Consider the following 70104-nt stretch of genomic DNA (forward strand, 5'->3'; position numbering starts at 1 on the left):
AGGTAGCCCCACAGGATCGCACAAACCCCATGCGGCTCCACAGGAAGGTAGCCCCACAAAACCGCAGGTGGCCCCACAAGACAGCACCTGGCCCTACAAGACCACAGGTAGCCCCACAGGAAGGTAGCCCCACAAGACGGCACCTGGCACTACAAGATGGTACCTGGCTCTACAAGACCGCACACACCCCACAGGAAGGTAGCCCCACAAAACCGCAGGTGGCCCCACAAGACGGCATCTGGCTCTACAAAACCACAGGTAGCCCCACAGGATCGCACAAACCCCACAGGAAGATGTCCCCACAAGTCCGCAGATTGCCCCACAGGACCGCAGGTGGCCCCACAGGATCGCACAAACCCCACAGGAAGATGTCCCCACAAGTCCGCAGATTGCCCCACAGGACCGCAGGTGGCCCCACAGGATCGCACAAACCCCATGCTGCTCCACAGGAAGGTAGCCCCCACAAAACCACAGGTTGCCCCACAGGGCCGCAGGTAAGCCCACGCAGAAGCGGCAGGTAAGCCCACGCAGGAGCGGCAGGTAAGCCCACGCAGGAGCGGCAGGTAAGCCCACGCAGGAGCCGCAGGTAAGCCCACGCAGGAGCGGCAGGTAAGCCCACGCAGAAGCGGCAGGTAAGCCCACGCAGGAGCGGCAGGTAAGCCCACGCAGGAGCGGCAGGTAAGCCCACGCAGGAGCGGCAGGTAAGCCCACGCAGGAGCCGCAGGTAAGCCCACACAGGAGCCGCAGGTAAGCCCACGCAGGAGCGGCAGGTAAGCCCACGCAGGAGCGGCAGGTAAGCCCACGCAGGAGCGGCAGGTAAGCCCACGCAGGAGCGGCAGGTAAGCCCACGCAGGAGCGGCAGGTAAGCCCACGCAGGAGCGGCAGGTAAGCCCACGCAGGAGCGGCAGGTAAGCCCACGCAGGAGCGGCAGGTAAGCCCACGCAGGGCCGCAGCCACACGCGGAGTGACGGTGAGGGCAGCACACTGGGGCTCGGCCGTGGTGTGAATTCCTGTCACACTTTAGTGACATAAATCACCTCATAATCTGCGCTGAAGAGACTCCCGCCAGTGTCTGCTCCAGCCAATCAGATCACAGTTTCCATAGCGTCACCAGGAAGAAGGGATGAAAGCTGCTCTCTGATTGGCTGCATGTTCTGTGAGGCGACTTCTCGCCCCTTCAGTGCTCGGTACCGAGCGCGCTCCGCGATGATGGCGCCGCCGTACACAGACGCTGTGCGTTATACGTCGCACACACAAGGCCGCCCCCGCCCTCTCCTCCCGGCATGCATAGCGAGGGGCCGCCCAGTCTCCGGTGCCGGTGGGGGAGGAGGAAGAAGTCGCCGCTGACACCGGTTGGGCCCGGAGCCCAGGACTCGGGAGGATGTGGGTGAGTGAACGAACAGAGGCCAAACAGGCGGAGGACAACGGAGGCGCCTTAGCCTGGAAGGTAAAGTCAGGAAAGTCCGGAGCTTTGAGGAAAGAGCAGGCCGCGAGAACCGAGACTGGGGGAGGGGCGGGAGACCGGGAGAGGGAGGAGCCAGAGACCGGGGGAGGAGGGGCCAAACATCGAGACCGGGGGGAGGAGGAGCCAAAGACCGGGGCTTAAGTGTCTATATAACGGAGGAGAGGAGAGAGTGTCTATATAACGGAGGAGGAGGGGAGAGAAGTGTCTATATAACGGAGGAGGAGGGGAGAGAAGTGTCTATATAACGGAGGAGGAGGGGAGAGAAGTGTCTATATAACGGAGGAGGAGGGGAGAGAAGTGTCTATATAACGGAGGAGAGGAGAGAAGTGTCTATATAACGGAGGAGGAGGGGAGAGAAGTGTCTATATAACGGAGGAGGAGAGGAGAGAAGTGTCTATATAACGGAGGAGAGGAGAGAGTGTCTATATAACGGAGGAGGAGGGGAGAGAAGTGTCTATATAACGGAGGAGGAGAGACTGTGTATATAACGGAGGAGGAGGAGGAGAGAAGTGTCTATATAACGGAGGAGGAGAGGAGAGAAGTGTCTATATAACGGAGGAGGAGGGGAGAGAAGTGTCTATATAACGGAGGAGGAGGGGAGAGAAGTGTCTATATAACGGAGGAGGAGGGGAGAGGAGAAGTGTCTATATAACGGAGGAGGAGGGGAGAGAAGTGTCTATATAACGGAGGAGGAGGGGAGAGAAGTGTCTATATAACGGAGGAGGAGGGGAGAGAAGTGTCTATATAACGGAGGAGGAGGGGAGAGAAGTGTCTATATAACGGAGGAGGAGGGGAGAGAAGTGTCTATATAACGGAGGAGGAGAGGAGAGAAGTGTCTATATAACGGAGGAGGAGGGGAGAGAAGTGTCTATATAACGGAGGAGGAGAGGAGAGAAGTGTCTATATAACGGAGGAGGAGGGGAGAGAAGTGTCTATATAACGGAGGAGGAGGGGAGAGAAGTGTCTATATAACGGAGGAGGAGGGGAGAGGAGAAGTGTCTATATAACGGAGGAGGAGGGGAGAGAAGTGTCTATATAACGGAGGAGGAGGGGAGAGAGTGTCTATATAACGGAGGAGGAGGGGAGAGAAGTGTCTATATAACGGAGGAGGAGGGGAGAGAAGTGTCTATATAACGGAGGAGGAGGGGAGAGAAGTGTCTATATAACGGAGGAGAGGAGAGAAGTGTCTATATAACGGAGGAGGAGGGGAGAGGAGAAGTGTCTATATAACGGAGGAGAGGAGAGAAGTGTCTATATAACGGAGGAGAGGAGAGAGTGTCTATATAACGGAGGAGGAGGGGAGAGAAGTGTCTATATAACGGAGGAGGAGAGACTGTGTATATAACGGAGGAGGAGGAGGAGAGAAGTGTCTATATAACGGAGGAGGAGAGGAGAGAAGTGTCTATATAACGGAGGAGGAGGGGAGAGAAGTGTCTATATAACGGAGGAGGAGGGGAGAGAAGTGTCTATATAACGGAGGAGGAGGAGGGGAGAGAAGTGTCTATATAACGGAGGAGGAGGAGGGGAGAGAAGTGTCTATATAACGGAGGAGGAGGGGAGAGAAGTGTCTATATAACGGAGGAGGAGGGGAGAGAAGTGTCTATATAACGGAGGAGGAGGAGGGGAGAGAAGTGTCTATATAACGGAGGAGGAGAGGAGAGAAGTGTCTATATAACGGAGGAGTAGAGGAGAGAAGTGTCTATATAACGGAGGAGGAGGGGAGAGAAGTGTCTATATAACGGAGGAGGAGGAGGAGAGAGTGTCTATATAACGGAGGAGGAGGGGAGAGAAGTGTCTATATAACGGAGGAGGAGGGGAGAGAAGTGTCTATATAACGGAGGAGGAGGGGAGAGAAGTGTCTATATAACGGAGGAGGAGGGGAGAGAAGTGTCTATATAACGGAGGAGGAGGAGGAGAGACTGTGTATATAACGGAGGAGGAGAGGAGAGAAGTGTCTATATAACGGAGGAGGAGAGGAGAGAAGTGTCTATATAACGGAGGAGGAGGGGAGAGAAGTGTCTATATAACGGAGGAGGAGAGGAGAGAAGTGTCTATATAACGGAGGAGGAGAGGAGAGAAGTGTCTATATAACGGAGGAGGAGAGGAGAGAAGTGTCTATATAACGGAGGAGGAGAGGAGAGAAGTGTCTATATAACGGAGGAGGAGGAGGAGAGAGTGTCTATATAACGGAGGAGGAGAGGAGAGAAGTGTCTATATAACGGAGGAGGAGAGGAGAGAAGTGTCTATATAACGGAGGAGGAGGGAGAGAAGTGTCTATATAACGGAAGGAGGAGGGGGAGAGAAGTGTCTATATAACGGAGGAGGAGGAGGAGAGACTGTGTATATAACGGAGGAGGAGGGGAGAGAAGTGTCTATATAACGGAGGAGGAGGGGAGAGAAGTGTCTATATAACGGAGGAGGAGGAGGAGGAGAGAGTGTCTATATAACGGAGGAGGAGAGGAGAGAAGTGTCTATATAACGGAGGAGGAGAGGAGAGAAGTGTCTATATAACGGAGGAGGAGAGGAGAGAAGTGTCTATATAACGGAGGAGGAGGGGAGAGAAGTGTCTATATAACGGAGGAGGAGGAGGGGAGAGAAGTGTCTATATAACGGAGGAGGAGGGGAGAAGTGTCTATATAACGGAGGAGAGGAGAGAGAAGTGTCTATATAACGGAGGAGGAGGGGAGAGAAGTGTCTATATAACGGAGGAGGAGGGGAGAGAAGTGTCTATATAACGGAGGAGGAGGGGAGAGAGAGAAGTGTCTATATAACGGAGGAGAGGAGAGAAGTGTCTATATAACGGAGGAGGAGGGGAGAGAAGTGTCTATATAACGGAGGAGGAGGGGAGAGAAGTGTCTATATAACGGAGGAGGAGGGGAGAGAAGTGTCTATATAACGGAGGAGGAGGGGAGAGAAGTGTCTATATAACGGAGGAGGAGGGGAGAGAAGTGTCTATATAACGGAGGAGGAGGGGAGAGAAGTGTCTATATAACGGAGGAGGAGGGGGAGAGAAGTGTCTATATAACGGAGGAGAGGAGAGAAGTGTCTATATAACGGAGGAGAGGAGAGAAGTGTCTATATAACGGAGGAGGAGAGGAGAGAAGTGTCTATATAACGGAGGAGGAGAGGAGAGAAGTGTCTATATAACGGAGGAGGAGGGGAGAGAAGTGTCTATATAACGGAGGAGGAGAGGAGAGAAGTGTCTATATAACGGAGGAGGAGGGGAGAGAAGTGTCTATATAACGGAGGAGGAGGGGGAGAGAAGTGTCTATATAACGGAGGAGGGGAGAGAAGTGTCTATATAACGGAGGAGAGGAGAGAAGTGTCTATATAACGGAGGAGGAGGGGAGAGAAGTGTCTATATAACGGAGGAGGAGGGGAGAGAAGTGTCTATATAACGGAGGAGAGGAGAGAAGTGTCTATATAACGGAGGAGGAGGGGAGAGAAGTGTCTATATAACGGAGGAGGAGGGGAGAGAAGTGTCTATATAACGGAGGAGGAGAGGAGAGAAGTGTCTATATAACGGAGGAGGAGGAGGAGAGAGTGTCTATATAACGGAGGAGGAGAGGAGAGAAGTGTCTATATGACGGAGGAGGAGAGGAGAGAAGTGTCTATATAACGGAGGAGGAGGGAGAGAAGTGTCTATATAACGGAGGAGGAGGGGAGAGAAGTGTCTATATAACGGAGGAGGAGGAGGAGAGACTGTGTATATAACGGAGGAGGAGGGGAGAGAAGTGTCTATATAACGGAGGAGGAGGGGAGAGAAGTGTCTATATAACGGAGGAGGAGGAGGAGAGAGTGTCTATATAACGGAGGAGGAGAGGAGAGAAGTGTCTATATAACGGAGGAGGAGAGGAGAGAAGTGTCTATATAACGGAGGAGGAGGGGAGAAGTGTCTATATAACGGAGGAGAGGGAGAGAAGTGTCTATATAACGGAGGAGGAGGGAGAGAAGTGTCTATATAACGGAGGAGAGGAGAGAAGTGTCTATATAACGGAGGAGGAGGGGAGAGAAGTGTCTATATAACGGAGGAGGAGAGGAGAGAAGTGTCTATATAACGGAGGAGGAGGGAGAGAAGTGTCTATATAACGGAGGAGGAGAGAAGTGTCTATATAACGGAGGAGGAGGGGAGAGAAGTGTCTATATAACGGAGGAGGAGAGGAGAGAAGTGTCTATATAACGGAGGAGGAGGGGAGAGAAGTGTCTATATAACGGAGGAGGAGGGGAGAGAAGTGTCTATATAACGGAGGAGGAGAGGAGAGAAGTGTCTATATAACGGAGGAGGAGGGGAGAGAAGTGTCTATATAACGGAGGAGGAGGGGAGAGAAGTGTCTATATAACGAAGAGGTATACCGGAGGAGGAGAGGAGAGAAGTGTCTATATAACGGAGGAGGAGGGGAGAGAAGTGTCTATATAACGGAGGAGGAGGGGAGAGAAGTGTCTATATAACGGAGGAGAGGAGAGAAGTGTCTATATAACGGAGGAGGAGGGGAGAGAAGTGTCTATATAACGGAGGAGGAGAGGGAGAGAAGTGTCTATATAACGGAGGAGGAGGGGAGAGAAGTGTCTATATAACGGAGGAGGAGGGGAGAGAAGTGTCTATATAACGGAGGAGGAGGGAGAGAGAAGTGTCTATATAACGGAGGAGGAGGGGGAGAGAAGTGTCTATATAACGGAGGAGGAGGGGAGAGAAGTGTCTATATAACGGAGGAGAGGAGAGGAGAGAAGTGTCTATATAACGGAGGAGGAGAGGAGAGAAGTGTCTATATAACGGAGGAGGAGAGGAGAGAAGTGTCTATATAACGGAGGAGGAGGGGAGAGAAGTGTCTATATAACGGAGGAGGAGAGGAGAGAAGTGTCTATATAACGGAGGAGGAGGGGAGAGAAGTGTCTATATAACGGAGGAGGAGGGGAGAGAAGTGTCTATATAACGGAGGAGAGGAGAGAAGTGTCTATATAACGGAGGAGGAGGGGAGAGAAGTGTCTATATAACGGAGGAGGAGGGGAGAGAAGTGTCTATATAACGGAGGAGAGGAGAGAAGTGTCTATATAACGGAGGAGGAGGGGAGAGAAGTGTCTATATAACGGAGGAGGAGGGGAGAGAAGTGTCTATATAACGGAGGAGGAGGGGAGAGAAGTGTCTATATAACGGAGGAGGAGGGGAGAGAAGTGTCTATATAACGAGGAGAGGAGAGAAGTGTCTATATAACGGAGGAGAGGAGAGAAGTGTCTATATAACGGAGGAGGAGAGGAGAGAAGTGTCTATATAACGGAGGAGGAGAGGAGAGAAGTGTCTATATAACGGAGGAGGAGGGGAGAGAAGTGTCTATATAACGGAGGAGAGGAGAGAAGTGTCTATATAACGGAGGAGGAGGGGAGAGAAGTGTCTATATAACGGAGGAGGAGAGGAGAGAAGTGTCTATATAACGGAGGAGGAGAGGAGAGAAGTGTCTATATAACGGAGGAGGAGGGGAGAAGTGTCTATATAACGGAGGAGGAGGGGAGAGAAGTGTCTATATAACGGAGGAGGAGGGGAGAGAAGTGTCTATATAACGGAGGAGGAGGGGAGAGAAGTGTCTATATAACGGAGGAGGAGAGGAGAGAAGTGTCTATATAACGGAGGAGGAGGGGAGAAGTGTCTATATAACGGAGGAGGAGGGGAGAGAAGTGTCTATATAACGGAGGAGGAGGGGAGAGAAGTGTCTATATAACGGAGGAGGAGAGGAGAGAAGTGTCTATATAACGGAGGAGGAGGGGAGAGAAGTGTCTATATAACGGAGGAGAGGAGAGAAGTGTCTATATAACGGAGGAGGAGAGGAGAGAAGTGTCTATATAACGGAGGAGGAGAGGAGAGAAGTGTCTATATAACGGAGGAGGAGGGGAGAAGTGTCTATATAACGGAGGAGGAGGGGAGAGAAGTGTCTATATAACGGAGGAGGAGAGGAGAGAAGTGTCTATATAACGGAGGAGGAGAGGAGAGAAGTGTCTATATAACGGAGGAGGAGAGGAGAGAAGTGTCTATATAACGGAGGAGGAGAGGAGAGAAGTGTCTATATAACGGAGGAGAGAAGTGTCTATATAACGGAGGAGGAGGGGAGAGAAGTGTCTATATAACGGAGGAGGAGAGGAGAGAAGTGTCTATATAACGGAGGAGGAGAGGAGAGAAGTGTCTATATAACGGAGGAGGAGAGGAGAGAAGTGTCTATATAACGGAGGAGGAGAGGAGAGAAGTGTCTATATAACGGAGGAGGAGAGGAGAGAAGTGTCTATATAACGGAGGAGGAGAGGAGAGAAGTGTCTATATAACGGAGGAGGAGAGGAGAGAAGTGTCTATATAACGGAGGAGGAGAGGAGAGAAGTGTCTATATAACGGAGGAGGAGAGGAGAGAAGTGTCTATATAACGGAGGAGGAGGGGAGAGAAGTGTCTATATAACGGAGGAGAGGAGAGAAGTGTCTATATAACGGAGGAGGAGAGGAGAGAAGTGTCTATATAACGGAGGAGGAGAGGAGAGAAGTGTCTATATAACGGAGGAGGAGGGGAGAAGTGTCTATATAACGGAGGAGGAGGGGAGAGAAGTGTCTATATAACGGAGGAGGAGGGGAGAGAAGTGTCTATATAACGGAGGAGGAGGAGGGGAGAGAAGTGTCTATATAACGGAGGAGGAGAGGAGAGAAGTGTCTATATAACGGAGGAGGAGAGGAGAGAAGTGTCTATATAACGGAGGAGGAGAGGAGAGAAGTGTCTATATAACGGAGGAGGAGAGGAGAGAAGTGTCTATATAACGGAGGAGGAGAGGAGAGAAGTGTCTATATAACGGAGGAGGAGAGGAGAGAAGTGTCTATATAACGGAGGAGGAGGGGAGAGAAGTGTCTATATAACGGAGGAGGAGAGGAGAGAAGTGTCTATATAACGGAGGAGGAGGGGTGAGAAGTGTCTATATAACGGAGGAGGAGGGGGGAGAAGTGTCTATATAACGGAGGAGGAGAGGAGAGAAGTGTCTATATAACGGAGGAGGAGAGGAGAGAAGTGTCTATATAACGGAGGAGGAGAGGAGAGAAGTGTCTATATAACGGAGGAGGAGAGGAGAGAAGTGTCTATATAACGGAGGAGAGGAGAAGTGTCTATATAACGGAGGAGGAGGGGAGAGAAGTGTCTATATAACGGAGGAGGAGGGGTGAGAAGTGTCTATATAACGGAGGAGGAGGGGGGAGAAGTGTCTATATAACGGAGGAGGAGAGGAGAGAAGTGTCTATATAACGGAGGAGGAGAGGAGAGAAGTGTCTATATAACGGAGGAGGGGAGAGAAGTGTCTATATAACGGAGGAGGAGAGGAGAGAAGTGTCTATATAACGGAGGAGGAGAGGAGAGAAGTGTCTATATAACGGAGGAGGAGAGGAGAGAAGTGTCTATATAACGGAGGAGGAGAGGAGAGAAGTGTCTATATAACGGAGGAGGGGAGAGAAGTGTCTATATAACGGAGGAGGAGGGGAGAGAAGTGTCTATATAACGGAGGAGGAGGGGAGAGAAGTGTCTATATAACGGAGGAGGAGAGGAGAGAAGTGTCTATATAACGGAGGAGGAGGGGAGAGAAGTGTCTATATAACGGAGGAGGAGGGGAGAGAAGTGTCTATATAACGGAGGAGGAGAGGAGAGAAGTGTCTATATAACGGAGGAGGAGGGGAGAGAAGTGTCTATATAACGGAGGAGGAGGGGAGAGGTGTCTATATAACGGAGGAGGAGGGGAGAGAAGTGTCTATATAACGGAGGAGGAGAGGAGAGAAGTGTCTATATAACGGAGGAGGAGAGGAGAGAAGTGTCTATATAACGGAGGAGGAGAGAAGTGTCTATATAACGGAGGAGGAGAGGAGAGAAGTGTCTATATAACGGAGGAGGAGAGGAGAGAAGTGTCTATATAACGGAGGAGGAGAGGAGAGAAGTGTCTATATAACGGAGGAGGAGAGGAGAGGAGAGAAGTGTCTATATAACGGAGGAGGAGAGGAGAGAAGTGTCTATATAACGGAGGAGGAGAGGAGAGAAGTGTCTATATAACGGAGGAGGAGAGGAGAGAAGTGTCTATATAACGGAGGAGGAGAGGAGAGAAGTGTCTATATAACGGAGGAGGAGAGGAGAGGAGAGAAGTGTCTATATAACGGAGGAGGAGAGGAGAGAAGTGTCTATATAACGGAGGAGGAGAGAAGTGTCTATATAACGGAGGAGGAGGGGAGAGAAGTGTCTATATAACGGAGGAGGAGGGGAGAGAAGTGTCTATATAACGGAGGAGGAGGGGAGAGAAGTGTCTATATAATGGAGGAGAGGAGAGAAGTGTCTATATAACGGAGGAGGAGGGGAGAGAAGTGTCTATATAACGGAGGAGGAGGGGAGAGAAGTGTCTATATAATGGAGGAGAGGAGAGAAGTGTCTATATAACGGAGGAGGAGGGGAGAGAAGTGTCTATATAACGGAGGAGGAGGGGAGAGAAGTGTCTATATAATGGAGGAGAGGAGAGAAGTGTCTATATAACGGAGGAGGAGGGGAGAGAAGTGTCTATATAATGGAGGAGAGGAGAGAAGTGTCTATATAACGGAGGAGGAGGGGAGAGAAGTGTCTATATAACGGAGGAGGAGGGGAGAGAAGTGTCTATATAATGGAGGAGAGGAGAGAAGTGTCTATATAACGGAGGAGGAGGGGTGAGAAGTGTCTATATAACGGAGGAGGAGGGGGGAGAAGTGTCTATATAACGGAGGAGGAGAGGAGAGAAGTGTCTATATAACGGAGGAGGAGAGGAGAGAAGTGTCTATATAACGGAGGAGGAGAGGAGAGAAGTGTCTATATAACGGAGGAGGAGAGGAGAGAAGTGTCTATATAACGGAGGAGAGGAGAAGTGTCTATATAACGGAGGAGGAGGGGAGAGAAGTGTCTATATAACGGAGGAGGAGAGGAGAGAAGTGTCTATATAACGGAGGAGGAGAGGAGAGAAGTGTCTATATAACGGAGGAGGAGAGGAGAGAAGTGTCTATATAACGGAGGAGGAGAGGAGAGAAGTGTCTATATAACGGAGGAGGAGGGGGAGAAGTGTCTATATAACGGAGGAGGAGAGGAGAGAAGTGTCTATATAACGGAGGAGGAGAGGAGAGAAGTGTCTATATAACGGAGGAGGGGAGAGAAGTGTCTATATAACGGAGGAGGAGAGGAGAGAAGTGTCTATATAACGGAGGAGGAGAGGAGAGAAGTGTCTATATAACGGAGGAGGAGAGGAGAGAAGTGTCTATATAACGGAGGAGGAGAGGAGAGAAGTGTCTATATAACGGAGGAGGGGGAGAGAAGTGTCTATATAACGGAGGAGGAGGGGAGAGAAGTGTCTATATAACGGAGGAGGAGGGGAGAGAAGTGTCTATATAACGGAGGAGGAGAGGAGAGAAGTGTCTATATAACGGAGGAGGAGGGGAGAGAAGTGTCTATATAACGGAGGAGGAGGGGAGAGAAGTGTCTATATAACGGAGGAGGAGAGGAGAGAAGTGTCTATATAACGGAGGAGGAGGGGAGAGAAGTGTCTATATAACGGAGGAGGAGGGGAGAGGTGTCTATATAACGGAGGAGGAGGGGAGAGAAGTGTCTATATAACGGAGGAGGAGAGGAGAGAAGTGTCTATATAACGGAGGAGGAGAGGAGAGAAGTGTCTATATAACGGAGGAGGAGAGAAGTGTCTATATAACGGAGGAGGAGAGGAGAGAAGTGTCTATATAACGGAGGAGGAGAGGAGAGAAGTGTCTATATAACGGAGGAGGAGAGGAGAGAAGTGTCTATATAACGGAGGAGGAGAGGAGAGGAGAGAAGTGTCTATATAACGGAGGAGGAGAGGAGAGAAGTGTCTATATAACGGAGGAGGAGAGGAGAGAAGTGTCTATATAACGGAGGAGGAGAGGAGAGAAGTGTCTATATAACGGAGGAGGAGAGGAGAGAAGTGTCTATATAACGGAGGAGGAGAGGAGAGGAGAGAAGTGTCTATATAACGGAGGAGGAGAGGAGAGAAGTGTCTATATAACGGAGGAGGAGAGAAGTGTCTATATAACGGAGGAGGAGGGGAGAGAAGTGTCTATATAACGGAGGAGCAGGGGAGAGAAGTGTCTATATAACGGAGGAGGAGGGGAGAGAAGTGTCTATATAATGGAGGAGAGGAGAGAAGTGTCTATATAACGGAGGAGGAGGGGAGAGAAGTGTCTATATAACGGAGGAGGAGGGGAGAGAAGTGTCTATATAATGGAGGAGAGGAGAGAAGTGTCTATATAACGGAGGAGGAGGGGAGAGAAGTGTCTATATAACGGAGGAGGAGGGGAGAGAAGTGTCTATATAATGGAGGAGAGGAGAGAAGTGTCTATATAACGGAGGAGGAGGGGAGAGAAGTGTCTATATAACGGAGGAGGAGGGGAGAGAAGTGTCTATATAACGTAGGAGGAGAGGAGAGAAGTGTCTATATAACGGAGGAGAGGAGAGAAGTGTCTATATAACGGAGGAGAGAAGTGTCTATATAACGGAGGAGGAGGGGAGAGAAGTGTCTATATAACGGAGGAGAGGAGAGAAGTGTCTATATAACGGAGGAGGAGGGGGGAGAAGTGTCTATATAACGGAGGAGGAGGGGAGAGAAGTGTCTATATAATGGAGGAGAGGAGAGAAGTGTCTATATAACGGAGGAGGAGGGGAGAGAAGTGTCTATATAACGGAGGAGGAGAGGAGAGAAGTGTCTATATAACGGAGGAGGAGGGGAGAGAAGTGTCTATATAACGGAGGAGAGAAGTGTCTATATAACGGAGGAGGAGAGGGGAGAAGTGTCTATATAACGGAGGAGGAGAGGAGAGAAGTGTCTATATAACGGAGGAGGAGGAGGGGAGAGAAGTGTCTATATAACGGAGGAGGAGGAGGAGAGAGAAGTGTCTATATAACGGAGGAGGAGGGGAGGGAAGTGTCTATATAACGGAGGAGGAGAGGAGAGAAGTGTCTATATAACGGAGGAGGAGAGGAGAGAAGTGTCTATATAACGGAGGAGGAGAGGAGAGAAGTGTCTATATAACGGAGGAGGAGAGGAGAGAAGTGTCTATATAACGGAGGAGTAGGAGGGGAGAGAAGTGTCTATATAACGGAGGAGGAGGAGGAGAGAGAAGTGTCTATATAACGGAGGAGGAGGGGAGGGAAGTGTCTATATAACGGAGGAGGAGGGGAGAGAAGTGTCTATATAATGGAGGAGGAGGGGAGAGAAGTGTCTATATAATGGAGGAGGAGGGGAGAGAAGTGTCTATATAATGGAGGAGGAGGGGAGAGAAGTGTCTATATAACGGAGGAGGAGAGGAGAGAAGTGTCTATATAACGGAGGAGGAGAGAAGTGTCTATATAACGGAGGAGGAGAGGAGAGAAGTGGCTGAGAAGTGTCTATATAATGGAGGAGAGAAGTGTCTATATAACGGAGGAGGAGGGGAGAGAAGTGTCTATATAACGGAGGAGGAGGAGGAGGAGGAGGAGGAGGGGAGAGAAGTGTCTATATAACGGAGGAGCAGGGGAGAGAAGTGTCTATATAACGGAGGAGGAGGGGCGAGAAGTGTATATAACGGAGGAGGAGAGGAGAGAAGTGTCTATATAACGGAGGAGGAGAGGAGAGAAGTGTCTATATAACGGAGGAGGAGAGGAGAGAAGTGTCTATATAACGGAGGAGGAGAGGAGAGAAGTGTCTATATAACGGAGGAGGAGAGAAGAGAAGTGTCTATATAACGGAGGAGGAGAGGAGAGAAGTGTCTATATAACGGAGGAGGAGGGGAGAGTAGTGTCTATATAACGGAGGAGCAGGGGAGAGAAGTGTCTATATAACGGAGGAGGAGGGGAGAGAAGTGTCTATATAATGGAGGAGAGGAGAGAAGTGTCTATATAACGGAGGAGGAGGGGAGAGAAGTGTCTATATAACGGAGGAGGAGGGGAGAGAAGTGTCTATATAATGGAGGAGAGGAGAGAAGTGTCTATATAACGGAGGAGGAGGGGAGAGAAGTGTCTATATAACGGAGGAGGAGGGGAGAGAAGTGTCTATATAACGGAGGAGGAGAGGAGAGAAGTGTCTATATAACGGAGGAGAGAAGTGTCTATATAACGGAGGAGGAGGGGAGAGAAGTGTCTATATAACTGAGGAGGAGGAGGGGAGAGAAGTGTCTATATAACGGAGGAGGAGGAGGGGGGAGAAGTGTCTATATAACGGAGGAGGAGGGGAGAGAAGTGTCTATATAATGGAGGAGAGGAGAGAAGTGTCTATATAACGGAGGAGGAGAGGAGAGGAGAGAAGTGTCTATATAACGGAGGAGCAGGGGAGAGAAGTGTCTATATAACGGAGGAGGAGAGGAGAGAAGTGTCTATATAACGGAGGAGGAGGGGAGAGAAGTGTCTATATAACGGAGGAGGAGGGGAGAGAAGTGTCTATATAATGGAGGAGAGGAGAGAAGTGTCTATATAACGGAGGAGGAGGGGAGAGAAGTGTCTATATAACGGAGGAGGAGAGGAGAGAAGTGTCTATATAACGGAGGAGGAGGGGAGAGAAGTGTCTATATAACGGAGGAGAGAAGTGTCTATATAACGGAGGAGGAGAGGGGAGAAGTGTCTATATAACGGAGGAGGAGAGGAGAGAAGTGTCTATATAACGGAGGAGGAGGAGGGGAGAGAAGTGTCTATATAACGGAGGAGGAGGGGAGGGAAGTGTCTATATAACGGAGGAGGAGAGGAGAGAAGTGTCTATATAACGGAGGAGGAGAGGAGAGAAGTGTCTATATAACGGAGGAGGAGAGGAGAGAAGTGTCTATATAACGGAGGAGTAGGAGGGGAGAGAAGTGTCTATATAACGGAGGAGGAGGAGGAGAGAGAAGTGTCTATATAACGGAGGAGGAGAGGAGAGAAGTGTCTATATAACGGAGGAGGAGGGGAGAGAAGTGTCTATATAATGGAGGAGGAGGGGAGAGAAGTGTCTATATAACGGAGGAGGAGAGGAGAGAAGTGTCTATATAACGGAGGAGGAGAGAAGTGTCTATATAACGGAGGAGGAGAGGAGAGAAGTGGCTGAGAAGTGTCTATATAATGGAGGAGAGAAGTGTCTATATAACGGAGGAGGAGGAGGAGAGAGAAGTGTCTATATAACGGAGGAGGAGGGGAGGGAAGTGTCTATATAACGGAGGAGGAGAGGAGAGAAGTGTCTATATAACAGAGGAGGAGGAGGAGGAGGAGGGGAGAGAAGTGTCTATATAACAGAGGAGGAGGGGAGAGAAGTGTCTATATAACGGAGGAGCAGGGCAGAGAAGTGTCTATATAACGGAGGAGGAGGGGAGAGAAGTGTATATAACGGAGGAGGAGTGGAGAGAAGTGTCTATATAACGGAGGAGGAGGGGAGAGAAGTGTCTAGATAACGGAGGAGGAGGGGAGAGAAGTGTCTAGATAACGGAGGAGGAGGGGAGAGAAGTGTCTATATAACGGAGGAGGAGGGGAGAGAAGTGTCTATATAACGGAGGAGCAGGGGAGAGAAGTGTCTATATAACGGAGGAGAGAAGTGTCTATATAACGGAGGAGGAGGAGGGGAGAGAAGTGTCTATATAACGGAGGAGAGAAGTGTCTATATAACGGAGGAGGAGAGGAGAGAAGTGTCTATATAACGGAGGAGGAGAGGAGAGGAGAGAATTGTCTATATAACGGAGGAGGAGGGGAGAGAAGTGTATATAACGGAGGAGGAGTGGAGGGAAGTGTCTATATAACGGAGGAGGAGGGGAGAGAAGTTTCTATATAACGGAGGAGGAGAGAGAAGTTTCTATATAACGGAGGAGGAGAGAAGTGTCTATATAACGGAGGAGGAGGGGAGAGAAGTGTCTATATAACGGAGGAGGAGAGGAGAGAAGTGTCTATATAACGGAGGAGGAGAGGAGAGAAGTGTCTATATAACGGAGGAGGAGGAGGGGAGAGAAGTGTCTATATAACGGAGGAGGAGGATGGGAGAGAAGTGTCTATATAACGGAGGAGGAGAGGATAGAAGTGTCTATATAACGGAGGAGAGGAGAAGTGTCTATATAACGGAGGAGGAGAGGAGAGAAGTGTCTATATAACGGAGGAGGAGAGGAGAGAAGTGTCTATATAAACGGAGGAGGAGGGGAGAGAAGTGTCTATATAACGGAGGAGGAGGGGAGAGAAGTGTCTATATAACGGAGGAGGAGAGGAGAGAATTGTCTATATAACGGAGGAGAGGAGAAGTGTCTATATAACGGAGGAGGAGGGGGGAGAAGTGTCTATATAACGGAGGAGGGGAGAGAAGTGTCTATATAACGGAGGAGGGGAGAGAAGTGTCTATATAACGGAGGAGGGGAGAGAAGTGTCTATATAACGGAGGAGGGGAGAGAAGTGTCTATATAACGGAGGAGGAGGGGAGAGAAGTGTCTATATAACGGAGGAGGAGGAGGGGAGAAGTGTCTATATAACGGAGGAGGGGAGAGAAGTGTCTATATAACGGAGGAGGAGGGGAGAGAAGTGTCTATATAACGGAGGAGGAGGGGAGAGAAGTGTCTATATAACGGAGGAGGAGAGGAGAGAAGTGGCTGAGAAGTGTCTATATAATGGAGGAGAGAAGTGTCTATATAACGGAGGAGGAGGAGGAGGGGAGAGAAGTGTCTATATAACGGAGGAGGAGAGGAGAGAAGTGTCTATATAACGGAGGAGAGGAGAAGTGTCTATATAACGGAGGAGGAGGGGGGAGAAGTGTCTATATAACGGAGGAGGGGAGAGAAGTGTCTATATAACGGAGGAGGGGAGAGAAGTGTCTATATAACGGAGGAGGGGAGAGAAGTGTCTATATAACGGAGGAGAGGATAGAAGTGTCTATATAACGGAGGAGAGGAGAAGTGTCTATATAACGGAGGAGGAGAGGAGAGAAGTGTCTATATAACGGAGGAGGAGAGGAGAGAAGTGTCTATATAACGGAGAAGGAGAGGATAGAAGTGTCTATATAACGGAGGAGAGGAGAAGTGTCTATATAACGGAGGAGGAGAGGAGAGAAGTGTCTATATAACGGAGGAGGAGAGGAGAGAAGTGTCTATATAACGGAGAAGGGGAGGAGAGGAGTGTCTATATAACGGAGGAGAGGAGAAGTGTCTATATAACGGAGGAGGAGGGGGGAGAAGTGTCTATATAACGGAGGAGGAGGGGAGAGAAGTGTCTATATAACGGAGGAGGAGGGGAGAGAAGTGTCTATATAACGGAGGAGGAGGGGAGAGAAGTGTCTATATAACGGAGGAGGAGGGGAGAGAAGTGTCTATATAACGGAGGAGGAGGGGAGAGAAGTGTCTATATAACGGAGGAGGAGGGGAGAGAAGTGTCTATATAACGGAGGAGGAGGGGAGAGAAGTGTCTATATAACGGAGGAGGAGAGGAGAGAAGTGTCTATATAACGGAGGAGGAGAGGAGAGAAGTGTCTATATAACGGAGGAGAGGAGAAGTGTCTATATAACGGAGGAGGAGGGGGGAGAAGTGTCTATATAACGGAGGAGGAGGGGGGAGAAGTGTCTATATAACGGAGGAGGAGGGGAGAGAAGTGTCTATATAACGGAGGAGGAGGGGAGAGAAGTGTCTATATAACGGAGGAGGAGGGGAGAGAAGTGTCTATATAACGGAGGAGGAGGGGAGAGAAGTGTCTATATAACGGAGGAGGAGGGGAGAGAAGTGTCTATATAACGGAGGAGGAGGGGAGAGAAGTGTCTATATAACGGAGGAGGAGGGGAGAGAAGTGTCTATATAACGGAGGAGGAGGGGAGAGAAGTGTCTATATAACGGAGGAGGAGGGGAGAGAAGTGTCTATATAACGGAGGAGGAGGGGAGAGAAGTGTCTATATAACGGAGGAGGAGGGGAGAGAAGTGTATACAGTCCTGCTCTTGGTTATTGACGCGGGTGGCTATAATGTGGAATATCGGCTTTTCTGGATCGAGCACCCGTCACTCGTGTTAAATACAAAAGAGCAAATGAGGAACAGCAATATAAAACTAAAAACAATGGGAGGGAAAATAGAAAACCCTGAATCTGCTGGTATCGGCCCTTTACATTACATTAGTAGATAATGGCATAAACATCTGCATATCGTACAAATTATATATAGCAATACACATGTACATACATACTCCTCATATATGGCGCAGAATGAACTATAATATATGAACCAAATCGCTAAAGGGAACAGACCAAAAACAACAAAAGAGGCGATCAACGGTTCAACATTTTTTATTAATATTCATATTGAAATTTTGGAACATGCGGACAGGTGATGGGAAGGAAAGAACGGTATACATCACCGCAACCAGTGTAGGTATTGGTCATAATGTACCAATTATATACTAGATTAATGATATAAGGTCGCATCCAACATTACATTACATTAGTGTGGAGACACATTGTAACTCTCCTTTAGGCCCCCTTCACACGTCCGTGATACACGTGCGTGTTTGGTCCGTTTCCATATATACCGGAGACACGGCCAAGCGTGCACCAATGTTAATCTATGATTGTGGTCACACGTGCGTTATTTCATTATGTCCGTGTGTGCGTGTCCGTGATCCGTATGTGTTTGCGTTTTGCACGGATGCATGTCCGTTATCTGCACGGAGCACGCACACGTGGACACAATGAAAGTCTATGGGTATGTGCACACACGTTAGTAAACACGTATGCATCTACCTATAGTCCGTGTCCGTTTGGTGTTTTAATTTCTAGTGATGTCGGCTATTCTTTCTATTTCTGTGTATGTCGGTCAATCTCCCTGAGTCCGTCGGTCGGTCTCTCTGTCGGTCTCTCTGTCCCTCTCTCACAGTCTGTCGGTCAGTTTCCCCCCCTCTCTCATACTTACCGTTCCCCGATCTCCGGCGCAGCGCTGCACAGCATTCACACGGCTGCGGCGGCTTTTACTATTTTGAAAAAGCCGGCCGCTCATTAAACAATCTCCTATTCCCTGCTTTCCCCGCCCACCGGCGCCTATGATTGGTTGCAGTGAGACACGCCCCCACACTGAGTGACAGGTGCCTCACTGCACCCAATCACAGCAGCCGGTGGGCGTGTCTATACTGTGCAGTAAAATAAATAAATAATTAAAAAAAACGGCGTGCGGTCTCCCCCAATTTTAATGCCAGCCAGATAAAGCCATACGGCTGAAGGCTGGTATTCTCAGGATGGGGAGCTCCACGTTATGGGGAGCCCCCCACCCTAACAATATCAGTCAGCAGCCGCCCAGAATTGTCGCATACATTATATGCGACAGTTCTGGGACTGTACCCGGCTCTTCCCGATTTGCCCTGGTGCGTTGGCAAATCTGGGTAATAAGGAGTTAATGGCAGCCCATAGCTGCCACTAAATCCTAGATTAATCATGTCAGGCGTCTATGAGACACCCTCCATGATTAATCTGTAAGTGACAGTAAATAAACACACACACATGAAAAAATCCTTTATTAGAAATAAAAAAACACACACATATACCCTGGTTCAACAATTTAATCAGCCCGAAAAAGCCCTCCATGTCCGGCGTAATCCAGGATGGTCCAGCGTCGCATCCAGCTCTGCTGCATGGAGGTGACAGGAGCTGCAGAATACACCGCCGCTCCGGTCACCTCCACGCAGCTAATGAAGACAGCCGTGCGATCAGCTGAGCTGTCACTGAGGTTACCCGCGGCCACCGCTGCATCCACCGCTGGATCCAGTGACAGCGGGTAACCTCAGTGACAGCTCAGCTGATCGCACGGCTGTCTTCATTAGCTGCGTGGAGGTGACCGGAGCGGCGGTGTATTCTGCAGCTCCTGTCACCTCCATGCAGCAGAGCTGGATGCGACGCTGGACCATCCTGGATTACGCCGGACATGGAGGGCTTTTTCGGGCTGATTAAATTGTTGAACCAGGGTATATGTGTGTGTTTTTTATTTCTAATAAAGGATTTTTCGGGTGTGTGTGTTTATTTACTGTCACTTACAGATTAATCATGGAGGGTGTCTCATAGACGCCTGACATGATTACCGTAATCTAGGATTTAGTGGCAGCTATGGGCTGCCATTAACTCCTTATTACCCCGATTTGCCAAAGCACCAGGGCAAATCGGGAAGAGCCGGGTACAGCCCCAGAACTGTCGCATATAATGTATGCGACAATTCTGGGCGGCTGCTGACTGATATTGTTAGGGTGGGGGGCTCCCCATAACGTGGAGCTCCCCATCCTGAGAATACCAGCCTTCAGCCGTATGGCTTTATCTGGCTGGCATTAAAATTGGGGGGGACCGCACACCGTTTTTTTAATTATTTATTTATTTATTTTACTGCACAGTATATACACGCCCACCGGCTGCTGTGATTGGGTGCAGTGAGGCACCTGTCACTCAGTGTGGGGGCGTGTCTCACTGCAACCAATCATAGGCGCCGGTGGGCGGGGAAAGCAGGGAATAGGAGATTGTTTAATGAGCGGCCGGCTTTTTCAAAATAGTAAAAGCCGCCGCAGCAGTGTGAATGCCGTGCAGCGCTGCGCCGGTGATCGAGGAACGGTGAGTATGAGAGAGGGGGGGAAACTTCAGTCACTCGGGGGATTAGCGGTCACCGGTGAATCCTTCACAGTTGACCGCTAATCAGTACTCCACACAGACAGAGCCGCGGTATGAGGATGAAGTCGGGTGAAGTTCACCCGAGTTCATTCTCATCGCGCAACTCTGTCTGCTGTCAGCCGACATTTATAAAGGACATTGTGCATCACACACACGGACATTCCACGTACACATACACGTTAATTCCACACGCACACACGGACGTTCTGCACACAAACAGGGCTAGCATACGCAATTCACACAGGTGCCACACGGACCATAAAAACGGACACAAAAACGGGACACGGACCCGAAAACCGGCCCGTAACACACGTGCGTGTTTTTCACGGACGCGTGAAGGGGGCCTTAGTAAATCATACATGGGAATTGTTGGGATACATTGTCGGTGCCCATGTGACTTGAATTAGCCAATGAATGATGACTGCAGTGTTTTAATAAGTCACATGGTCGGCCCTGGTTCTTAGTCACAACGGGGAAGACTAAGTGGTACTTCTCACATAGCGAGATCGCTGCTAAGTCACAGGTTTTGTGACGTACCAGTGACCTCATCAGCGATCTCGCTGTGTGTGACACTGAGCAGTGACCTGGCCCCTGCTGTGAAATCGCTGATCGTTACACAAAGTGCTGGTTCATTTTTTGCTTGTTGCTCTCCCGCTGTGAAGCGCACATCGCTGTGTTTGACAACGAGAGAACAACGATCTGAAAGTGCAGGGAGCAAGGAGGCGGCGTCTGGAAGCTGCGTACGCTGGTAACCAATGTACACATCAGGTAACTAAGCGAAGCACTTTGCTTGGTTACCCGATATTTACCTTGGTTACCAGCGTACACCGCTCTCAGGCTGCCAGTGCTGGCTCCCTGCACACGTAGCCAGAGTACACATCGGGTAACTGTGCTTTGCTTAGTAACCCGATGTGTACCCTGGCTACGAGTGCAGGGAGCCAGTGCTAAGCGGTGTGTGCTGGTAACCAGGGTAAATATCGGGTAACCAAGCAAAGCATTTTGCTTAGTTACCCGATATTTACCTTGGTTACCAAGCACAGCACCGTTTCCACAAGTCGCTGGAGGCTGGTCACTGGTCGCTGGTGAGATCTGCCTGATTGACAGCTCACCAGCGACCATGTAGCGACGCACCAGCAATCCTAACCAGGTCATCTTGGTGGTCGGAATCGCTGGTACGTCGTTTAGTGAGACGGTACCCTAAGGAGCTGTCTGAGGACATCAGATCTGCTAATATTAGCAAACACAAGACTTTCAAAGGGTTTACGGCTTTCTCCAGTTACCTTGCTATCTCCGTTTCAAAAGTGCGCAATGTTATTAAGAAGTTTGCCAAGCATGGAACCATCAAGAAGAATGTGGGGGAAAGGGGAAAATTGACAAGAGATGTCTTCGAAAGTTGGTGCGAGTGGTGGAAAAATCACCACATCAAACATCCAAAGAACTAAAGGCCAACCTGCAACAGTCTGGGGGTCATGGTTTCAACAAGTACCATACACCGCACACTAAACCAAGCAGAACGTTATGGCTGAAAGCCAAGGAAGAAACACTGCTTTAGAAAAGACGTAAAAGGAACAACTGATCTTTGCCAGAGAGTACCTTAAATCACAATCCTTCTGGGAAAATGATCTGTGGACAGATGAAGCAAAAATAGACCTTTCTGGCAAAGCAAAGCAACAGTTTGTTTACAGACGGAGAAATGAAGCTTATAAGGGAAAAAAAAACACCCTACCCTTAGTTAAGCATGGTTGAGGATCCATAATACTATGGGGCTTCTTTGCTGTTCTGGTACTGGAGGCCTTCACCGTATCACAGGAATCATGAAATCAGAGAATTATCAAGAGATCTTAAGGCCCCGTTACACGCGTCGATTTATCGTGCAATCGCACTCATCGTTTGTGAGTCGTGGGCAATTTGTTGCCTGTGTCGCACAAAGTCAGTCACCCCTGTCACAAGTACTTACTCCCAAACAACCTCGCTGTGGGCTGCGAACATCCTCTTCCTGAAGGGGGAGGGACGTTCGGCGTAACAGCGACGTCACACAGCGGCCGGCCAATAGAAGCGGAGGGGCGGAGATAAGCGGGACGTAACATCCCGCCCACCTCCTTCCTTCCGCATTGCCGGCGGGTGCAGGTAAGCTGTGTTCATCGTTCCCGAGGTGTCACACGTTGTGATGTGTGCTGCCTCAGGAACGACGAACAACCTGGATCCAGGAATGTGACCGATATTTTGAAAATGAACGATGTGTCAACGAGCAACGATAAGGTGAGTATTTTTGCTCGTTAACAGTCGCTCGTAGCTGTCACACGCTACGATATGTCAAACGATGTCGGATGTGCATCACTGAATCCGTGACCCCGGCGACGTATCGCCCGATATATCGTAGAATGTAACGGGGCCTTTAGAGTTAAATGTCCTGTCCAGGAAGAAAACTTGGTTTGAGTCGAAGATCATGGATCTTCTAGCAAGACAATGACCCAAAGCAACATGCAAAAGTACAAAGGAATGGTGGAAAAAGAAAAAATGGCCAACAATGAGTCCTGACCTCAATCCCATAGAAAATCTTTGGGGTGAGCTGAAATCTGCCATTGGAAAAAAAACAAAAAATTATGTTCAAAGAGGAAAAATGAATTGAAAACCAAATAAAAAAAATCCCCTTAAAAATACTCTTTATTAATACTTATTAAAATGGTATACACTATAACTATCAATACAGGTCATCCAGACTGTGGTCAAGTGACGGGGTGCAAGGCATATAAATGATAAACGTAGGTGTAGGTAGAGGGGTAGTGGTATTAGGGTGACAATAAACCACCAAGAATACACCAGGGGTTATAGAAAGGGCCTTAGGTCTAACAATTAGCCCTCACTGTCACCTGCCTACCAGCGGAGTTGCAACATAATTTTCTGGGTGCCCCCCGCTCCTCGTCGACTCTCCCCTAACTTGCCCTAAATAGATAATTGCCGAAAAATAGCCCCCGTCACCGTGTGCAAATAAACCGTGCCCAAAGCTGTCAATAGTCAATTATGAGGTAATATATTGGTGCTCCTAATACTGCTACCCCTTTACCTACACTTAGGTTTATGTGCCTTGCACCCCCTTCACTTGACCACGGTCTGCATGAACTGTATTTATGGTTCTAGGGTATACCGTTTTAATAAGTATTAATAAAGAATATTTTTAAGGGGATTTTTTTCTTTGGTTTTCAATTGGTAAAAAGAACCCAGCAAACATTCAAGATCGGGAACAAACTGGAAGGAAGAGAAAATACCAGCGGAGACCAGCAAGAAGCTGATAGATGCTACAAGAAACGAGGCCGTCCTCAGTGCCAAAGGGTAGGCAACCAAGTATTCATTACAGGGGCAACCAAGTATTCATTACGGGGGCAACCAAGTATTCATTACAGGGGCAACCAAGTATTCATTACGGGGGCAACCAAGTATTCATTACGGGGGCAACCAAGTATTCATTACGGGGGCATACGGCTTATGGGGGCATACGGCATACGGGGTCATAAGGCTTATGACTAAGGACTGCTTTTAATTTCCCCTGTTTGTCCGAAACGCGTAAAGCTGCTAGGCAAATCGCATGGCGATTTTTTTTTTTTTTTTTTTTTTTTTTTTTTTTTTTTGGATGACCTGTGTACCTTTGTTTTAGATTTTCTAATAAAGTTCCAAGTTTTATATTACTGCATTGGTGCTGAGTCCCAAACCCTTTTTCCTTCCATATCTACTCTGAATCACGGACCGGCCTGTCCGGGGGACTGCGGGCATCCATCCTTGCCTTGGAGACTTCATATGGGTGAGCTGAAACCTTCATTATTTTCCTCTGAAAACAAGGAGCAGTCAAAAAAGTGGAGGCACAGTGGTTCTCCTCGTCCAAAGAAGTTCAGGGTGCAAAAATCAGCCACTAAGGTGATGGCGTCTGTGTTCTGGGATAAGGAGGGTGTGCTGCTAGTGGACTACCTTCAAAAGGGTTTCACCATCAATGCAAGGTATTATATTCAACTTTGGGACCAAGTGAAGGCAGCTCTGAAGGCCAAAAGGTGTGGCAAGCTGTCCAAAGGAATCTTGTCCCTGCAAGACAACGCCTCCGCTCACACTGCACAAGCGACCACGGCAAAACTGTCAGAGCTGGGTTTGCTCATCTCTAATGATGAGGCTGGGGCTCCATGGCGTTTGTGCACCCATGACGCAGTTCAACTATTCTTTTTCGCGGGTACATGACAGCGTATTGCAGGTAATTGGTGGCGTTACTGCCCCCACCCTCTGTCGTGAAGCAAGTCTCAAACATCCATCTGCTTCAGACATCTTGCAGCCTTCTTGTGATGATACTTTGGGGCTCGCAGTGTGACCCCTTCACTGACTGGATCTCGATCCTGCTGTAGCCCTGGCGTGCGTGCGTGGTCACATGCTGCTGTATTTTGTGGACTGAGCTGGTGTTTATTTTCATCCTGCTCCTCTCCAATTCTCACTGACTTTGCTCAGAGAAGCTTCACAAACTGCAGGGGTTTTTTGTTGTTTTGTTTTTTTTGTTGTAAAAGAGAAAATCTGATCTAACACTGATGAAAATGGCTAAAGGCCCCGTTACACGCAACGACGTATCTAACGATATATCGCCGGGGTTCCGGATTCCGTGACGCACATTCGGCATAGTTAGCGACGTCTTTGCGTGTTACACTAACGAGCGACCGTTAATGATGGAAAATACTCACCTTATCGTTGATCGTTGACACGTCGTTCATTTTAAAAAAAAATCGTTTGTTGAGGACGCAGGTTTTTCGTCGTTCCCGTGGCAGCACACATCGCTGTGTGTGACACCCCGGGAACGAGGAACTGCAGCTTACCTGCGGCCGCCGGCAATGAGGAAGGAAGGAGGTGGGCGGGATGTTACGGCCGCTCATCTCCACCCCTCCGCTTCCATTGGGCAGCCGCTTAGTGACGCCGCACGAACCGCCCCCTTAGAAAGGAGGCGGTTCGCCGGCCACAGCAACGCCGCTAGGCAGGTAAGTCTGTGTGACTGCTCCTAACGATATTGTACGCCACTGGGAGCGATTTGCCCGTGACGCACAACCGATGGGGGCGGATACGCTCGCTAGCGATATCACTGCGTGTAAAGCCCCCTTTAGAAGAGGATGCAAGTGTGAACGAGCCCTGAATGCTATTCTATGCAGACCTGGTCCTTCTTCATTGTTATTGGGGTCTCTCACAGGCCTATGATTCGTTGTGTTTTTTACTTCTGGATAAGACCATGGTGTCTTCTGGAGCACGGGCGTCCAATGCTTCACTAGATCTGACCATCCCGTTTCTCTGTTCTTTTCCTCAGGTCTCTGTGTGAATTATGAACACTGAAGGCAGCAGCGTCATCGATGGCTTTCTGAAATGTGGGGACATAAGTGTACTACAGCGTCCTCCAAGGGGTCTGCTGGGAATAGGGGACATTGAGCAGCTCTCCTCCACCGCATTGTCACGGATAGACCTCAGCTTGGAGGGTCCGGCCTTATCGGAGCGCGAGGAGATGATGTCACAAGATGAGCTGATGGTACAGGAAGAAACGGTGAAGAATGATGAGGAGGATGTGGACGCCCACGAGAGGCTGCTGCCCCCAGGATTCCAGTACATGGTCAGTCATCTACTCCAAGCATCCACCAGACAACTGGCCCTTGCTTGCTGTACAACTATAATTAGGGTTTTATACCATTGCCAGGGATTGTGTTATCTGTGTGTATCAGGAGGTTCTGCAGCCGCTGAGGTGTGTGTGATGTGGTTCTGCAGCAGCTGAGGTGTGTGTGATGTGGTTCTGCAGCAGCTGAGGTGTGTGTGATGAGGTTCTGCAGCAGCTGAGGTGTGTGATGAGGTTCTGCAGCAGCTGAGGTGTGTGTGATGAGGTTCTGCAGCAGCTGAGGTGTGTGTGATGTGGTTCTGCAGCAGCTGAGGTGTGTGTGATGTGGTTCTGCAGCAGCTGAGGTGTGTGTGATGAGGTTCTGCAGCAGCTGAGGTGTGTGATGAGGTTCTGCAGCAGCTGAGGTGTGTGTGATGAGGTTCTGCAGCAGCTGAGGTGTGTGTGATGTGGTTCTGCAGCAGCTGAGGTGTGTGTGATGAGGTTCTGCAGCAGCTGAGGTGTGTGTGATGTGGTTCTGCAGCAGCTGAGGTGTGTGTGATGAGGTTCTGCAGCAGCTGAGGTGTGTGTGTGATGAGGTTCTGCAGCAGCTGAGGTTTTTAGCATGTGTTCTACACCCTGATGAATGGCTGTATGGTGCTTGTAGTGCAGTCAGAGGAGCGCAGCTCCTCATGTATTCGTCTTCCTCACAACAGGTCCATGTGAAACAAGAGATGAAATTCACAGAAGAGATGGAGTCTCAGATGATGGAGAACAAGCAGCTCCTGGAGCCGGTCGACCTGCAGAAAAAGAAGAAAAGAAAGCAGAGATCCCCAGCCAAGGTACAACAGAGCCAGGTTTGCGCAGGAGGGTGCAGGGCAGGCGGTGCGCCGGGTGTCACCACAGACTGCTGCATGTCTTTCAGATCCTCACTATTAATGAGGACGGCTCACTGGGTCTGAAGATCCCCAAATGTCATGTGTGCGAGCACTGCAACGCCGCCTTCAGAACCAACTACCACCTGCAGAGACACGTCTTCATCCACACAGGTAACGAGGGGCCCCCTCATCACTCACTGTGACCGCGTCCACTGTGACCGCGTCCACTCTAACCGCGTCCACACGCCGCTGCATCTCCTATAACCCCTACCCCAGAGCTGAGCATGCAGTCGTCACCTCACTATGTGGAAATGTCTGAACAGAATTACTGTATAGTGAGAACTTTTGCTTTCTGCAGGGGTCACAATTTGTAGACCAGACGTGGTTATGTCACTGTCAGGAAAAGTGGGGAGGAAGAGGAAGTTAAACCCCCCCTTTCCACCCGACAGAGCACGTGACGCGCTCTCTAGCACCCCTCTTATAGTCAGGCCAATTATGGAATTGCCCGACAATAAGCAAGGAGGCTACTATTCTATTATGCCGATGATTGAAGGGTTCCCGGTGAGAGTAAGGTGTATATATTCCCCCGACTCCTGCGGGCGGAATATATCTAATCCTCCCAGATCTCACTGGTTGCCCCACAATGATCCTTGGCATAAACTCTCTGCCACCAATCGATTACGATAACTATTAAGCCGAGCCCACAGACGTGGGATTCAGGATCGAGATAACAGAACAGCCCAAGATTAAACTATATATGTTTAATCGCCCTAAGGGCACACTAGATACTACAATATATATAATAAAAACAGGAGAAACACGAGTAAATGCTTGAAAAAATGATTTTATTGATAACAGAGGCAATTAAAAACCCCCCAGAAGGGGCAGAAGAGTGAGAAAAAGAGTGAGAAGAAAGGACCAGGAAAAATGGTTAACAAGCCAATCAGGGGTATCTGTATGTCCGGCCAATACAGGGACAATAAATACAATAAATACAATAAATTGCACAAAGTCCAAGTACAAGATTAAAACGGACGGACACACATTGAAATAAATAACATGTATAAAGTGCCTGTGTGTAAAGGGAGGTAAACATAGACTGAATGTGCGTGCCGGAGCTAAAGTGCTATTAGTATAACCGGCGCCTCCAAATAAAGGTGCACAATTCAATAGTCAAAGAATCTCACAGGGCACAGGGGACCATCAAAAAAGATCAGCAAACCATAGATCCTGGAACCAAGAGAAAACACCTACGTACGTTTCACAAGAGTGAGGTAACCACCAGCTTCATCAGGGTGAGAAAGAAAAGTGATCCCAGGATGCGGTATGCCCTGTTTTAAACCCTCCTTCAAGTGCCATAATAGTATTCAGCTGTGCGCACAAGGTCCCCCCCTCCCCATCCACCGAATCCGGCCGCCCGAACACAGTGTCAGATCCGGCCGCCTGGACCTTGTGCGCACGCGCCGCCCTAGCAGTGTCAGAGTAATATGCACAGCTGACTACTGCTATGGCGTGCGTTCATGTTCCTCTCCCCCCGCCCTCCGTCCTCGGCTTCCTGGGGGCCTCTGCGCATGCGCGGGCGTCATGGCTGTTGCCGTGCCGCCCTCGCCTGCGCACTGTGTCCGGGCGGCCGGATTCGGTGGATGGGGAGGGGGGGACCTTGTGCGCACGCGCCGCCCCAGCAGTATCAGAGCAATATGCACAGCTGAATACTATTATGGCACTTGAAGGAGGGTTGGTTTGTTAACCATTTTTCCTGGTCCTTTCTTCTCACTCTTTTTCTCACTCTTCTACCCCTTCTGGGGGGTTTTTAATTGCCTCTGTTATCAATAAAATCATTTTTTCAAGCATTTACTCGTGTTTCTCCTGTTTTTATTGAATTTGAGTATGCTATATGCCCCTTGATTTTAAGGGACATACTATATGTAATCCGTATGGAATTTGTTATTTATACTACAATATATGCAATATTGAATTTACAGAAATATATATATATATATATATATATATATATATATATATATATATATATATATATATATATACATACATATGTCAGAGTACATTTACAGATAAGATGTGGTCACAAACAGTCAGATCAAGCAGTTACCTTATGCGTCTGGCCACAGGGGGGGGCGCCGTTCGACCAGGGTTTCATGGACTTCCTCACATGTGTATAGTACGCATGACCCCCGAGTAAAGACAATGCGCAGATCCCTGCACCTACTTTTATCTGTTCTGTCTTTGGCTGATACGGCCCCCCTCGTGACCTCATCCTGGCTGGGAATTCCCTCCCCCTCGTGACCTCATCCTGGCTGGGAATTCCCTCCCCTGCTGCTGGCTGAGACTAATCTAACGTTACATTTCCCAGCATAACTCGGCCCCTGAGCTTCTCACACGGAAGAAATGACCCTCATTTTTATTGTTGTGAATTGCTCTCCGTTTTGATAGGAAATATGAGAGTCCTGCGGGCTTCCTGTGGCCAGACATTAATTATTGAGGGCTACGCACATCATACAGGTTTGCCGCAATATGTGTTACGTGCGTCTGGCCCTCAGGCATATGAAAATGTGCCTATCTAATTTGATTGGGCGACGCACTCCCCAATAATGAAACTTTTCTAACGGCACCAAAAGGCTGCGGGATTCTGTTTGAAGTTATGTTATAAACCTGGAGCTCCCCTCCCACCTCCTGTGTAGGACAATTCACTCCGCAGGGGGTGTGCTGGATCAAGGCCTGGCCTAATTGGATTTTGACACCTTGAGTTTTAAGGTACCTTCACACTAAGCGACGCTTCAGCGATCCCACCAGCGATCTGACCTGGCAGGGATCGCAGGAGCATTGCTACATGGTCGCTGGTGAGCTGTCAAACAGGCAGATCTCCACTGTGATCAGAGATCAGCCACCAGTCACCAGCGACCCGTGTAACGGCGCTGTGCTTCGTAACCATGGTACACATCGGGTTACTAAGCAAAGCGCTTTGCTTATAGTTACTCGATGTGTACCTTTGCTGCGTGTGCAGGGATCAGGGAGCCGGCTTCTAAAAGCTGCGGATGCTGGTAACCAAGGTAAATATCGGGTAACCAAGCAGAGCGGCTCCCTGCTCCCTGCACATTCAGATCGTTGCTCTCTCGCTGTCACACACAGCGATGTGCGCTTCACAGCGGGAGAGCAACAACTAAAAAATGGTCCAGGACATTCAGCAACGACCAGCGACCTCACAGCAGGGGCCAGGTCGTTGCTGGACATCACACACAGCAACATCGCTAGCAAGATCGCTGTTGCGTCACAAGAACCGTGACTCAGCAGCGATGTTGCTAGCGATGCCGCTTAGTGAGACGTGGCCTTTACATTTGTTGAGTCTCCAAGCAGCAGGAAGGGAGGGAGTGACATCACGGAGTAGCTGACTGACAGGACTAAATGTCATAATTCTCATCATATCTCAGGATGTCCCTCACAGTCACGCTGCCCTGTCTCATGTCCTGGTCTCGCTGGTCGTCACGCAGACGTGTCCCTCATACTCCGCACACTGTGTAGACCAGACGTGTCCCTCATACTCCGCACACTGTATAGACCAGACGTGTCCCTCATGATCCGCACATTGTGTAGACCAGACGTGTCCCTCATACTCCGCACATTGTGTAGACCAGACGTGTCCCTCATACTCTGCACATTGTGTAGACCAGACGTGTCCCTCATACTCCGCACATTGTGTAGACCAGACGTGTCCCTCATACTCCGCACATTGTGTAGACCAGACGTGTCCCTCATACTCCGCACATTGTGTAGACCAGACGTGTCCCTCATACTCCGCACATTGTGTAGACCAGACGTGTCCCTCATACTCCGCACATTGTATAGACCAGCCGTGTCCCTCATGCTCCGCACATTGTGTAGACCAGACGTGTCCCTCATACTCCGCACATTGTGTAGACCAGACGTGTCCCTCATACTCCGCACATTGTGTAGACCAGCCGTGTCCCTCATGCTCCGCACATTGTGTAGACCAGCCGTGTCCCTCATGCTCCGCACATTGTGTAGACCAGCCGTGTCCCTCATGCTCCGCACATTGTGTAGACCAGACGTGTCCCTCATGCTCCGCACATTGTGTAGACCAGCCGTGTCCCTCATGCTCCGCACATTGTGTAGACCAGCCGTGTCCCTCATGCTCCGCACATTGTGTAGACCAGCCGTGTCCCTCATGCTCCGCACATTGTGTAGACCAGACGTGTCCCTCATGCTCCGCACATTGTGTAGACCAGCCGTGTCCCTCATGCTCCGCACATTGTGTAGACCAGACGTGTCCCTCATGCTCCGCACATTGTGTAGACCAGCCGTGTCCCTCATGCTCCGCACATTGTGTAGACCAGCCGTGTCCCTCATGCTCCGCACATTGTATAGACCAGACGTGTCTCTCATGCTCCGCACATTGTATAGACCAGACGTGTCCCTCATGCTCCGCACATTGTATAGACCAGCCGTGTCCCTCATGCTCCGCAGCAGCGGATGTCTCTCCATAGTGGTAGGCCAGCGTCTTCTCTCGGCGCGCACCTGATGGCCGGCGTTCTGTCGTTGCAGGGGAGAAGCCGTTCCAGTGCAGTCAGTGTGATATGCGCTTCATTCAGAAGTACCTGCTGCAGAGACACGAGAAGATCCACACGGGTGAGCCACGCATCACGTGCTCCTCTCATGCTGCACCTCATTCCTGGCACCTGCAGACACCAGGGCCGGGTCATTGTGTTCTGCTGCTGGTATGTTTATACGTAGACACAGTCCAGAAACTAATAGAAAGTATCTTACAGGAGAAAAACCTTTCCATTGTGATGAATGCGGGATGCGCTTTATTCAGAAATACCACATGGAAAGACACAAGAGGACGCACAGCGGAGAGAAACCGTACCAGTGTGAATACTGCCTACAGGTGTGTAATAATGCCAGAGCGCTGCCACCACCCGTGTAATAACGCCAGAGCGCTGCCACCACCCGTGTAATAACACCAGTGTGAATACTGCCTACAGGTGTGTAATAATGCCAGAGCGCTGCCACCACCCGTGTAATAACGCACGAGCGCTGCCACCACCCGTGTAATAACGCACGAGCGCTGCCACCACCCGTGTAATAACGCACGAGCGCTGCCACCACCCGTGTAATAACACCAGTGCACTGCCACCACCCGTGTAATAACGCCAGTGCACTGCCACCACCCGTGTAATAACGCCAGTGCACTGCCACCACCTGTGTAATAACGCCAGTGCACTGCCACCACCTGTGTAATAACGCCAGTGCACTGCCACCACCTGTGTAATAACGCCAGTGCACTGCCACCACCCGTGTAATAACGCCAGAGCACTGCCACCACCCGTGTAATAACGCCAGAGCTGCGCCAGTTCTGCCATACTGAAAATCAGCTTTGTGATACAGCAGCAACATTGTGGTTTTTGTTAAACATCCTTCCTCCCACAGTGGAGAAAATCTGCAATGTAGATAGCCCAACCAAATCGACAGTGAATCCATTTTTGCGGCAAATTTCACTCCTGATTTTCGGCTGTGGGAATGTGAACTGAGCATTTAGATGAGGAGTGCGGCCTGTGCTTGTGCATGTAGTGTTGAAACCCTTAGTTTCCCTCCGCTCTCTATACAGACACATCTGCAGGTTTTTCCCCTCCGCTCTCTATACAGACACACCTCCCAGGTTTTTACCTCCCTTTCTATACAGACACATCTGCAGGTTTTTCCCTCCGCTCTCTATACAGACACACCTGCTGGTTTTTCCCTCCGCTCTCTATATAGATACATCTGCAGGTTTTCCCTCTACTTTCTATACAGACACATCTGCATTTTGGTTCCTAATTGACCTAAAACGGGAAAAAAACCTGCAGATGTGTCTGTATAGAGAGCGCAGGGAACAACCTGCAGATGTGTCTGTATAGAGAGGGAGGGAAAAACCTACAGATGTGTCTGTATAGAGAGCAGAGAGAAAAACCTGCAGATGTGTCTGTATAGAGAGCAGAGAGAAAAACCTGCAGATGTGTCTGTATAGAGAGCGGAGGGAAAAACCTGCAGATGTGTTTGTATAGAGAGCGGAGGGAAAAACCTGCAGATGTGTCTGTATAGAGAGCGGAGAGAAAAACCTGCAGATGTGTCTGTATAGAGAGCGGAGAGAAAAACCTGCAGATGTGTCTGTATAGAGAGCGGAGGGGAAAACCTGCAGATGTATCTGTATAGAGAGGGAGGTAAAAACCTGCAGATGTGTCTGTATAGAGAGCGGAGGGAAAAACCTGCAGATGTGTCTGTATAGAGAGCGGAGGGAAAAACCTGCAGATGTGTCTGTATAGAGAGCGGAGAGAAAAACCTGCAGATGTGTCTGTATAGCGAGGAGGGAAATTGAGGGTTTACACTGTACGTTCCCATATGTTTAGCATCTGTGTAGTAACCCGAGCTTTGTGCCTCTTCTTTCTGACAGTACTTCTCCAGGACCGACCGGGTACTGAAACACAAGCGTATGTGCCATGAAAACCGCGAGCGGAAATTGGGGAAAAGCTCCAGCAAATCCTCCCTCTTGCCCCCCGACGGGGACATCTGCTTCCCTCCCATGTGTAAAGATGGGGCATTGCCCAAGAAGAAGCCGAGGGCCGATAAGATAAGGCTTCTGGGCATGAGCGAGAAGGAAAGCCCTCTAGATAAAGGAGAGCAAAAGAAGGAGAAGAACGACTTCCTCCCCCTCTTCCCAGAAAACACCAAAGTGAAGGATGAGTTCCTGGTGGCGGAGTACGCGGTGGAGATGCCGCACTCGTCGGGCAGTGACTTGCACTTGCAGGAGGCGGTGGCGGGAGGTATCAGTCCTCCAAAGCTGCTGATTAAGAAAGTGAACAGCAAGAAGAGCGTGAAGCATGCGCTGGAGCAGAGCGTGCCCATGACGGGGATCACAGCCTTTGACGATAAAGTGGCAAAGTACACCTTTGAACTTGTTGATAAGCAGGGACTGCTGGACTCGGGGAGCAATTCAGACATGGATCACAGTGATCCGCTTCAAGAAGGAAGCGCCAAAGTGGCCAACAGCAGCGTCAGCTACGACGAGGCCATGCAGTTCTCCAAGAAAAAGCGCTACCTGCTGGCAGCCAGCAGCAACAGCCGGGAGTACGCTCTGAATGTGGGCACCATGGCCTCACAGCCTTCTGCCACCCAGGCTGCAGTGGCCAGCGTCATAGATGAAAGTGGCGCCGCTGCCCTTATCGATGCCCAGGCCTTGAGTGTGGACATTAAGACAAACCACGATAAGAATGTGATTCCAGATGAGGTGCTACAGACGCTGCTGGACCACTACTCACACAAGGCCAACGGGCAGCACGAGATTGCCTTCAGTGTAGGAGACACCGAGGTCACCTCCAGTATTTCCATAAACTCTTCAGAGGTGGGAGAATCCAGCCAGCCAGAGACTCTGGGCTCCTCCGCCCAGGTCCCCCAGTCTGACAAGGCCAGCATGTTGCAGGAGTACAGTAAGTTTTTACAGCAGGCGTTGGAGCGAACGAGCCAGAACGACGCCTATCTGAACAACACAAGCCTTAACTTTGTCACCGACGCCCAGAGTCTCTCCAGCGCCACGACCTTCCCACCGCTGGACAAGCAAGTCTACGCCACACTACCCATAAGCACTTTCCGAGCAGGTCTGGGCACCCCGCTCCGAGTGTCCCCCGATAAATCTCACTTTGGCCTCATCGTCACCGACTCCCAGAACGCCTTCAGTTTCACAGCGGATGATGGGAGTCACACATCGCCTGCATCGTCCTCTTCCACGCAGGATTTTATAGATCAAGTGACTGGACAGAAGAAGCCGGACTCTCAGGCGGTCCATCACACCTACCAGCTCAATGCTTTCGAGACGCCCTTTAGGGCACAGTACCACGGCAGTCGGCCTGGACTATCACCCCAGTTCAGTGCTGCCAACGGACAGGTGAACCTGCGGCAGCCGGCCACCAGCAGTGATTTTACAGACTTTTCCTTGGTAAATGTTAATGAAAGCAGGACCCAGATGGCTTCTCCCTCTGATCCCGCTACTAGCCAGACTTTTGGCTAATTCACGCTTTTCGCCTTTTGTCACCAGAGGGACAAGCCTTTCACTGTGTCACAGCAGACGCCGTGTGTAGCGTTGCAGCCGCTTTCTCCTGGGAGTCCATGCCGCTTCTGATCCTGTGGGATGCAGCCGGCGCTTTCTCCTGGGAGTCCATGCCGCTTCTGATCCTGTGGGATGCAGCGAGCCGGCGCTTTCTCCTGGGAGACCATGCCGCTTCTGATCCTGCGGGATGCAGCCGGCCGGCGCTTTCTCCTGGGAGTCCATGCCGCTTCTGATCCTGTGGGATGCAGCGAGCCGGCGCTTTCTCCTGGGAGACCATGCCGCTTCTGATCCTGCGGGATGCAGCCGGCCGGCGCTTTCTCCTGGGAGTCCATGCCGCTTCTGATCCTGCGGGATGCAGCCGGCCGGCGCTTTCTCCTGGGAGTCCATGCCGCTTCTGATCCTGCGGGATGCAGCCGGCCGGCGCTTTCTCCTGGGAGTCCATGCCGCTTCTGATCCTGCGGGATGCAGCCGGCCGGCGCTTTCTCCTGGGAGTCCATGCCGCTTCTGATCCTGCGGGATGCAGCCGGCCGGCGCTTTATCCTGGGAGTCCATGCCGCTTCTGATCCTGCGGGATGCAGCCGGCCGGCGCTTTCTCCTGGGAGTCCATGCCGCTTCTGATCCTGTGGGATGCAGCCGGCTGGCGCTTTCTCCTGGGAGTCCATGCCGCTTCTGATTCTGCGGGATGCAGCGAGCCGGCGCTTTCTCCTGGGAGACCATGCCGCTTCTGATCCTGCGGGATGCAGCCGGCCGGCGCTTTTTCCTGGGAGTCCATGCCGCTTCTGATCCTGCGGGATGCAGCCGGCCGGCGCTTTCTCCTGGGAGACCATGCCGCTTCTGATCCTGCGGGATGCAGCCGGCCGGCGCTTTTTCCTGGGAGTCCATGCCGCTTCTGATCCTGCGGGATGCAGCCGGCCGGCGCTTTTTCCTGGGAGTCCATGCCGCTTCTGATCCTGCGGGATGCAGCCGGCCGGCGCTCGGCTTTCTTCTCTCCGTGTTTTGCATACTGATATGTGAAGTCTGGGATTAGAGAGCCCTGCTGGGGAGAGATGACCAGCACCTTACCGAATCCACACTCTTCCTCCGCAGTAACCATCTCCACAGGGTTTGGTCCGTGCTGCGCTCAATCTGCTGTGCTTAACCCTTAGGGGCCCATGGAGAAGCTGATTTTACCCTTCCAAGAAAGGCAAAAATTAGATATATGGCACTTTAAAGAAAGCATTTCAAGTTGTGGTTACGGTCGGGAGGGCGAGCTCTGCATCCTGGGGTCTCACAGGTTAATGCAGCGTATGAGGAGGACTGCCAGGCTCGGGGGGTTTCTGCTCCCCTTGGCGCTGTGGTCAGTGCAATAGTCTGCAGATGAGGCGTCCTCGCTGAGAGCACTTACCTTTCATTTATACCTTGGTTTCTGGATTTTATTCCGGTGCACATATTTAGGGTTCTGGTTTTGTGTGCGACACATGAAGCTGTTGTACCTGTGGCCGGTGCACAGCAGGGTATACATATCTGTATGTACAGCTCTGTTACATTTTAGCTCTTGACTGACATGGGGTCACAATTAATCCTTTATTGATGATTATGCAGGCTGCATCCCAGTAGAGATCAGTCCCCGTCCCCAGTTGCACCTTTTTAATGTTTTTAGCTTTTTTTCTGCAATGTCTTAATGTTAGCAGCAGGAATAAGATTCAAAAGAATAAGGAAAAAAATGGGGGTTCAGCTTTTACTTGTTACACTGGTAGTTTATGCAGAAGTCGCGCCTTCCGGTCGTAGGAAAACAGCTATAGATCTGCATAGGCGGCGGCGTATCCAAAATCCTCCAGCGTTACACTGCAGGCACTGCTGGTACATGTAGATAGTGACGCAGGCGGGCGGAGTGGCAGACGCAGGCGGGCGGAGTGGCAGACGCAGGCGGGCGGAGTGGCAGACGCAGGCGGACGGAGTGGCAGACGCAGGCGGGCGGAGAGGCAGGCGCAGGCGGGGGGTGAGGCAGACGTAGGCGGGCGGTGAGGCAGGCGCAGGCAGGCGGAGTGGCAGACGCAGGCGGGCGGAGTGGCAGACGCAGGCGGGCGGTGAGGCAGGCGCAGACGGGTGAGGCAGACGTAGGCGAGCGGTGAGGCAGGCGCAGGCGGGCGGTGAGGCAGGCGCAGGCGGGCGGTGAGGCAGACGCAGGCGGGCGGTGAGGCAGGTGCACGCGGGCTGTGAGGCAGGGGCAGGGAGGTAGGCGCAGGCGGGCGGTGAGGCAGGTGCACGCGGACGGTGAGGCAGGGGCAGGGAGGTAGGCGCAGGCGGGCGGTGAGGCAGGCGCATGCGGGCTTGGTGTACGGCATCTTAGAAACAAAGCCGTTATGAGACCTGTCACCTTTGAAACACTTTTCCTGCTGATTTAGAGTTAATCTGTTGGTGAACATTGTCACACTGCTGCCCGGCCACCGTATTGAGAGTGGGGCTTATTGCAGACTGGGAGCCGCCAGCTGCACTCACTGCTCATTGTACTGAGAGCGGCGGCAGCAGCGCACTCACCTGGCACTAAAGTGTCCACCAATCTGTGCAGAGACAACTGTCAGAGCCCAGGTCAGTGAGTGCACCTCTGTCGCGCACAGTGCCGCTCCCTGCACCTCTGTCGCGCACAGTGCCGCTCCCTGCACCTCTGTCGCGCACAGTGCCGCTCCCTGCACCTCTGTCGCGCACAGTGCCGCTCCCTGCACCTCTGTCGCGCACAGTGCCGCTCCCTGCACCTCTGCCTGCCGGTGGTGTGCACAGTGCCGCTCCCTGCACCTTTGCCGCGCACAGTGCCGCTCCCTGCACCTTTGCCGTGCACAGTGCCGCTCCCTGCACCTTTTCCGCGCACAGTGCTACTCCCTGCACCTCTGCCTGCCGCCACACTGCCGCCTCCGTGCAGTTACCAGCAGATCAACCCTATATCTGATGGTCCATAGCGTTTTCTGAAGTGACAGGTTCCCTTTTTAAAAAAAAATAAATATCATTTTTGTTTCTTTTTCTTTCCACCCGGATTCCCACTACTGATTTATTAAAGAGGAACTTCAGTGGTCTGTAGCAGTAGCCGCTCAACAGTCCCGTCTGTAGGGGGCACTATTTTCACAACCTCATATGACTCCTGCTTGGATGGGTTGTCGCTGCCCCCGCACCTTGTCTCATTAATACGTCTGGGATCTGCCGGGGACGTTCCACGCTTTCCTGGCCGCAGTTGCTCTTTATAGCACTTTAGACCTGCAGGCAGGAGAGGGGCCGGGGGTGATGGAGTCAGCTTGCTGACAGTTTCCCTCTTGATGCCCCCGCAGTGCCCCCTGCTGGCCTCCTGCAGGCTCGTAGGGATGTAATGTCCATGGTGACGACGTTTCAGCTGAAGCACTTATACGGAAATGTAGCACTTACATCACTCTGTGATTGGTCGATTATTGATATCGTTCCTTATCAGAACGGTTCACATAATGCCGCCACATGTAAAAATGGCGTCCAGATTGCGAAGTCACGCCGCTCTAATTGCCGTGTGACGGCCGGACCCTGTCTCAGTATTTGTGTGGTCCGAGGGGCCGGGGTGCGAGCTTCATCATCCAGGGGGAAGATCTGCAGCTTTCTAACGCTACGATCGCTGCTGACAGTCAGAGACTGAACAGTAGTCCTCGCCTGGACCTGCTCGCAGAGCTGCCGTTACAGTGTGTCAGCGCAGGCCATCCTCTGAGCCACACACAATGGTCTCCGGACTGATACATTGTAACAAATGGCCGTATGTGATTTGTCGGCTGACATGACACCTCGTGAAAACCGGGGATCAGAGTTTATTAGAGAGCTGCAGATCTTTTCAGGTCGGGGATGGGGGGGGTCCTAGGTTTCCTCACATTTTCTCTGCAGTTTTTCTAGTGACTGCAGGAGACGTCCTGGTGGAGATGCTGACCCCGCACTCCGCTCCCCTGCACTTTATTTACGTTTTCTCACCTTTTTATTTCAGGTCTTTGAGGAGGTTTGTTACGTCTGAAGTTTTAATGTCCAGGGGGTGAGGGGTCCCGGTGGGTTGTTGTGATGGTCCAGTCCAGCTGATCGCACTAAACCGCTCTTAAAGAGCCCATCCCCCCAATACCAGAGAACCCCCACTACATAAAAGTTCCTAATCCCAGCAACTCAGCTTTCTAAGAGTCCTGAACAGCAAATCCAACAACTTCCTTCTGCACAGTCGTATGCTCGATCTATGCAGGGCTCTAGAAAAGCAGGGTGCTTGCCCAGCAGACCTGTCATGGGAGCGCTCGTGACGGATGACGCACATGCAGGCGTCCTCTGTATGGGGTTGTCCTACACTGTGATGTCCCTGGGGTGAGGTGGCGTCCAGCCACGGGGACGGGCGCAGGTATTCGGCCCATGCACTTAGGATGGGGAGACCCGTTATATCGAGGAGGTGCCATGATGACATGTATCACAGTATTAATACTAATCACCCACCGCCTCCATGATTTACCCTCCCCCACGCAGTATTACCCCCCCCCCCCCCCAGCTCCACCAGTCTTCCAGTGGTTGTATTGTTCATGAAGCTGACTATTTCTGAATAGTTTCCTAAATCTTGTCCTTTCTAGAAGGGATGGAGCCCTGTGCGGGGACGTCGAGAATAAAGTGTCGCCCCCAATGTCCAGTCTCTGACGTGGTCACCAGTAATCTGCGCTTTGTGGATGGCGGATGACCTCGTTACAATGTATCAGTGTACACCACCCTGAGCTCTATCACAAGCGGAAGATTAGAGGACACAATTGTAACAAACCCTCCCCTGTGAGGCGCTGTTCACACGCAGCATTTCTGAAGCTTTTTTCTGCTGCCAAACTCACTAAAAACCGCTGGCTACAAAACACAGGTTCTGCCGCATTTTTTGGTGCAAATTACCTGTGTTTTTTCCACAGTACAATTAATAAACTTAATTTATTCACCAACAATGCAGTAAAACCTGTTCTCTGCATTTTTTCCCACTTTCATTACTTTCTATGGGTGAAAAATGCTGCAAGAACTGACGCTGCAGATGTAAAAAATGCTGCAGATCTCAGGAAACATAAACCAAACGAGCGCAGGAGTATGAACAGCAGAAAAACGCAGCGTGTGAACACGTCCTAAGCATTAACGCAAAAATGATTTCCAGTCTGGGTTCATAAGAAGCATTTTCTGATCCACAAAGCAGTGAGCAATGGAAAACTGCAATATAAAAATGTAACCAGAAATAACACGGGGGCCACACAATAATAATGTGATGGAGGTTACTCACTTAGTAATGCTCTGGCCAGATGAGCTGCTGCCCATGGTGTAAGGTCCAGGTGGTGATGGAGGCCGGGCCCCGCCAGCGCCTCTTCCCTGTGATGTGCCGCCATGGCTCCTGATTTCTCCCTTCTTGCCGCCGTGCAGTTGCCGCTTGTCTCCAGTCAGAGGATTGTGTCACACGGACACTTCTCTATTCGCTTTTTCATTATCCTGTTCTGCTGATGCTGGTTTTGTTTAGAAGTTGTCATCCCGCAGCAGATTTCCTGACCAAACCTGCATTATTTCTAATGAATAAAATCAATTGTGTACATATCTGTGTATGTGTTATCAATGGGGCAACATTGCGATTTCACTGGGGTAGGACTAGTACTGCTGAAGAAAGGAAACCACGGCCAGTGGAGGCGATCCCTGCCCCGTGGGGATAAACTAAAGGTATCAACGGAGAAGAAACCAAATATACCGGAGGTGATCACTGCCCTGCCGGGGCGGAGAAGAAACCAAATATACCGGAGGTGATCACTGCCCTGCCGGGGCGGAGAAGAAACCAAATATACCGGAGGTGATCACTGCCCTGCCGGGGCGGAGAAGAAACCAAATATACCGGAGGTGATCACTGCCCTGCCGGGGCGGAGAAGAAACCAAATATACCGGAGGTGATCACTGCCCTGCCGGGGCGGAGAGGAAACCACATCTACCAGAGGCGATCACTGCCCTGCCGCGGCGGAGAAGAAACCAAATATACTGGAGGTGATCACTGCCCTGCCGCGGCGGAGAAGAAACCAAATATACTGGAGGTGATCACTGCCCTGCCGGGGCAGAGAGGAAACCACATCTACCGGAGGCGATCACTGCCCTGCCGGGGCAGAGGGGAAACCACATCTACCGGAGGCGATCACTGCCCTGCCGGGGCAGAGGGGAAACCACATCTACCGGAGGCGATCACTGCCCTGCCGGGGTGGAGAGGAAACCACATCTACCGGAGGCGATCACTGCCCTGCTTGGGTGGAGAGGAGGCCACATCTACCGGAGGCGATCACTGCCCTGCTGGGGTGGAGAGGAAACCACATATACCGGAGGCGATCACTGCCCTGCCGGGGTGGAGAGGAAACCACATCTACCAGAGGCGATCACTGCCCTGCCGGGGCGGAGAGGAAACCACATCTACCGGAGGCGATAACTGCCCTGCCGGGGCGGAGAGGAAACCACATCTACCGGAGGCGATCACTACCCTGCTGAGGTGGAGGGGAGGCCACATCTACCGGAGGTGATCACTGCCCTGCTGGGGTGGAGAGGAAACCACATCTACCGGAGGCGATCACTGCCCTGCTGGGGTGGAGAGGAGGCCACATCTACTGGAGGCGATCACTGCCCTGCTGGGGCGGAGAGGAAACCACATCTACCGGAGACGATCACTGCCCTGCTGGGGTGGAGAGGAAACCACATCTACCGGAGGCGATCACTGCCCTGGAGGGGCAAAGAGGATGCCACATCTACTGGAGCCAATCACTGCCCTGCTGGGGCGGAGAGGAAACCACATCTACCGCAGGCGATCACTGCCCTGCCGGGGCGGAGAGGAAACCAAATATACCAGAGGCGATCACTGCCCTGCCGGGGTGGAGAGGAGGCCACATCTACCGGAGGCGATCACTGCCCTGCTGGGGTGGAGAGGAAACCACATATACCGGAGGCGATCACTGCCCTGCCGGGGTGGAGAGGAAACCACATCTACCAGAGGCGATCACTGCCCTGCCGGGGCGGAGAGGAAACCACATCTACCGGAGGCGATAACTGCCCTGCCGGGGCGGAGAGGAAACCACATCTACCGGAGGCGATCACTACCCTGCTGAGGTGGAGGGGAGGCCACATCTACCGGAGGTGATCACTGCCCTGCTGGGGTGGAGAGGAGGCCACATCTACCGGAGGCGATCACTGCCCTGCTGGGGTGGAGAGGAAACCACATCTACCGGAGGCGATCACTGCCCTGCTGGGGTGGAGAGGAGGCCACATCTACTGGAGGCGATCACTGCCCTGCTGGGGCGGAGAGGAAACCACATCTACCGGAGACGATCACTGCCCTGCTGGGGTGGAGAGGAAACCACATCTACCGGAGGCGATCACTGCCCTGGAGGGGCAAAGAGGATGCCACATCTACTGGAGCCAATCACTGCCCTGCTGGGGCGGAGAGGAAACCACATCTACCGCAGGCGATCACTGCCCTGCCGGGGCGGAGAGGAAACCAAATATACCAGAGGCGATCACTGCCCTGCCGGGGTGGAGAGGAGGCCACATCTACCGGAGGCGATCACTGCCCTGCTGGGGCGGAGAGGATGCCACATCTACCGGAGGCGATCACTGCCCTGCCGGGGCGGAGAGGATGCCACATCTACCGGAGCCGATCACTGCCCTGCTGGGGCGGAGAGGAAACCACATCTACCGGAGGCGATCACTGCCCTGCCGGGGCGGAGAGGAAACCAAATATACCAGAGGCGATCACTGCCCTGCCGGGGCGGAGAGGATGCCACATCTACCGGAGCCGATCACTGCCCTGCTGGGGCGGAGAGGAAACCACATCTACCGGAGGCGATCACTGCCCTGCCGGGGCGGAGAGGAAACCAAATATACCAGAGGCGATCACTGCCCTGCCGGGGTGGAGAGGAGGCCACATCTACCCGAGGCGATTACTGCCCTGCTGGGGTGGAGAGGAAACCACATCTACCGGAGGCGATCACTGCCCTGCCAGGGCGGAGAGGAAACCACATCTACCGGAGGTGATCACTGCCCTGCCGGGGCGTAGAGGAAACCACATCTACTGGAGGCGATCACTGCCCTGGCGGGGTGGAGAGGAAACCACATCTACTGGAGGCGATCACTGCCCTGCTGGGGTGGAGAGGAGGCCACATCTACCGGAGGCGATCACTGCCCTGCTGGGGTGGAGAGGAAACCACATCTACCGGAGGCGATCACTGCCCTGCTGGGGTGGAGAGGAGGCCACATCTACCGGAGGCGATCACTGCCCTGCTGGGGTGGAGAGGAGGCCACATCTACCGGAGGCAGTCACTGCTCTGCTGGGGTGGAGAGGAGGCCACATCTACCGGAGGCGATCACTGAGTGGTTGCTGCTGCTGGAGATATGTATTTCACTATTATACAGCCACTGAAGTGACAGCACTCTGATCAATGTTGTTCTATGGAGCAGTGCTGATAACCAATTTTTTCCACTGACCGAATCGATTGGTGAAATAAATTGCAGCATGATGCTTTCTTACTCTGAAGTCAGAGGAGGTTCACCCATTCAACTTTATGGGTGCAAGAAAAAAAAAATCGGATGTCACCAGGAGCCGGAGTGCAGAATCTGATTATTACGAGTACATTACAATTCTGTAATAGGAAACCAAATGGTTAATAAGTGCTGAATAAATAATAGACTGTACTGGAATCTAGATGAAAAGTGGACAGATATTTTTTTTTTTTACTGACATGAGACCAAGATTATCGCGGACGTACACTGAAGTAGAACTTAAATTAAGTAAAATTAAAACAGAACGAATGTCAGTCACGGTAGAAGCAATCCGGCAACTTTCTCGAAGTTCCAACGGGGCACACTGATGACATCGATCACTAGTAATGGACGAATGTCGTGCCTGCTGTTGTAGCCCCTTATTTCAGTAACCCCCGAATAACAAGGCCTGTAGTTGTGCGGTCAAGGAGCAAACAGGATCCATAGCCCCTAGAACGCACCAAATGGGCTGGTATAATGTAATAAGTGAACCCTAACACTCTGAGGGAAGGACAACCCAGGGAAACTAAAAATCCACCTTTCCCAAAACAAGCCAGAACTTACCCTAGACCTGACCCTGATTTGTCCCTGCCGGTCAGCGGAGGTTGGCACCCTAAGATCACGTAATGGCGCCACCACTTGTTGGCGGCTGACGCAAAGTGATCTTAATTGCACCCTAAGCTATAAACCAAGTGTAACACAAAACAACAATAAACATGAATGAAGTGCACAGCGGCGAGGGTGAGACACTGGGCTAGGAATGTGCAAACACATTCATACTGGAAAGATGGAATACAAGAAGCCAAAAAGAATAGCAATGTCTCTGTAAGAAAACCATAACCAAAAAGCTGTGACTGCAGACAACCATCCATCCAGGAAAACAGCCAGCACTGAGGCATGTGAGTATAAAGAACCCCTCCCAAAATGTGATTGGACAAACCAAGCGAGAAAGTGCACACCAGAATAGAAGTGACACAGCAAGGCAGAAAATAAGAAAGACAAGAGATCCTTCAGCAGTGGGGCCAACACGAAACAGGCTGTGGCCCAGCCAAGAGGGAAACCAACCAACAACCAGAGATCCCTGGGTCCAGCCAAGAGGCAAACCCACCAACAACCAGAGATCACCGGGTCCAGCCAAGAGGGAAACTGACCAACAACCAGAGATCACCGGGTCCAGCCAAGAGGGAAACCAACCAACAACCAGAGATCACTGGGTCCAACCAAGAGGGAAACCAACAACCAGAGATCACCGGGTCCAGCCAAGAGGGAAACTGACCAACAACCAGAGATCACCGGGTCCAGCCAAGAGGGAAACCGACCAACAACCAGAGATCACCGGGTCCAGCCAAGAGGGAAACCGACCAACAACCAGAGATCACTGGGTCCAACCAAGAGGGAAACCGACCAACAACCAGAGATTACCGGGTCTAGCCAAGAGGGAAACCAACCAACAACCAGAGATCACCGGGTCCAGCCAAGAGAGAAACTGACCAACAACCAGAGATCACCGGATCTAACCAAGAGGGAAACCAACAACCAGAGATCACCGGGTCCAACCAAGAGGGAAACCGACCCACAACCAGAGATTACCGGGTCCAACCAAGAGGGAAACCGACCAACAACCAGAGATCACCGGATCCAACCAAGAGGGAAACCAACAACCAGAGATCACCGAGTCCAACCCTCAAATGGAGCCATAACAGATGCAGTCCTATGTAACACCACAGATAACAGTGATATCTCTGAGTACAGATAATGTAGTAGATGTCACCTGCAGTCCTATGTAACACCACAGATAACACAGTGATAACTGTCTGGGTACAGATAATGTAGTAGATGTCACTTGCAGTCCTATGTAACACCACAGATAACACAGTGATAACTGTCTGGGTACAGATAATGTAGTAGATGTCACTTGCAGTCCTATGTAACACCACGGATAACACATTGTAAAGATATGATGATGACATTCTGGGCTCTGTTCCATCTACTGATTGATTGCTGGATACAGAACAGGTTGGACCTGTACCTTTGCTGCTGGAGGTGTTTGCTCTGGACTGCGGGTCGTTTCCTTGCGGCTCCATGATTCCTCCTCTTCGTCTTCCCCCATCTCTGGATCCTGACACTGGTTAGTGGTCCTGTTTGGTGCCCCCCTTCCATGGCGATCAGCTGATCACTGCAGATTTCTTTTTCTACCCCGAGAAGCTGAAATGTTGGCTATAGGGAGCCGCAGCCGTGAGATACGTCCTGCGCAGACGCTGCTGTGTGCACTGAGCCCAAGCATCCGCCCCGACGCCCCACTATTGAACAATCCCTACGTGTGCGGCTTCAGCATCTCACCTCCGGGGTTGTGATCCCTACAATCCTCTGTTACATCCAGCCTGACATTGCAAGCTATCAGAACCAGTGATTATTTCCACCGATACACTAACAAACCCACTGCAGCAAAGATACCAAGTGCATATCGCCACCGAAGAATGCTGAAATGTGTGGTGGAAAGTAATGGAAGAGCTGAGGCCGCTCCGGCCAGACGACCTGCGCTCCGATCCTCATCAATGCTGTTATGTGCGGTGTAGAGAATATTCCCGAGTGTCGTGTGCGGCCGCATGGAAGAGCAACCGCAACAAAGCTGCTGTAGGATGGCTACTGGCACTGCAGGAGGACACCTGGTGTAACAAGGTACTGTGTGAATTGGAACATGAGAATTCCCTGGGGAGACTATAGAATGTACGCTGTTATGATTCAGGGACCAAGGAGGATCAAAAAATGTGGAATCCCAAATAGTAACAGAGTGGCTGGAACCTTAACTGACTGCAGAACTAATCCTGACACACAGCTAGAAATAGCCGTGGGACGAGCCTACGATGACCTAGTCATCTTGACACAGCCGGAGAACTAAATATTCTCACAGATAGAGATATAAGAAAGCCTCGGAGCAGTCCCCAAAGATAGATAGCCCCCCACATGTAAAGGCTACGGTAATATAGAAAAACACAATACAAAGCTAGAAAAGACAGATTCAGCAAAGGTGAGGCCCAAACTATCTTTATTGGAAAGGATAGGAAGAAGCAACTCTCTGCAACCGTAAAAAAACTTTAATAAATACCAGCACTTCTGATATGGAAAAATCCTGAGGTCACACAACCTCTCCCCCACTGTATCAGCACTCAAATGTTACAGGGATCCAAAAACACTAATACAGATGAGGGACTGAATTAATACCAAGCATGACAAACACAATACTTTGCAGAATCATGGAGCTAAGTATACAGACACTCCCAGCAGGGAATGATCCCATTCCACCAAGAACTCCACACAGACAAAATAGGAATCAAGCATTAGTATCAAAGCAGAAAAAACAACAAGAAAGTGGAAAACAAACAGCAGAGGTACAAAGACCACTTATCGGAGAGGAGTTCTGGTAGTGAGCAGAGCTGGTTACAAAATGTCAACACACAGCAGCAATTGACCAATGGCAAGTAACAAGAGAAAACTACTCAGTTATATAGTCCCAATCTGACCTTGATTGCCAGTCCTCTGCAGGTGTGTGACTTTCATTCCACAAATTAACTGCACTACCAGAACTGAGCACAAGAGGGAGTCCCAAACTGGTAAACATTCAAACAGTACCCCTCTAGACTGGGATACCCAAAAGGGATGGAGTCCCAGAAAGGGGTAGTTGTCAAGAAGAAGGCGGATTCCCAGGATTACCTTCCTCAATGCGGAAGGTGCAGCTGTGCTGGGGGAGAAAATGGTCAGACGGATGGAGGAGCTTTTAAACTAGGATTGGGGGGGAGGGAGGGTAGTGGAGCAAATAAGGGGATAGAGCAGATAGAGACAGGGAGACGGTAGGGGTCAATGAAGTATTAGGGGGGGATGGGACATACAAGGAACGTAGGGAGGCTAGGAGTAATAAAGGTGTTAATAAGATTAAATGTCTACTGGCAAATGCAAGAAGCCTTGCAAACAAAATGAATGAATTGGAGACTCTTATGTCAACCATGGATTATGATGTGGTGGGCATTACGGAAACCTGGCTGGATGAAAGCCATGACTGGGTGACAAACATACAGGGTTATAGTACATTTAGGAGGGACAGGAAAGACAAAAAAGGTGGTGGGGTGTGTATATTTATCAAATCTAACCTAAAACCTGTGTTGTATGATGACATTGGGGGGAACAGCAACAATGTAGAGTCAGTATGGGTAAATGTACATGGGGAGGGGAATAATGGAAAAATGCTAATTGGAGTTTGCTATAAGCCTCCTAACATACCTGAACAAATAGAGGGTGAAATGCTGGAACAAATTGAAAAGGCAGCTAATAATAATAATCGGGTTCTTATTATGGGGGATTTCAACTATCCAGACATTCAGTGGGACATAGAATCTTCTGGTTCTGCTAAAAGCTGTAAGTTCTTATCTACCATTCAAGACCATTTCCTCTCTCAAATGGTAGGTGAACCGACGAGGGGAGATAATCTGCTAGATCTGGTCCTGTCAAATAGACCAGATGCAATTTCAGATCTACAGGTCCGGGAGCACTTGGGCACCAGCGATCATAATATGGTAAGCTTCAACATAATATTCAATAGAACATTTCAAAGGGGGAATGCTAAAACCTGGAATTTTAGGAAAGCTGATTTCAACAAATTAAGGGAAGAGCTTAAATGTGTAGATTGGGACAAAGTCATGGTAACTGGGGATACTGAACATAAATGGGGTAAGTTTAAGGATATACTACTAGAGTCCTGTAAAAAACGTATACCCTCTGGTAATAAAATGTCCAGGAATAAAAAGAAACCACTATGGATAAATAAGACTGTACAAAGTATAATAAAACAAAAACAAAGGGCGTTTAAAATCTTGAAGGCTGAGAATACAGAAATAGCATTGCAGGAGTATAAAGATATCAATAGGCAATGCAAAAAAGAAATCAAACAAGCAAAATTAGCTACTGAAACAAAAATCGCCAATGACATTAAAATTAATCCCAAAATCTTTTATAAATACATAAATGCCAAAAGGAAAACAAAGGATAGTATCGGCCCCTTAAAATATAATAACAAGTTAGTTATAGAGGACAAACAAAAGACTGAGATATTAAATAGGCATTTCTCATCTGTATTCACCAAGGAACTGACTGTACCAGGGATCATTCAACAAGTGAAAAATCAAAGTCCACCTCCCGATATAATTAATTTAACACAAGATGAAGTACGCCTACGTCTGAGTAAATTAAACATTGACAAATCCCCAGGGCCAGATGGCATTCATCCACGAATATTGAGGGAATTGAGCTCCGTAATCGACAGACCGCTGTATCTCATCTTTTTAGACTCACTTGTAACAGGGTTGGTGCCTCAGGATTGGAGGATTGCTGATGTGGTACCGATATTTAAGAAAGGTAAGAGGGTAGATCCAGGCAACTACCGTCCAGTAAGCCTGACATCAGTAGTATGCAAAGTTTTTGAGGGCATTTTAAGGGATGACATGCAAAAATATATTGCAGAAAATAATATGATAACTGACAAACAGCATGGATTCATGAAAGATAAGTCGTGTCTAACCAACCTGTTGGGGTTCTATGAGGGGGTAAGTTCAAACCTGGATATTGGTAATGCAGCTGATGTGATTTATTTGGACTTTGCAAAGGCATTTGATACCGTACCACATAATAGCCTTATACTAAAGCTCCAGAAGCCGCGACCAGGGGAAACTATATGCAACTGGGTAAGGAATTGGCTAAAAGATAGGAAACAAAGAGTAGTCATAAATGGTACATTCTCTAAATGGGCTATAGTCAGCAGTGGGGTGCCGCAGGGATCTGTACTGGGAGCAGTGGGGGCCGCAGGGATCTGTACTGGGAGCAGTGGGGTGCCGCAGGGATCTGTGCTTGGACCGATTCTTTTTACTCTCTTTATTAATGACCTTGTGGATGGGATTGATAGTACAGTTTCAGTCTTTGCCGATGACACCAAACTATGTAGGATATTAAAAACTGACCTGGATAGTACAATATTACAAAAAGATCTGGATAAGATGTCAGAATAGGCAGATACTTGGCAAATGAGATTTAATGTTGATAAATGTAAAGTAATGCACCTAGGACGGAGTAATCCTATAGCTGTGTATACATTAAATGGAAGTAAACTCAGGACTACAGAACAGGAGAAGGACTTGGGTATTCTCATTACAAATAAGCTGAGCAGCAGCACTCAATGTCAAGCAGCAGCTGCTAAAGCCAACAAGATTCTAGGGTGTATAAAAAGAGAGATTAGATCCCGTGATCCCAACGTATTGTTACCCCTCTATAAATCACTTGTAAGGCCACATCTGGAATACGGGATCCAGTTTTGGGCTCCACATTTTAAAAAGGACATTCAGAAGTTAGAGTCAGTTCAAAGGCGGCAACTAGATTATTACAAGGAATGGAGGCCGCCCATATGATGAGGAATGGAGGCCGCCCGTATGAGGAGTAATGGAGGCCGCCCGTATGATGAGGAATGGAGGCCGCCCGTATGATGAGGAATGGAGGCCGCCCGTATGATGACAGGTTGAAAAAGTTAGATATGTTTAGCTTAGAAAAAAGACGTCTCAGAGGAGATCTCATTTATATGTATAAATACATGTGTGGTCAATATAAAGGACTGGCACATGACTTATTTCTTCCAAAGACAGTACTAAGGACCAGGGGGCATTCACTGCGAGTGGAAGAAAAGCGATTCCAACAGCTAAACAGGAAAGGGTTCTTTACAGTTAGAGCAGTCAGACTGTGGAATACACTACCACAAGAGGTAGTAATGGCAGATACTATAACAGCTTTTAAAAAAGGGCTGGATGATTTCCTCAGTACACACAACATTGTTGGTTATAAATGACTTAGTGACTAAATGTAGAACTGGTGGAGGAAGGTTGAACTAGATGGACCTAGGTCTTTTTTCAACCTAAGTAACTATGTAACTAAGAAAGACGTGATTGCCCAAAAGGGGCAGAGTCCCAGAAAGGGGTGGTTGCCCAGAAGAGGGCAGAGTTCCAGAAAGGGGTGATTGCCCAAAAGGGTCCCAGAAAGGGATGGTTGCCCAAAAGGAGGTGGAGTTCCCAAAAATGTTGGTCACTCAAAAAGGGGCAGAGCACCCACGTGCAAAGGGGGGGAAGCCTACAGTATAGACTTTCACTCCAGCAAGGGGCCACAAGAGTGTTTCATGGAGGTGAATGGAAAAAATGTGACTGGCCTATTAGACTCTGTGATTTTGGTGACCCTGGTAAGGGCCACACTCGGTGTTGGGTTAATTCTGGAAAGAAGATTAAAGTCAGTGGCATTCATGGGGACGGTAAAGACTGCCCGGTGGCCGGAGTGGCTATTAAGACAGCCAAGGGTCGTCCCGGACTTGCCACATCCCATTATAATAGGCCAAGACTTTGTACCATTTTGGGACTTGTTGGAGCAGGAGGAAGGGTCCGATTGCTCAGATAGGAGCTGGAACAGCCCTGTGGACGCCCCATAGCAGCGGGAGGCTGAAGACTTCCTTTGGGTATGATGATGTGTAATAAGGAGATGATGCCTGCTAGGGTTGAGTTAGGGGTGACCAAAGAAAATGATGGGTCTCCCCAAAGTAGTGATAGGACTGGTAAAAACAATAGTGTGACCATTGGAAACTGGGTAGCTCTAGAAAAGCGGGCTGACACCTGTATAAGCGAGAACATGTTGGTCCATTATACCAGGGGGAGTGACGATGACTCCAATAAAGTGGAAAGAGAGTGCAGCAAGGAAGAGGATGGTGCAGACTCCAAAGACCCTGAGTCTGAGGACTTGGAGTGCAAGAAAACCTCGGAAGTTCCAAGGACTTGGAGTGCAAGAAAACCTCGGAAGTTCCAAGGAACCCAGATAACATTGAAGGAAACCTTCCAGTCTAAGTGCATGGTGAATGTGCCCGAAGACTAGAGACAAGTCTGTGCCAGTGAGACGGTGCGTGGAAAATTCCAGAAGGCCGGAGGAGCCTCTAAGGAGTACCTTGCCCCAGGGTCTAATCGATGGGTGGTATTGTCTGTGAGTAAAGCCACAGAGAAGCGGGCGGCTATCCTGAGTGACATGTACCTACGATGTGTCCGTACAAAGCGGATGATCATGCTACGGAATGAAGAAGCCATCAGACATGTAAACCAGCTGACCACCACGTTCCAAGAAGTGATAGTAGTAAGAAGGGATTTAATAAGGCTCGCAGTACATACACTCGGAGGTGACATTCAGCGAGCCAGGAAAATCATGGGTATCTCTGCAATCCAAAGACAAGAAGGGAACGCTTCGAATTTATGGAGAGACTTCGGAAGCCGTGAAGAGAGTGCGGAATATGTGGAAGATGTTCTGCAGGTGCCCATAGATCTTGTGGAGAAAGTTATTGGAAGAAACGGTAGAGTCATCCAGGAACTTGTGGATAAATCCGGCCAGAGCGAAAGTTGATGATCATAAAGAAGCCAAGATTCCCTGTGAAGTCAGTATAGCTCCATTTATTGCTGTGGGAACAAAGGACCGTATTGAAAATGTATGAGTTCTCCCAGAATATTGCCGGGGACACCTAGAAGAAGGGAAGCAGATGAATTTGGAAGGATAGAGTTGCAGAATGGCTTCTTCAAGTTGGTATGAGGTAGTGACCACTTTCGGCCCGTGACCCAAAGAAGAAGTGGGGTCTACCTGATAAACATCTTGCCTCAGATGTCAGAGGAAGCCGGCTCTATGGTAGAAGGGGCCAGCGACGAAATCCAAAAGAAAGGATGGAGCATGTGACGCGTCTCTAGTGAAGGACAGTGATAGGGACATGTGCCGAAGGAGAGATGGCCAAGGACTCCCTGGAATAAGAGGCCAAAATAGATCCGCAAGATGAAAATGTAGAGGATCTAACAGTGCAAATCTTCTCTTAGCTCAATGCTGAGAGACCAAGACAGTAGCTCCTGTATCTTCTAGATAGCTCCGAGTCAGAGCGGACAGTAGATTCAAGTGTAAGGCAATCTTACTGCTGCACTAACCATTGGAGGTGGTCATGGAGAGAGAGGTCTGACAAAAAGGCGTATCGAAGAGTTGGGTGGACTGAAAACGGTCTGGTGACAGACTGTGTGTCAAGGGCTGAAGCCCAAAGCAGACAAAGAAGGATCTCTAGTCTGGAATGTAACGGTGCCAAGCCCCACAGCTTTAGGCATAGGGGGATGTGTAAGATGGCGACTGGCTGTGTTGTGAATGGCAAGTATGCACCTTAGAAGTGATGTGAACCTGGAGGTTTGTTCTGGCACTTGTAGTGCCACATGCTTTTGCTGAAGTGTTCACTGGGTCAGGTTCACAGGTGACTAGAGATGGGTGGGTCCGGCTACCTACATACCCCACTCATGGGTGTGTGATGTGTGTCACATGTCTGTAAAATGGAGACAGTTTGTTTGGCACATGGTGAGGTGATGGTGTTGAGTGTGTGAGGAGCAGCCTGAGAGTGTGTGTACACTGACAGGAGCCGGCGTGTGAGGAGCAGCCTGAGAGTGTGTGTGCACTGGCAGGAGCCGGCATGTGAGGAGCAGCCTGAGAGTGTGTGTGCACTGGCAGGAGCCGGCGTGTGAGGAGCAGCCTGAGAGTGTGTGTGCACTGGCAGGAGCCGGCGTGTGAGGAGCAGCCTGAGAGTGTGTGTGCACTGGCAGGAGCTGGCATGTGAGGAGCAGCCTGAGAGTGTGTGCGCACTGGCAGGAGCCGGCGTGTGAGGAGCAGCCTGAGAGTGTGTGTGCCCTGGCAGAAGCCGGCGTGTGAGGAGCAGCCTGAGAGTGTGTGTGCCCTGGCAGGAGCCGGCGTGTGAGGAGCAGCCTGAGAGTGTGTGCCCTGGCAGAAGCCGGCGTGTGAGGAGCAGCCTGAGAGTGTGTGTGCCCTGGCAGGAGCCGGCGTGTGAGGAGCAGCCTGAGAGTGTGTGTGCACTGGCAGGAGCCGGCGTGTGAGGAGAAGCCTCTGAGAGAGTGTGTGCACTGGCAGGAGCCGGCGTGTGAGGAGCAGCCTCTGAGAAAGTGTGTGCACTGGCAGAAGCCGGCGTGTGAGGAGCAGCTTCTCAGGTGTGTGTGCCCTGGCAGGAGTCGGCGTGTAAGGAGCAGTCTGAGAGTGTGTGTGCCCTGGCAGGAGCCGGCGTGTGAGGAGCAGCCTGAGAGTGTGTGTGTACTGGCAGGAGCCGGTGTGTGAGGAGCAGCCTGAGAGTGTGTGTGCACTGGCAGGAGCCAGCGTGTGAGGAGAAGCCTCTGAGAGAGTGTGTGCCCTGGCAGAAGCCGGCGTGTGAGGAGCAGCCTCTGAGAAAGTGTGTGCACTGGCAGGAGCCGGCGTCTGAGGAGCAGCTTCTGAGGTGTGTGTGCACTGGCAGGAGCCGCGTGTGAGGAGCAGCCTGAGAGTGTGTGCACTGGCAGGAGCCGGCGTGTGAGGAGCAGCCTGAGTGTGTGAGCACTGGCAGGAGCCGGCGTGTGAGGAGCAGCCTGAGAGTGTGTGTGCACTGGCAGGAGCCGGCGTGTGAGGAGCAGCCTGAGAGTGTGTGTGCACTGGCAGAAGCTGGCGTGTGATGAGCAGCCTGAGAGTGTGTGTGCACTGGCAGGAGCCGGCGTGTGAGGAGCAGCCTGAGAGTGTGTGTGTGCACTGGCCGGAGCCGGCGTGAGAGGAGAAGCCTCTGAGAGTGTGTGTGCACTGGCAGGATCCGGTGTGTGAGGAGCAGCCTCAGAGTGTGTGTGCACTGGCCGGAGCCGGCGTGTGAGGAGCAGTTTCTGAGTGTGTGTGCACTGGCAGGAGCCGGTGTGTGAGGAGCAGCTTCTGAGAGTGTTGTGTGCACTGGCAGGATCCGGTGTGTGAGGAGCAGCTTCTGATAGTATGTGTGCACTGGCAGGATCCGGTGTGTGAGGAGCAGCCTCTGAGAGTGAGTGTGCACTGGCAGGATCCGGTGTGTGAGGAGCAGCCTCTGAGAGTGGGTGTGCACTGGCAGGAGCCGACGTGTGAGGAGCAGCCTTAGAGAGTGTGTGCACTGGCCGGAGCCGTCGTGTGAGGAGCAGTTTCTGAGTGTGTGTGCACTGGCAGGAGCCGGTGTGTGAGGAGCAGTTTCTGAGAGTGTGTGTGCACTGGCAGGATCCGGTGTGTGAGGAGCAGCCTCTGAGAGTGGGTGTGCACTGGCAGGAGCCGACGTGTGAGGAGCAGCCTTAGAGAGTGTGTGCACTGGCCGGAGCCGGCGTGTGAGGAGCAGTTTCTGAGTGTGTGTGCACTGGCAGGAGCCGGTGTGTGAGGAGCAGTTTCTGAGAGTGTGTGTGCACTGGCAGGAACCGGTGTGTGAGGAGCAGCTTCTGAGAGTGTGTGTGCACTGGCAGGAGCCGGCGTGTGAGGAGCAGCCTCTGAGAGAGTATGTGCACTGGCAGGAGCAGCCTTTGAGAGAATGTGCACTGGCAGAAGTCGGTGGGGAGAAGCTGCTAACTCTCATACAGGTATTGAGGCCTCTGGAAGGGACCTAGCTGAGGAAAGTGAGGGTTCGCTTCAACTGACTAGAGTGAGTGGAGTCTGAGTGAGCTCCACTAGGACACTGGAGGTATTCAAAACCTGAGCGGGAGTACCGCGACTAAGGCTGCTTTCATACTTCCATCTTTTTCCATCAGTCACAATCCGTTTTGTGACTGATGTGACGGATGCATTGGAGATTGTGGTACAACTGATGGGACGGATCCGGTAAAAAAACTGATCCGTTGTTGCAGTTTGTACCGAGAATCCAGCGGTGGCCACGGGTAACCTGAGTGATGTCACCGCTGATAGCGCGACTCATTTCAGTTGCTCTGTAGAGCTCACAGCGAGCGGCGGTGTTCTACGGCTGCTCCTGTCAGCTTGCAATGTAACAGACCTGGATGCGTCGTGGGACCTCATGTGGATTACGCCGGACCTGGAGGGGTATTTGGGGATTAATAAAGTGGTGAAAGAGGGTGTTTTTTGTCTTTTATTTCAAATAAAGGATTTTTTTGGCGTTTGTAGTTATTTACTTTCACTAGAGTTTTGTGATGGGGGGTGTCTCATAGACGCCTGCCATGATTAACCTAAGACTTAGTGGCAGCTAAGGGCTGCCATTAACTCCTTATTACCCTGATTGCCACCGCACCAGGGCAATTCGGGATCAGCCGGGTAGAGTCCCGGGACTGTCACATCTAATGGATGCGGCAATTTCGGGCGGCTGCTGGCTGATATTTTTAGGCTGGGAGGCTCCCCATAACGTGGGGCTCCCCATCCTGGGAATACCAGCCCTCAGCCGTGTGGCTTTACCTTTGCAGGTATCAAAATTGGGGGGAACCCCACGCCATTTTTTTAAATTATTTATTTTACTACAAGATAAAGACCCGCCCACCGGTGGCTGTGATTGGTTGCAGTGAGACAGCTGTCACTCAGGGTGGGGGCTCGTCTGACTGCAACCAATTATAGGCGCCGGTGGGCGGGGGAAGCAGGGAATATGAGATGGAATAATGAGCGGCGGCATTTTCAAAAGAGAAGCCGCCAGAGCAGTGTGACAGCTGTGCAGCGCCGCGCCCGTGATCGGTGAGTATGAGAGAGGGGGTGAGAGAGAGAGAGATCGACATCGACTGAGAGACCGACTGAGAGAGAGAGATTTTCTAACCAGAAGGAATTTACACATCTGAGCATGCTCGGTTGCTAAAAGACAGAACCGTCACCGGCATACATCATTTGACGGATTCCGCCGCCCATAGGCTTCCATTATAACACACGACGGACGCCGACGCATCCGTCGCTGTCAGTTTTTTCGCCGCACAGAAAAATTGTTACAGTCTGCGTTGCTTCCGCCTAACGGTCAGTCACTCCACGACTGGTCCATCGCACGGCAGGTGCAATGCAGGGCCATCAGTCGCAATCCGTCGTTAATAGAAGTCTATAGGGAAAAAACGGAATCCTATTTGAGTACCGTATTTACTCAAGACAACGGATTGTGACTGATGCAAAAAGACGGAAGTGTGAATGTAGCCTAATACAGACCGGAAATCCGAGTATCTGAGGAGCGGCCTCTGAGAGCAAAGAGGCTGCTGGACTCCACACAGAGGCACAGACACCTCTCCGAAGGTAACGGACTGTTATCCATGTGTGTGATGTATCTGGAGCTGTGCGGAGAACCGCGGATAGAACGGACCTGAAATCCGTCTGTGTGTCAGTGAGGGGGTGCGCGTTGTCTGTTTTAATAAATGGTTTTAACTTTTAAATTTTTCCTGTGCTACCTCAATGACGCAGCAAAGTGAGTAAACCCCCATTATACAGTGTGTGAACTATGTGCAATGTCACAGTGCATAGACCACAGCGATCAGCGGGTGCATAGACCACAGCGATCAGCGGGTGCATAGACCACAGCGATCAGCGGGTGCATAGACCAGAGCGATCAGCAGGTGCATAGACCAGAGTGATCAGCGGGTGCATAGACCACAGCGATCAGCGGGTGCATAGACCACAGCGATCAGCGGGTGCATAGACCACAGCGATCAGCGGGTGCAGAGAACACTGATCAGCGGGTGCAGAGAACACAGTGATCAGCTGGTGCATAGATCACAGCGATTAGTGGTTGCATAGACCACAGCGATCAGCGGGTGCATAGACCACAGCGATCAGTGGGTGCATAGACCACAGCGATCAGCGGGTGCATAGACCACAGCGATCAGCGGGTGCATAGACCACAGCGATCAGCGGGTGCATAGACCACAGCGATCAGTGGGTGCATAGACCACAGCGATCAGCGGGTGCATAGACCACAGCGATCAGCGGGTGCATAGACCACAGCGATCAGCGGGTGCATAGACCACAGCGATCAGCGGGTGCATAGACCACAGTGATCAGTGGGTGCATAGACCATAGCGATCAGCGGGTGCAGAGAACACAGTGATCAGCGGGTGCAGAGAACACAGGGATCAGCGGGTGCATAGATCACAGCGATCAGTGGTTGCATAGACCACAGCGATCAGCGGGTGCATAGACCACAGCGATCAGCGGGTGCATAGACCACAGTGATCAGCGGGTGCATAGACCACAGCGATCAGCGGGTGCATAGACCACAGCGATCAGCGGGTGCATAGACCACAGCGATCAGCGGGTGCAGAGAACACTGATCAGCGGGTGCAGAGAACACAGTGATCAGCTGGTGCATAGATCACAGCGATTAGTGGTTGCATAGACCACAGCGATCAGCGGGTGGATAGACCACAGCGATCAGCAGGTGCATAGACCACAGCGATCAGCGGGTGCATAGACCAGAGCGATCAGCGGGTGCATAGACCACAGCGATCAGCGGGTGCAGAGAACACTGATCAGCGGGTGCAGAGAACACAGTGATCAGCTGGTGCATAGATCACAGCGATTAGTGGTTGCATAGACCACAGCGATCAGCGGGTGGATAGACCACAGCGATCAGCAGGTGCATAGACCACAGCGATCAGCGGGTGCATAGACCAGAGCGATCAGCGGGTGCATAGACCACAGCGATCAGCGGGTGCATAGACCAGAGCGATCAGTGGGTGCATAGACCACAGCGATCAGCGGGTGCATAGACCACAGTGATCAGCGGGTGTATAGACCACAGCGATCAGCGGGTGCATAGACCACAGCGATCAGCGGGTGCATAGACCACAGCGATCAACGGGTGCATAGACCACAGCGATCAGCGGGTGCAGAGAACACTGATCAGCGGGTGCAGAGAACACAGTGATCAGCTGGTGCATAGATCACAGCGATCAGCGGTTGCATAGACCACAGCGATCAGCGGGTGCATAGACCACAGCGATCAGCGGGTGCATAGACCACAGCGATCAGCGGGTGCATAGACCACTGCGATCAGCGGGTGCATAGACCACAGCGATCAGCGGGTGCATAGACCACAGCGATCAGCGGGTGCATAGACCACAGCGATCAGCGGGTGCATAGACCACAGCGATCAGCGGGTGCATAGACCACAGCGATCAGCGGGTGCATAGACCACAGCGATCAGCGGGTGCATAGACCACAGTGATCAGTGGGTGGATAGACTACAGCCATCAGCGGGTGGATAGACTACAGCCATCAGCGGGTGCATAGACCACAGCCATCAGCGGGTGCATAGACCACAGCCATCAGCGGGTGCATAGACCACAGCCATCAGCGGGTGCATAGACCACAGCCATCAGCGGGTGCATAGACCACAGCCATCAGCGGGTGCATAGACCACAGCCATCAGCGGGTGCATAGACCACAGCCATCAGCGGGTGCATAGACCACAGCCATCAGCGGGTGGATAGACTACAGCCATCAGCGGGTGCATAGACCACAGCCATCAGCGGGTGGATAGACTACAGTGGGGGGGGGTTATACAGTATAGAGGGGACTGTATAGTATAGTGGGGGGTCTGCACAGCATAGCGGAGGGCTGTACAGTATAATGGGGGGCTGTACAGTATAGTGAGGGGGCTGTACAGGATAATGGGGGGCTGTACAGTATAGTGGGGGGCTGTACAGTATAGTGGGGGGGCTGTACAGTATAGTGGGGGGCTGTACAGGATAATGGGGGGGCTGTACAGGATAATGGGGGGGCTGTACAGTATAATGGGGGGATGTACAGTATAGTGGGGGGCTGTACAGTATAGTGAGGGGGCTGTACAGGATAATGGGGACTGTATAAGTTAGTGGGGGGCTGTACAGGAAAGTGGGAGGGTTGTACAGTGTAGTGGGGGGCTGTACAGGATGGTGGGGGGCTGTGCAGTATAGTAGGGGGGCTGTACAGGATAGTGGGGGGGCTGTCAGGATAGTGTGGGGGGGCTGTCAGGATAGTGGGGGGGGGCTGTATAGGATAGTGGGGGGCTGTACAGTATAGTAGGGGGGCTGTACAGGATAGTATAGTGGGGGGCTGTACAGGATAGTATGGTGGGGGGGCTGTACAGGATAGTGGAGGGCTGTACAGTATAGTAGGGGGGGCTGTACAGGATAGTATAGTGGGGGGCTGTACAGTATAGTAGGGGGGCTGTACAGGAACAGGATAGTGGGGGGCTGTCAGGATAGTGGTGGGGGCTGTACAGGATAGTGGGGGGCTGTACAGTATAGTAGGGGGGCTGTACAGGATAGTATAGTGGGGGGCTGTACAGTATAGTGGGGGCGCTATGTAGGATAGTGGGGGGGGCTGTACAGGATAGTATAGTTGGGGGCTGTCAGGATAGTGGGGGCGCTATATAGGATAGTGGGGGGGGGGGGCTGTACAGGATAGTATAGTTGGGGGCTGTACAGGATAGTGGGGGTCTGTACAGTATAGTAGGGGGGCTGTACAGGATAGTATAGTGGGGGGCTGTACAGGATAGTATAGTGGGGGGGGCTGTACAGGATAGTATAGTGGGGGGGCTGTACAGGATAGTATAGTGGGGGGGCTGTACAGGATAGTATAGTGGGGGGGCTGTACAGGATAGTGGGGGTCTGTACAGTATAGTAGGGGGGCTGTACAGGATTGTGGGGGGGGCTGTACAGGATAGTGGGGGGGGGCTGTACAGTATAGTAGGGGGGCTGTACAGGATAGTGGGGGGGGCTGTACAGGATAGTATAGTGGGGGGCTGTACAGGATAGTGGGGGGGGCTGTACAGGATAGTGGTGGGCTGTAAAGTATAGTAGGGGGGCTGTCAGGATAGTGGGGGGGCTGTACAGGATAGTGGGGGGTTGTACAGTATTGTAGGGGGACTGTACAGGATAGTATAGTGGGGGGCTGTACAGTATAGTAGGGGGCTGTCAGGAGAGTGGTGGGGGCTGTACAGGATAGTGGGGGGCTGTACAGTATTGTAGGGGGACTGTACAGGATAGTATAGTGGGGGGCTGTACAGTATAGTGGGGGGCTGTCAGGATAGTGGGGGTGCTGTACAGGATAGTATAGTTGGGGGCTGTACAGGATAGTGGGGGACTGTACAGTATAGTAGGGGGGCTGTACAGGATAGTATAGTGGGGGGGCTGTACAGGATAGTATAGTTGGGGGCTGTACAGGATAGTGGGGGTCTGTACAGTATAGTAGGGGGGCTGTACAGGATAGTATAGTGGGGGGCTGTACAGGATAGTATAATGGGGAGGGGCTGTACAGGATAGTGGGGGGCTGTCAGGATAGTGGGGGGGGCTGTACAGGATAGTGGGGGTCTGTACAGTATAGTAGGGGGGCTGTACAGGATAGTAGGGGGGGCTGTACAGGATAGTGGGGGGGGGGCTGTACAGGATAGTATAGTGGGGGGCTGTACAGGATAGTAGGGGGGCTGTACAGGATAGTGGGGGGGGCTGTACAGGATAGTGGGGGGGAGCTGTACAGTATAATAGGGGGCTGTACAGGATAGTGGGGGGGGGGGCTGTCACAAACCACCGGGGGGGTCACTCAGAAATCCCCCGCGCTGGCTACCAGTACGTCACAATCGGGGGGTAACAAGTGGGGGTCACCCCTCCTTTATACCTCCCGACCGACAGACAGAGCACGTGACGCGCTCTCTAGCGCCCCTCTTATAGTCAGGCCAATTATGGAATTGCCCGACAATAAGCAAGGAGGCCGCTATACTACTTATGCCGATTATTGAAGGGTCCCCGGTGAGAGTAAGGTATATATTCCCCCGACCTCCGCGGGCGGAATATATAAAATCTCCCCGAATCTCACTGGCCTCCCCACAATAATCCTTGGCACAATTCGCTGCCACCAACCGATTTACGGTAACTATTAGCCGAACACACAGACGTGGGATTCAAGATCGAGATAACAGAACAGCCCAAGATTAATTATATAATTTAATCAGCCTAAAGCACACTAGAAACTACAATATATACAATAGGGAATCTACAGAATATACATATGTCAGAGTACAGTTACAATCAAAGCATGGGTTACAAACAGGCATACACAGTTCCAGCAGTTACCTTGTTGCGTCTGGCCACAGGGGGGCGCTGTACCCAGGTTTCTAGGATCCTTCCCACAGATGTTTCCTACACGTGCCCCCAGCGAAAAGAACACTGGAAAATGGCCGAAGTAGGGTTATCAACCTGGGCAAATCCAGGTCCCCTCCTACCTTCGTGACCTCAGAGGGAGCACTGCTCCACCCCTGGCTTGAGTTATGGACAAAATCCACAACATGGAATATGGCCATAACTTGGCCTGGGAGCGTCGTAGGCGGACGCCAATGCTCTCATTGTGACAGTTATGAATTTAGCTACAGAATGAGAGGTTTCATGACTTGTCTACTAGTTCCACATTGGCTGATATCACGCCTGGGGTATTTCCCAAGCTCCCGCTCCCATAAAAAAGGTGTGCCAGCATCGTCCGCATGCGAAAACACCATTTTTATGGTTGCCGTATTTATCGGAAACATGGCTTGCGAGATATGAACCATTTTTTACTGGAGTCGTTCTGTCTGGCTAGTTCCAGAGCCTTATAATGAGATACAACTCTTGTTACAGGGTGACGGCAGGGAGTCATCCTGTGTCCTTTGTTCCCACATCACCTAATTTCCATATCACAGGAGATGGCCATGGGATGGGTTGCTCAACAAGTTGTGTGAAGGAAAGGGGGGGTGACACCAGGAGAGGGCTTCCTGACATAACTTGAATATCATGATTTATCGTCATATCTCCGGATTTACCTCACACCTCCCCCCTTTTGAGGGCGCTAGGGGGCAGCACACTCCGGTGTTCCCCCGTGCGCCCGTCCGCGACCTCTCCTTGTCGGGACAGCCCGTCTGCGTTACCGTGGTCACGGCCCCTTTTGTGGCGAATGGTGAAGTTGTATTGCTGGAGCGCAAGGCTCCATCGCAACAGTCGCCCATTCGTCCCAGAGACGGTGTGCAACCAGCTGAGGGGGTTGTGGTCCGTCTCCACGATGAAGTGGCGCCCGTATAGATAGGGTTGCAGACGCTGCAGGGCCCACACTATGGCCAGGCACTCCTTCTCCATTGTGGAATAGGCCACTTCCCTCGGTAACAGCTTCCTGCTCAGGTACAAGACTGGGTGCTCTTGGCTCGCAGAGTCCACCTGGCTGAGCACCGCACCGAGGCCGAAGTCACTGGCGTCGGTCTGTACTACAAACGGCCGCGTGAAGTCGGCTGCCTGTAGCACGGGCGGGCTGGACAGGGCGTCCTTTAGGGCCCGGAAGGCTGTCTCGCAGTCCATTGTCCAATCGACTGCAGAGGGCAGCTTCTTCTTGGTGAGGTCCGTCAGGGGCTTTGCCAGGCTACTATAGCATGGAACAAACCTCCTATAGTACCCAGCGGTCCCCAAGAAGGACATCACCTGCTTCTTGGTCCTGGGGGTGGGCCAGGATGCGATGGCCTCCACTTTCTCAGGCTCGGGCTTCAGTGTTCCCCCGCCTACCCGGTGACCGAGGTACTGGACCTCGCTCATGGCCAGCTGACACTTGCCCGGCTTGATGGTCAAACCTGCCCGGTGGACCCGCCTGAGCACCTGTGCTAGATGCTCTAGGTGATCTTCCCAGGTGGGACTGAAGACGGCAATGTCATCCAGGTACGCGGCCGCGTACCCTTCAAGTCCCTTGAGCAGGGTGTTGACCATCCGCTGGAAAGTGGCAGGGGCATTCCTCATCCCGAATGGCATCACCGTGGACTCGTACAGTCCAAATGGGGTAATAAAGGCAGAGCGTTCCCTGGCCTTGCGAGTCAGGGGGATCTGCCAATATCCCCGGCTCAGGTCCATGATGGTCAGGTACTGAGCCCCGGCCAACTGATCGAGCAGGTCATCGATGCGTGGCATTGGGTACGCATCGGCGACCGTGACAGCATTGAGCCCCCTGTAGTCCACGCAGAACCGAGTGGTTCGGTCCTTCTTAGGGACGAGGACTACAGGCGAGGCCCAAGCGCTGTTGGATGCCTGGATCACCCCCAGCTTCAGCATCTCGTCAATCTCCTGGCGCATGTGTTGCTGCACCTCCAGGGAGACCCGATATGCTGAATGCCGGATCGGGGGATGATCCCCAGTGTCCACGTGATGGACAGCCAAGTCAGTCCTTCCGGGCTGGTTGGTAAACAACCCCCGGAAGGGGCGTAGGGTGGCCCACAGCTGGGACCGTTGGTCCTCCAAGAGCTGGTGGCCAACCTCCACATCCTCAATGGATCCGCCTGCCCTAACCTGGGCTAGCATATCCAAGAGGGTTTCCGCTTCTCCCTCCTCGGGCAGGTTGCACACGGGGAGCGCACATGCCTCCCGCTCATGATGTGCCTTCATCATGTTCACATGGAAGGGCTTCCGCCTTCCACGGGCAGGGTCCAGGGTGACCAGGTACGTCACAGGGTTGAGCTGCTGGTACACGAGGTATGGGCCTTCCCAGGCTGCCTGAAGCTTGTCCTGTGGTACGGGGACCAGTACCCACACCTTTTGACCCACTTGGTAGGTCCTCTCACAAGCGTTCTGGTCGTACCAACGCTTCTGATCGGCCTGGGCTTGAGCCATATTGTCGTGTACCAGTTGCGTCAAGGCCTGCATTTTGTCCCGGAAGCGCATGACATACTCGATAACCGACACTCCAGGGGTGGCCAAATCCCCTTCCCAAGCCTCTTTCACCAGAGCCAGGGGGCCCCGCACACGTCGCCCGTACAGGAGCTCAAACGGTGAGAATCCTGTTGAGGCCTGTGGAACCTCCCGGTAAGCAAATAACAGGTGTGGGAGATACCGCTCCCAGTCACGCCCATGGGAGTCGACCAACATCTTAAGCATCTGCTTTAAGGTGCCATTGAACCGCTCGCACAGGCCATTAGTCTGTGGATGGTACGGGCTGGCCACCAGATGTCGCACCTGGACTTGCTTACAGAGGGCCTCCATCAGCTGGGACATGAATTGGGTCCCCCGGTCAGTGAGCATTTCCTGGGGAAAACCCACTCGGGAGAAAATCTCCAGCAATGCGGTGGCCACCTTGTCAGCCCGAATGGACGACAAGGCCACTGCTTCTGGGTACCGGGTGGCATAGTCCACTACCATCAGTAGGAAGCGTTTCCCGGAGCTGCTGGGGATGGCCAGCGGGCCGACAGATCCACAGCCACCCTCCTGAAAGGCTCATCGATGATTGGCAGAGATACTAGTGGGGCTTTGGGGCGTGGTCCCGCCTTCCCCACTCTCTCTGACAGGTTTCACACGAACGGCAGTAGGCAGCCACATCGGCCCCCATTTTTGGCCAGTAGAAATGCTGGTTTAACCTGGCCTTGGTCTTAGCGATCCCTAGGTGTCCCGGCCATCGGAATCTCATGTGCGATCCGCAAACAACTCCGTCCGGAACGGATAGGGTACCACCAACTGTCGGTCCCTGGGCCACGCCTCCGGTGAACCCTGCTGGACCGTGGCCCGGTACAGCCGTCCTTGGTCCCAGACCACTCGCTCCGGGTCCGAGTCCGAGGGAGGCTGTGCCGCCTGCTCCTTAAGAGCTTTCAGGCTGTCGTCAGCTTCTAACGCTGCCTGAAACCCCTGACTAGATGTGGCCAGAATCGACGAGACTGTCACATCTTCAGTCAGTACCCCCGGGACCTGTGTCCTGGCCTCCACCTGACTCGGCTGCCACTTGGTCAGAAGGGGAAGAGCTATCGGACCTCCGGGAGGCCCCTTGGCTTCCAGCACTCCCACTGCGGGTGACAGCGGCCACAGCCGCTGCGACCGTGGGTCGTGCCTGCTCCTCCTCCGTTCCTGACCAAGTCGCCGGTTCAGGCAGACCTACCTGGCTTCCTGACACCCCCGGTTGTGGGGGAACCATGCACCGAGATCTTACCTGGGAGCACTTCCGCTCCTGGACCGGCCCAATCTCACCTGCCTGTTCCCCCCCTGCAGCAACAGAACCCCGCTGTGAAATCTCTGGGGACCCCACATTTGCTGTGGTAGCCCCCACCCCACACACTGGTTCTCCCCCTGCAGCACCCTGCTCTCTGCTTATCCCTGCAGAGGGCAACAGATCCCAGCTCACAGGCTGCTTACTTGTAGAGGCATTGTCACACCTTTCTCTGACCCCCTCCCCTGTCACAGCTGCAGCTGTGTGTGTGTCTATGGTGTCTGTGCAAGCAGAAATATCAGAGTTCACTCCCTCCTCCCTTACATCATTCATAGATAACACATTAACATTGTCCGGAGGCACGTCAGTACTGGCTGAAGGTTCAGCCCTTGGGGGGGGGCCCAAACTGGGAGGTTATCTGCCCCAAATCTGTCCCAAGTAGCACGTTTGCAGGGATCCGATCAGTTACCCCCACCTCCCTCACCCCTCGCCCTGCGCCCCAGTCCACATAAATGTCAGCAACAGGCAGCGCCGGGTCAATGCCTCCAATCCCGGAGACAGCGAGGGTTTTTCCAGGGATCAAGTCTTGGGGGGACACCATCTCAGGCCGCACCAGAGTCACCTCCGAGGCGCTGTCTCGCAGTCCTATGGTCACAGACCGGCCGGCTGTCCAGGGACCTACCACCACCCCCACCCACACAATACACCTTGGGCGGCCCTTGGGACGGGGACGGAGCCGGGGCCTTGGGACGCTGAGGGCACATGGCCTTGAAGTGTCCAGGTAGGTTGCACTGGTGGCACCGTCTTGGCTCTGCCACGGGCCTGGAGAGGGGAGTTGAGGGGACACCCCCTGCAGTCTAGGGGCAGGTGGGGCAGTCGCAGAATTCATCTTACCCCCCTCTCCAGGTGCTGCTGGTGGCTGCTCTCCTGGCTTCAGGAGCCCGATTGTTGGTGTAGTCATCGGCCAGGGCAGCTGTAGCCGTGGACCCCTTTGGCTTCTGGTCTCGGATGAACTGGCGGAGATCCTCAGGGCAGTTCCACAAGAGTTGCTCCGTGATGACCAAGTCCAGGATCTCTGGTCCGGTGGAAAGCTGCAGGCCTTGGGTCCAGTGGTCGGCAGCTCGGGCAAGTGCCCGCCGGTGGTCAGCCCAGGAGTCCTTTGGTCCCTTCTGCAGGGTCCGGAACTTCTTGCGGTAGGACTCCGGAGTGAGGTTGTACTGTTGGATCAGGGCCCGCTTGATGGTGTCGTAGCCCTGATCTGCCTCAGCAGGCAAGTCCCCAAGGATATCCAGGGCCTTACCCCTTAAACGGGGGGTCAGGTATTTGGCCCACTGGTCCTTGTCCAGATGGTGCTGCAAGCAAGTCCGTTCAAAAGCAGTCAAGAAAGAGTCCAAGTCTCCATCCTTCTCCAGCACTGGGAAGTCCTCAACACGGACCTTTGGAAGTTTGGTGTCTCGAAGGTCACGTGTGGCTGATGAGGGCCGGAGCTGAGCTAGCTGCAGCTGGTAGTCACGGTCTGCCTGTCGCTCTCGCTCTCGCTCTTCACGCGCTGCCTGCCGCTCTCGCTCCGCAGCCTCACGCTCTGCGTGCCGCTCCGCAGCCTCAGCGTCACGCGCTGCCTGCCGCTCTGCCCTGCGCTCTGCCAGGAGTTCCTTGTAGCCCTTCTGGTCTCCAGCCTGGAGAAGGGCCATAGCCATTTGAAGAAGGCTATCCGAGCCTCCCAGGCTCGGTGGAATGGCACGTGGTGATCTGCGGCCCGCTGCGGAGCCTGGTGATTCACTGTCCATTGCAGAGCGGAGGGCTGGCATCTGGCTCGTTGAGGACCCCTTGGGCGAGCTCCTCCTCATCTTGTCCAGCAAGTGCCAGGTTGTGCGATGTCCTCTGCAGAGCTGTTCTCTGGCGTCGGGCTCTTGGAGGGCTCGTGGACAACCTCCTCATCGTCTCTGGCCTGAGCATCGGCCATTCCTTTGGCTTTGCTCCTGGTGCTCTCAGCCATTCTTGCAGACTTTTGGTCACTGACACAGAACTGACACCTGATGCCTCCACACACCTTACAGTATCTGCACTCTGACAATCTAGTGTTGAGCTAGTCTGAAGACCCCAGCAGCCACAGCTGCTGCAGGCAGTCTTCTGGGAGTATGGGTCTCACACTCACACACACTATTATCTCGATCCCACCGCTGCCACCAATATGTCACAAACCACCGGGGGGGTCACTCAGAAATCCCCCGCGCTGGCTACCAGTACGTCACAATCGGGGGGTAACAAGTGGGGGTCACCCCTCCTTTATACCTCCCGACCGACAGACAGAGCACGTGACGCGCTCTCTAGCGCCCCTCTTATAGTCAGGCCAATTATGGAATTGCCCGACAATAAGCAAGGAGGCCGCTATACTACTTATGCCGATTATTGAAGGGTCCTCGGTGAGAGTAAGTAAGGTATATATTCCCCCGACCTCCGCGGGCGGAATATATAAAATCTCCCCGAATCTCACTGGCCTCCCCACAATAATCCTTGGCACAATTCGCTGCCACCAACCGATTTACGGTAACTATTAGCCGAACACACAGACGTGGGATTCAAGATCGAGATAACAGAACAGCCCAAGATTAATTATATAATTTAATCAGCCTAAAGCACACTAGAAACTACAATATATACAATAGGGAATCTACAGAATATACATATGTCAGAGTACAGTTACAGATAAAGCATGGGTTACAAACAGGCATACACAGTTCCAGCAGTTACCTTGTTGCGTCTGGCCACAGGGGGGCGCTGTACCCAGGTTTCTAGGATCCTTCCCACAGATGTTTCCTACACGTGCCCCCAGCGAAAAGAACACTGGAAAATGGCCGAAGTAGGGTTATCAACCTGGGCAAATCCAGGTCCCCTCCTACCTTCGTGACCTCAGAGGGAAGCACTGCTCCACCCCTGGCTGGAGTTATGGACAAAATCCACAACATGGAATATGGCCATAACTTGGCCTGGGAGCGTCGTAGGCGGACGCCAATGCTCTCATTGTGACAGTTATGAATTTAGCTACAGAATGAGAGGTTTCATGACTTGTCTACTAGTTCCACATTGGCTGATATCACGCCTGGGGTATTTCCCAAGCTCCCGCTCCCATAAAAAAGGTGGTGCCAGCATCGTCCCGCATGCGAAAACACCATTTTTATGGTTGCCGTATTTATCGGAAACATGGCTTGCGAGATATGAACCATTTTTTACTGGAGTCGTTCTGTCTGGCTAGTTCCAGAGCCTTATAATGAGATACAACTCTTGTTACAGGGTGACGGCAGGGAGTCATCCTGTGTCCTTTGTTCCCACATCACCTAATTTCCATATCACAGGAGATGGCCATGGGATGGGTTGCTCAACAAGTTGTGTGAAGGAAAGGGGGGGGTGACACCAGGAGAGGGCTTCCTGACATAACTTGAATATCATGATTTATCGTCATATCTCCGGATTTACCTCACAGGGGCTGTACAGGATAGTAGCGGGGCTGTACAGGATAGTGGGGGGCTGTCAGGATAGTGGGGGGTGCTGTACAGGATAGTATAGTTGGGGGGCTGTACAGGATAGTGGGGGACTGTACAGTATAGTAGGGGGGCTGTACAGGATAGTATAGTGGGGGGGCTGTACAGGATAGTATAGTTGGGGGCTGTACAGGATAGTGGGGGTCTGTACAGTATAGTAGGGGGGCTGTACAGGATAGTATAGTGGGGGGCTGTACAGGATAGTATAATGGGGAGGGGCTGTACAGGATAGTGGGGGGCTGTCAGGATAGTGGGGGGGGGCTGTACAGGATAGTGGGGGTCTGTACAGTATAGTAGGGGGGCTGGTACAGGATAGTAGGGGGGGCTGTACAGGATAGTATAGTGGGGGGCTGTACAGGATAGTAGGGGGGCTGTACAGGATAGTGGGGGGGGTTGTACAGGATAGTGGGGGGGAGCTGTACAGTATAATAGGGGGCTGTACAGGATAGTGGGGGGGGGGGCTGTACAGGATAGTAGCGGGGCTGTACAGGATAGTGGGGGGGGCTGTACAGGATAGTGGGGGGGGCTGTACAGGATAGTATAGTGAAGGGCTGTACAGGATAGTGGGGGGGCTGTACAGGATAGTATAGTAAGGGGCTGTACAGGATAGTGGGGGGGGGGGCTGTACAGGATAGTATAGTGAGGGGCTGTACAGGATAGTGGGGGGGGGCTGACAGGATAGTGGGGGGAGCTGTACAGTATAGTAGGGGGGCTGTACAGGATAGTGGGGGGGGGGCTGTACAGGATAGTATAGTGGGGGGCTGTACAGGATAGTGGGGGGGGGGGCCTGTACAGGATAGTATAGTGGGGGGCTGTACAGGATAGTAGCGGGGCTGTACAGGATAGAGGGGGGGGGCTGTACAGGATAGTATAGTGAGGGGCTGTACAGGATAGTATAGTGGGGGGCTGTACAGGATAGTGGGGGGGGGGCTGTACAGGATAGTATAGTGGGGGGCTGTACAGGATAGTGGGGGGGGGGCTGTACAGGATAGTATAGTGGGGGGCTGTACAGGATAGTGGGGGGGGGGGCTGTACAGGATAGTATAGTGGGGGGCTGTACAGGATAGTGGGGGGGGGCTGTACAGGATAGTATAGTGGAGGGCTGTACAGGATAGTAGCGGGGCTGTACAGGATAGTGGGGGGGGGGGCTGTACAGGATAGTATAGTGAGGGGCTGTACAGGATAGTATAGTGGGGGGCTGTACAGGATAGTGGGGGGGGGGCTGTACAGGATAGTATAGTGAGGGGCTGTACAGGATAGTAGCGGGGCTGTACAGGATAGTGGGGGGGGGCTGTACAGGATAGTATAGTGAGGGGCTGTACAGGATAGTATAGTGGGGGGCTGTACAGGATAGGGGGGGGGGAAGCTGTACAGGATAGTAGCGGGGCTGTACAGGATAGTATAGTGGGGGGGGGCTGTACAGAATAGTATAGTGAGGGGCTGTACAGGATAGTGGGGGGGGGGGCTGTACAGAATAGTATAGTGGGGGGCTGTACAGTATAGTAGGGGGGCTGTACAGGATAGTATAGTGGGGGGGGGCTGTACAGTATAGTGGGGGGGCTGTACAGGATAGTGGGGGGAGCTGTACAGGATAGTGGGGGGAGCTGTACAGGATAGTA

General features: G+C 51.7%; 1 protein-coding gene and 1 pseudogene across 2 annotated transcripts; both read left to right on the forward strand.

Annotated features, from left to right (window-relative positions):
* The first annotated feature begins 1181 nt into the window (after positions 1-1181).
* ZNF148 (zinc finger protein 148) lies at positions 1182-40230 on the forward strand. 2 transcript variants are annotated; one of them, XM_075316990.1, is made up of 7 exons: positions 1182-1447; positions 25410-25706; positions 26399-26524; positions 26608-26731; positions 31139-31222; positions 31363-31481; positions 33024-40230. In XM_075316990.1, exons 2-7 carry the CDS (start codon positions 25425-25427, stop codon positions 34632-34634), a joined length of 2346 nt encoding a protein of 781 aa, XP_075173105.1. In that variant the 5' UTR covers positions 1182-1447; positions 25410-25424; the 3' UTR covers positions 34635-40230. The 2 variants fall into 2 exon arrangements, with proteins under 2 accessions (XP_075173105.1, XP_075173104.1); XM_075316989.1 differs by having other exon boundaries at positions 1183-1387.
* Positions 40231-50900: 10670 nt separating this feature from the next.
* Positions 50901-51807, forward strand: LOC142245765 (RNA-binding protein FXR1 pseudogene; annotated as a pseudogene).
* Positions 51808-70104: the final 18297 nt, after the last annotated feature.

Source organism: Anomaloglossus baeobatrachus, chromosome 7, assembly GCF_048569485.1.
Source record: "Anomaloglossus baeobatrachus isolate aAnoBae1 chromosome 7, aAnoBae1.hap1, whole genome shotgun sequence".
Classification (NCBI taxonomy): domain Eukaryota; kingdom Metazoa; phylum Chordata; class Amphibia; order Anura; family Aromobatidae; genus Anomaloglossus; species Anomaloglossus baeobatrachus.

Bases quoted from the DNA above. Each gene is read 5' to 3' on its own strand.
- ZNF148 (XM_075316990.1), top strand. From the start codon at position 25,425: ATGAACACTGAAGGCAGCAGCGTCATCGATGGCTTTCTGAAATGTGGG. The intron at 26,525-26,607 runs GTACAACAGAGC...CATGTCTTTCAG, and splicing joins AGCAGAGATCCCCAGCCAAG to ATCCTCACTATTAATGAGGA. The intron at 31,482-33,023 runs GTGTGTAATAAT...TCTTTCTGACAG, and splicing joins AGTGTGAATACTGCCTACAG to TACTTCTCCAGGACCGACCG.